This window comes from Rutidosis leptorrhynchoides, chromosome 2, assembly GCF_046630445.1.
Source record: "Rutidosis leptorrhynchoides isolate AG116_Rl617_1_P2 chromosome 2, CSIRO_AGI_Rlap_v1, whole genome shotgun sequence".
Classification (NCBI taxonomy): Eukaryota; Viridiplantae; Streptophyta; class Magnoliopsida; order Asterales; family Asteraceae; genus Rutidosis; species Rutidosis leptorrhynchoides.
In genome coordinates, this window is record NC_092334.1 from 696343201 (window position 1) to 696415289 (window position 72089).

A 72089-nucleotide genomic window follows, 5' to 3' on the forward strand; every position below is an offset into this window, starting at 1 on the left:
TATTGGTGCAGCTCTTGGTACAAGGTCTATTTGAAATTCAATGGATCGATGTGGGGGTAATCCCGGTAATTCTTTCGGAAATACATCGGGAAATTCTTTTGCGACAGGAACATCACTGATGTTCTTTTCTTCAGGTTTAACTTCCTTGATGTGTGCTAGAATGACGTAACAACCTTTTCTTATTAGTTTTTGTGCCTTCAAACTACTAATAAGATTAAATTTCGCATTGTTCTTTTCTCCGTACACCATTAAAGGTTTTCCCTTTTAACGCATAATGCGAATCGCATTTTTGTAACAAACGACCTCTGATCTCACCTTTATCAACCAGTCCATACCAATTATTACATCAAAACTCACTAACTCGACTGGTGTTAAATCAATTTTAAACGTTTCATCCTCCAGTTTAATTTCTCTATCCCGACATATATTATCTCCTGAAATTAATTTACCGTTTGCTAATTCGAGTAAAAATTTACTATTCAAAGGCGTCAATGGGCAACTTAACTTAGCACAAAAATCTCTACTCATGTAGCTTCTATCCGCACCCGAATCAAATAAAACATAAGCAGATTTATTATCAATAAGAAACGTACCCGTAACAAGCTCCGAGTCTTCCTGCGCTTCTGCCATATTAATATTAAAAACTCTTCTGCGGCCCTGCCCATTAGTATTCCCCTGATTCGGGTAATTACTTCTAATGTGGCCCAGTTTTCCACATCCATAACAAACAAAGGCGGCATTACTTGTTTCGCCACTATTTGTTCCTTTAGTTCTGTTAAACTTTGGTCCGTAGACCTCACACTTTTTCGCACCATGGCCAGTTCTTTTACACTTGGTGCAAAATGTCGTGCAGAACCCATTCTGGTGGTACTCTTCACACCTTTGGCATTTTTGGTTTTTGTTGCCGTTGTTGTTATTGAGGTTGTTGTTGGGATTGTTATTGTTGTTGGAACGGTTGTTGTAGTTGTTGTTGTTGTTGGAACGTTTGTTATAGTTATTGTTGGGATTGCGGTTATTGTTGCGATTGTTGTTGCGGTTGTGGTTGTAATTGTTGTTGTTGTTGTTGTATTGGTGACCCTTGTCACTGGTTTCTTCCCACTTTCTCTTGAGTTGTTTTGTGTTGGCTTCTTCAGCCGCCTGCTCTTTAATTCTTCCCTCAATCTGATTTATGAGTTTATGAGCCATTCGACTTGCCTTTTGTATGGAAGCGGGCTCGTGTGAACTCACATCTTCTTGAATCCTTACTGGTAACCCTTTTATAAACGCGTCGATCTTCTCTTCTTCATCTTCGAACGTTCCTGGACATAATAGGCACAACTATGTGAATCATTATTCATATGTGGTAATGTCGAACCCTTGTGTTCGTAACTTTCTAAGCTCTACCTTGAGCTTATTGACTTCGTTTCTAGGACGGTACTGCTCGTTCATCAATTGCTTGAATGCCGACCACGGTAGTGCGTAAGCAACATTTTGCCCTACCTGTTCAAGATAGGTGTTTCACCACGTTAACGCAGTACCTGTGAAGGTATGCGTAGCGTACTTAACTTTGTCCTCTTCAGTACACTTACTTATGGCAAACACCGATTCGACTTTCTCAGTCCACCGTTTCAATCCAATTGGTCCTTCAGTTCCATCAAATTCCAAAGGTTTGCAGGCAGTGAATTCTTTGTAGGAGCATCTTACACGATTTCTTGTGGAATTAGTTCCACTGCTAGATCCAGAGTTATTGTTATTTTGCATCGCAGCCTGTACTGCGGCTATGTTTGCTGCAAGGAAAACACGGAAGTCTTTCTCGCTCATGTTCAAATTCTGACGAGTCGCCGGTGCCATTTCCTTCAAAAATAGCCAAAAGAATTGAGTTAATCATATAGAATTTAAGAGTAGTCAATAGTATCTCGTAGCGTTATATGAACTTATTTATAAAAGCTTTTTCTTCATATTAGCATTTTATAGTTTTAATTCGGGTAGTACCTACCCGTTAAGTTCATACTTACTAGCTACTATACAACTCAACTACTACGCTTCTATATGAAAAACTTATTACAATAATATTTCGCGTTCAAACCTTTATACAATATTTTACAAACTTACAATACCACCATTATACATATAGGATGAAATATAGCACATAATATCTTTGCTATTCAGCAGCTATAAAGATAATTCTAGTTAATACGCAAGTTGTTCAGCAAAGGCAATAAAGACACGTAATTCATAAGTCCAGAAACAGGTCATGCATTCTGGTTTTACTAAAACGACTTCCCATCCTTGGTCTTGTGGAAAGTAACCGTTATGACCATTGGCTAGGTAGCATGTTGTAATGTCGTCAAAAGTACGAGGGTTTCGTAATGCCCAACAGACTCGTAGTAATCTAAAAACCTTGTTTCTCACCTCAACTACTGAATCCGTCACTCGTGGAAAGGTTTTATTTAAAAGTTGTAATCCGATGTTCTTTTTCTCACTTTGGTAAGAAGCGAACATCACTAACCTGTAAGAATAACATGCTTCTTTATGTTGCATGTTAGAAGCTCTTTCTAACTCACAAAATCCTATGTTGGGATATGTTGAGTCAAAATAGGTTCTTAACCCGTAGCGTAAAATTGCATTTGGGTTCCCCGCATTTAACGCTTTAAAGAAAACACGGCGTAACTTACGGTCTCCGCAATGTGATATACCCCACCTATCAAAGAAAAGCCTTTTATAAACTAAGGCATTTCTGGAAAGTCTTTCAAATGTTTGACAAGTTAATTTCGCCATAACTAAATGTGCTGATGAATTCCGACCGACTCTAGACAAGATTTTCTCAATTATATCCTCTGGTAGGTCTTCTAAAATATTCGGTTGTCTACCCTTAACGTCCATTTTGTTTTTATACTGTAAAATAGACAAGGATTAGATTCGTAAAAGATAAATAGCAAACAATACAAGCAATTTTTACATAGAACATAAAAGTACAAGCACACTACAATACATATAATACACAACATGATTACAACACCCTAATCTGAATCACTGGTTTCTTCTTCTTCGGACTTGGTTCGCTTTCCTAATTTTCTAGGGATATATGGTGTTCCTCTAATACGAGCCGTCGTTTTCCACAATGGTTTAGAAAAACCTGGTGGTTTAGAGGTTCTCGGGTTATTGTTACACTTTAGGAAATACGGATGTTGCCGATACATATAAAGCTCATCGGGGTTGGAATCAGGTTTCTCTATTTTTATACCTTTTCCCTTATTATTTTCTTTTGCTATATTAAATTGGGTCGAGGTAATTTCTATAACATCATCGGAATCCTCATCGGGATCCGATTCATCGACAAATTGGTAATCTTCCCAATATTTTGCTTCCTCGGCGGAAACACCATTGACCATTTTTAACTTTGGTCCGTTGGTTGAGGATTTTCTTTTATTTAAATGATTTACTGTAGGTATCAATATTTCTTTCTCCGGAACCTCTTCTTCTTCCAGTTCCTCCTCTTCCGATTCCTCCTCTTATGGTTCCTCTTCTTCCGGTTCCTCTTCTTCTGGTTCCTCCTCTTCCGGTTCCTCTTCGAGAATTTGTGAATCTTTCCAAAGTATATTCGACTCTTCATTATTATTAGGTGAGTCGATGGGATTTGTACTAGTGGTAGACATCTATCACACAATATTAAACACATTAAGGGGTTAATATATCACATAATAATTACATGTTAATAATATATAGTTTCCAACAAAAAAGTTAAGCAATTGTTTTTTTTTTTTTTTTTTTGAAGAAGAACACGGTCGAAGTCCAGACTCACTAATACATCCTAACAAACTCGGTAAGACACACTAATGCAAAAATTCTGGTTCTCTAAGACCAACGCTCGGATACCAACTGAAATGTCCCGTTCATATTGATTATAAACGTTCCATATTAATTGATTTCGTCGCGAGGTTTGGACCTCTATATGAGACGTTTTTCAAAGACTGCATTCATTTTTAAAACAACCATAACCTTTATTTTATCGATAAAGGTTTAAGAAGCATTACGTAGATTATCAAATAATGATAATCTAAAATATATCGTTTACACACGACCATTACATAATGGATTACAATAAGAATATATTACATCAAAAATAAGTTTCTTGAATGCAGTTTTTACATAATATCATACAAGCATGGACTCCAAATCTTGTCCTTATTTTAGTATGCAACAGCGGAAGCTCTTAATAATCACCTGAGAATAAACATGCTTAAAACGTCAAAAAAAATGTTGGTGAGTTATAGGTTTAACCTATATATTATCAAATCATAGTAATAGACCACAAGATTTCATATTTCAATATACATCTCATACATAGAGATAAAAATCATTCATATGGTGAACACCTGGTAACCGACATTAACAAGATGCATATAGAATATTCTCATCATTTCGGGACACCCATTGAACATGATAAAATCGAAGTACTAAAGCATTTCAAATTCCAGAATGGGGCTTGTTGGGCCCGATAGATCTATCTTTAGGATTCGAGTCAATTTGGGGGTCTGTTCCCAAATTCTTAGGCTACCAAGCTAAAAAGGGGCATATTCGGCTTCGATCATTCACCCATATAATGTGGTTTCATTTACTTGTGTCTATTTCGTAAAACATTTATAAAATTACATGTATTCTCATCCCAAAATATTAGATTTTTAAAAGTGGGACTATAACTCACTTTCACAGATTTTTACTTCGTCGGGAAGTAAGACTTGGCCACTGGTTGATTCACGAACCTATAACAAATATGTACATATATATCAAAGTATGTTCAAAATATATTTACAATATTTTTAATACGTTTTACTGTTTTAAGTTTATTAAGTCAGCTGTCCTCGTTAGTAACCTACATCTAGTTGTCCATAGTTAGATGTACAGAAATAAATCGATATATATTATCTTGAATCAATCCACGACCCAGTATATACACATCTCAGGCTAGATCACAACTCAAAGTATATATATATATATATTTGGAATCAACCTCAACCATGTATAGCTAACTCCAACATTACTGCATATAGAGTGTCTATGGTTGTTCCAAATAATATATATAGATGGGTCGATATGATATGTCAAAACATTTGCATACGTGTCTATGGTATCCCAAGATTACATAATATATTAGAATACATGTATAATACAATATAAGTTAGCTAGGATATGATTAACATAGATTTGTTACCAATTTTCACGTAGCTACAACAAGCAAAAATATCCAATCTTGTTTTACCCATAACTTCTTCGTTTTAAATCCGTTTTGAGTGTTTTAAGTTGCTATGGTTTCATATTGAACTTAAGTTTATGAATCAAAACAGAAAAAGTATAAGTTTATAGTCATAAATACAGGTTACAAGTCATTTTTGTAAAGGTAGTCATTTCAGTCGAAAGAACGACGTCTAGATGACCATTTTGGAAAACATACTTCCACTTTGAGTTTAACCATGATTTTTGGATATAGTTTCATGTTCATAAGAAAAATCATTTTCCCAGAAGAACAACTTTTAAATCAAAGTTTATCATAGTTTTTAATTAACTAACCCAAAATAGCCCGCGGTGTTACTACGACGGCGTATATCCGGTTTTACGGTGTTTTTCGTGTTTTCCGGTTTTAAATCATTAAGTTAGCATATAATATAGATATAGAATATATGTTTAGTTGATTTTAAAAGTCAAGTTAGAAGGATTAACTTTTGTTTGTGAACAAGTTTAGAATTAACTAAACTATGTTCTAGTGATTACGAGTTTAAACCTTCGAATAAGATAGTTTTATATATATGAATCGAATGATGTTATGAACATCATTACTACCTCAAGTTTAGTAGGTAAACCTACTGGAAGTGACAAGAAATGATCTAGCTTCAAAGGAGCTTGGATGGCTTGAATGTTCTTGAAGTAGGATCATGACACAAAACAAGTTCAAGTAAGATTTTTACTCGAATTAAGATAGTTTATAGTTATAGAAATTGAATCAAAGTTTGAATATGAATATTACCTTGAATAAGAAAGATAACCTACTGTAAATAACAAAGGTTTCTTGATCTTAGATGATTACTTGGAATGGATTACAAAGCTTGGAAGTAAACTAGTAAACTTGAAAGGATTTTCGAAGTGTTCTTGAAGTGTTCTTCCTAAGATGATTATAGCTTGATTCTTGAAGTAATTTTTGATGAAGATGATGATTAGCTACTAGAAAAATTCGTTCATAAGTGTGTGTGTGTGTGTGTGTTGAGAGAGAATTAGAAAGAGAATTGGAAGTGAAATGGAGTGAATGATGAGTGGTAAGTGGTGAGTGGTGAGTGGGGTTAAAAGGAGTTCTAGTTAGTTGACTAGTTCATGGTAGAAGTTAAAATTGAGAGTTAAAATTGATTAGTCATGCATGACATAATCAAGAGTGGAATCCCATGCTAGTTCCTATTGGTATATACCTATAGTAAGTACGTCTAGTAGCTGTGTATAATACGGGTATGAATACGACTAGAATTCTTGATGAAAAAAGAATGGGAATGTAACTGTAACCATTTTCGTTAAGTATGAGTGTTTTGATATATGTTTTGAAGTCTTCAAAAAGTATATTAATACATCTAAATACACTACATGTATATACATTTTAACTGAGTCGTTAAGTCATCGTTAGTCGTTACATGTAAGTGTTGTTTTGAAACCTTTAAGTTAACGATCTCATTTAATGTTGTTAACCCATTGTTTATTATATCTAATGAGATGTTAAATTATTATATTATCATGATATTATGATATATTAATATATCTTAATATGATATATATACATTTAAATGTCGTTACAACGATAATCGTTACATATATGCCTCGTTCGAAATCCTTAAGTTAGTAGTCTTGTTTTTACATATGTAGTTCATTGTTAATATACTTAATGATATGTTTACTTATCATAATACCATTTTAACTATATATACATACATATATATGACATCATATAGTTTTTACAAGTTTTAACGTTCGTGAATCACCGGTCAACTTGGGTGATCAATTGTCTATATAAAACCTATTTCAATTAATCAAGTCTTAACAAGTTTGATTGCTTAACATGTTGGAAACACTTAATCATATAAATATCAATTTCATTTAATATATATAAACATGGAATAGTTCGGGTCACTACATGTGTGCTATGTACATATATATGTAGGAAATATATGAATTAGATAGGATAGTGGCCAAGTGTAAGGATGTAATTCCTCAATTTATAAAATGGTGCATAATTAGTTCACGGAGTATAACAAACTATCCATCATAATTCAATCTGGAATAGTACATTCAATTATAATTCAATCAATAATAGTAATATTAAATATAATAATGATTATAATATAATAAAAGAAATTAAACGTGTGATTAGTTAGCCGTTACCATTTACGGATTGAATTTTAACTTGCTTAAATACCCTAAATACCCATCGACTGATGAACACGTACTACAATCGTTTACTAAATGAATTCAAAACCATTTATATTCGAATTACCTTATATTTATTATGTTTTAATAATAATTTAATTATTTCGTAGATTATGATTAGTTCAAATCATCAATTCATATAACACTTTATTTAATATTTCTAATTATTATTTATATACCTATATATACATATATATACATATTTATTTACAATTAATAGTTCGTGAATTGACGAGAATGATCGAAGGTCAAATGAATGTTTGAAAATAGTTCAAAATTTTTGAGATTCAACATTACAATCTTTGCTTATCGTGTCGAAATCATATAAAGATCAAGTTTAAATTTGGTCAGAAATTTCGGGTCGTCACACCTCATACCATTTTACCCATGGAATTCGTGATTTATTTCCCGACCCGCCCCAAAAGAAAAAACGCCTCACACTCTCTAGTTTTTTAATCACACTTTGCGGGGCACGAAAGAGCGAGAAGAAATACAACGGTAAACTATTGAGCACCGATTTGACAAGTGTCAAACGACCACCAAATGACATCGATCGTGCTCTCCAATCCGCGAGCCTTTTATCAAATTTATCTACCACCGGTTTCCAATTCGAGGCTTTATTCATTTTCGCACCAAAAGGGAGTCCAAGATAAGTACACGGGAATGTACCAATATTGCAACAAAACACATTAGCAATTGCCTCAACTTCAAGATTACTGACATTTATCCCGAAAAGCTTGCTTTTGCTATAATTCACTTTGAGCCCCGAGGTGAGCTCGAAACATTTGAGGAGCCCTTAAAACTCTCAAAAGCTCTACGCCAAATATAAACTAAATTACCGACTAAATAACGAGTAAAATTTTTACGTTGATGCCACTGGTTTAAGTAAAAAAAAAAAAAAACTTTTATTTTGAAAAGGATAGAAAAAATTATTTATATCAATTTTCTTTATTCATTTATAAGAGTGTATCAACTTTTATTCATACCATGTTGGTTGAAAAATATATGAAGTTTTTTAGGAACTCAAAATTTAAAAAATGTATTAACAAGTGTTATATAGATGTGAAAATTGTATCAACTTTTTTACTAGTATATGTGAAAATTATACTCCGTATCACTTTATTCAATTATCATTATTGATTTGTTTGTGAATTAAAAGTAAAAGTATGTGAATTAATAATTTTGGCTATTTTTTTTATCCTTTTTATACAAGTTGAACCTTTTTTTATTAACATTACCACTTACACTAAGTTGCCACACTTTTAATTGCATAAATATATGATAATTTTGATGCATTTTTGAGAAAATATGCAATTTATGTGTTTATAAAGAATAAATATGATATAACTCATTTTAAGAGAAAATATCATTTTTTACTCCACATAAACACATAAATTATATATTCTCATAATATAATTTTTCAATTAGTAACGTACAATAACTTTAATGCATATTTGAATAAAGTTACTCGTGGACATGTATTTCAATTTCATACTTTATTGTACGCAACTCATTATGTTTTCAATCTCTCCTTGTTCATCTCAAGATTCGGATCTGATACCTCATGCAAAATGGCCCTAACCACTGGACTACCTTTGAATGGTTAACGTTTAAGATATGATACGTGCGTCCTTTTCATAATTTTCCTTTTTTTTAACGGCATAATTGTCCCTTTAATCTTACACCTTATCTTAATAAATCCACACCAGTTCGTGAAAATATGCTTGATAAATAATAATAAATAATAACAATAACAATAATAATAATAATAATAGTACTAATTATAATAATAATAATAATAATATAATAATAATAATAATAATAATAATAATAATAATAATAATAATAATAATAATAATAATAATAATAATAATAATGTAAAAATAACAACAACAACAACAACAAAATTAATAATAATAATAACAATATGATAATAACAAGTTTTAAATTTTAACTTTTTTAATTTTAAGTTTTAAATTTTTTAATTTTATTTTTCATAATTTTTATTTATTCTATTTATTTTTATTATTTTTTAAATATTTTATATTTCTTTATTTTCTCTATGTATATTTTTTAATTTTAGGGACCAACCGTGTAACGAAATTTGAGCACTTAACGATATTTGACTAACGATCGTTAATAAGTTGAACAATATTACCCCAATTTCACACTTTTTTGAAACTATAGTCCTTTTTTGTGACAAATTGCGGTATATAATTTATCGGACATAATCAAAACACATATTACCTTTATTGTCAAATTGTGTAGTTTATGTTATCTTTTCAGACCATTTACTTTTTTTTTCTTGCTTATATCTTTCGCTACACACAAAAACGCTAACGCTTTCGTGAAACCCAACATAAAACACACAAAAAAACGAGAGAAACATCCACTACAAGAAAAACGGTTATTTGTGACCATTTTTAGTGAGGACTTCTAAAATGATCACTAATAAAGCTATTTAGTTAGCGTTAAAAAATAGTCACTAAATTTTAATCACCATACAATATTAGTGACTTAAAAATACTAGTGGTTACTAAAATATATTAATATACACCAAAAAATGGTCGCTAATTTAAAAGACGATATAACAAAAATGGTTCTTTCAAAGTTAGATAGTAAGAAAATTTATAATATCAGTGACTTAAAAATAGTGGTTACTAAAATATATTAATATAGATAAAAAAAAAATGGTCACTAATTTAAAAAACGATATATCAAAAATGGTTCTTTCAAAGTTAGATAGTAACCAAAATTTGGTCACTAATTTTGAAAAAAAAAATCAGATAGTGTTTTCTGCAGGGATAGCAATGAATCGGATATGGATACGGTAAGTCCATATACATATTCATATCCACTTAATTTTTGTGCGCTCATATCCATATCCATAATCATTTACGTTCAATTCATCCGTTTATATTTATTTCAATGGATTAAGCGGGTTAACGGATATCCATTGAATATCCGTTAGTACTCGGTATGATATCCATCGTACTTTTATATCGGAGTATATGTTACTACTCCGTATATGTTTTAATACTGTACTAACACCCAGACTTGTTAAAGTAAATTATATACGGAGTATCAAGATGTCATCTTGTTTGACATGTGATACGTGTTATGCTTCCATTAAAATATTTGCATTATCTATACATAAGATATACAGTAATAATAAACTAAATGTGTTGCTCTAGTTATCTATTATATGATATGATGATTTCATACATATTAACATCATTGAATAATGAATGGTTAATTATGTGCAAACACATAACATGGAAGTTTGAATTTATAATATTTTTCATTTTCAACAGATGAACATTGGCCTATTAATTAATTATTAGGTTTTTAGAAAAGTCTAACTAGGTATGCTTTTATCGTTCTTTCTTCCATCATCATTTAAATCACCTCTCTGTTAAGCTAAGCAAATAAAGTTTCAACCAAATTTATATATTTGATTTTGTGATAAAATTTAAATCTAGATATGTAAAAGGCAAAAAAGCTCATAATATTATTCAAATGACAAAAAAAAGTACAATGATTCAAATGAAAAATTTTAAAAATAATTTATATTTGCATCAACACCGTTTAAATCCGTTGATATTAGAGCATCAGAAAGGTATGATATATACAATTACACTTATATACTATGAATGTATAGAGACAATATTAAAATTAGTTATGGTATGTTCAAAAAAGCTACTAAAGTCCAAAACTATAGTATGATTCAAATGAAAAATTAAATAAACAAACATGTTTTGTGACACTCGTCACAAACTTGTCCTAATCAAACAATCAGATAACTCTAAACACTTAATTAAAATAAAAGCACATAAAGACACATAATAAAGTCCTAAGAGCAGAATAGTCATCTTACGTCCAGCCCTGATTTCAGTCTGTTACATCATCCTTAAAAACTCATTTTCCCATCAAACTAAAGGTGGAGGATCTTTGATTAAAACCCAGTGTTCTAGTTAAATTTCCTTTCCATAATTTTATAACTAACGATCCAAACACACTTCCTTTCAATTTTCCAAAAGATAAAGTAACGGTTCAAGTGGGTTAAGTTTAGGTGTCAACGGTTTAGTCACCGCCACCGCCGTCAATGGTTGGGCTATCGTCGTCTCCGACACCAACATGTTTGTATTTGACGAGTTTCTAAACACCAACCACCGCTACTAGAGTTATAACACTAACACCGCCACATTCAATGACGTTATTTCGAGCCAATCTCTAGCATTCAATGACATGATGTTTTGTGGCCATCGCAAGTCCCTCTGTATACATCAGGTCAGGTAGTTGCAGACCTGATTTCACATGATATAGTCTTTTAGATCGGTGCAATCGACATATTCTAGATTTAGATGCAAACGATATATTCTGTTGACCCCAAATAAGATTACAAATGTTGGTAAATAATAAGGTGTCGAGGAAAAAAACGAATATTGAAAAGTAGAATAGAAATCAATTTTATTTGTTAAGGTTTAATTTAGAATTGAGGTTTGTTGAAGAGTTTAAGATGATGAGGGATTAATGGCGTTAAAAATAAACATAAACGACTAGCATGTGATATTTGACAAACATGAAGGGTCAATAATGTAATTTTGTCTAGTTGGTGACTAGAAGTTTACCTGTTATAACAGGTTAAATATATACAATTAAACAATTTAAATAGCTTAACGCATATAATAAGAGATATGAAAGTTAAATGTATACCACATAAATTTGTCAAATTTAAATGTATTTTCAAACGATTATTTCTTATAATAATAATGGATCTTTCAATTTTGGAAATATCAATTTTTCTTCTATATTTCCGAGAACACGTTGTTCTGGGACCAAAGTTGGGCCAATATAAAAGTCCAAATTGAAAAACCTCTGGTCCAATATAAAAGTCCAAATTGAAAGCCCAAAGACTTCTTCTTCAACATTATGCAAAACTTCAACATAATCTGACAGCGATCTTCTCAAACTTTTGTGCTTAAATTGACTGTAGAAATGAAGATACAAGTTCGCTTAAATCGTATGCATTTCCAGATCAATCGTATTCGTAGCTGCTTCAATCACACAGCTTCCGTTATTCAATTTCGATCTAACGAACTTTCAGGTTTTGTAATTAACCTAATTTTTATTTTGATGTAATCATATCTTCTGTTTTGCTGTATTGCAACTACTTTTTAGTATTATTAGCATCACATTTATACAACGCATAATGACTTTGTATTTCTCTAAGCTTATATGTAATCTTACCTGTCTGTGTGCTAACTTTATTATAGCATTATTATACACTCTTTCACTGGCACAATCGCATTAAGTTTGCTTAATTTATTTGTAAATGTATGTGGCAAGTTTTGCTTATTATAGTTACACATTATTCAGTGTTGATTGAGTTAAATTGTTTGTTTATCCGTTTTATATGCTGGATTAGATATATATATATTGCTCCTGTAAGTTACTATTGTACACATAATCTGAATTACCAAATGCTGTGTGTATGCTTAATTGATTCTTTGCTAGATGTGTTCGTGTCTTAATAGGCTTCACAGTTTGCAAGTAGTGATCATTGAATCTACTGATACACACATTATTTCGACACGCGCGTGCGGTCCTTGGATTTCTACACGTCTGTTTCTGTGCTAATTTGCAAGGACTGTTCATCAGATTTATTCTCATAATACATTCACTGTGTGTATGCTTATATATTTAATGTTAGTGCTAGATTAAAAAAGTTTCCAGTTAATTTCGGAATCACTTATTGTTATCTATTAGCTTTTGCTTTTTGAGAATTGAAATCCTTATTAGCAATATTTGTTTTCCATGCAACACTATTTACCTAATGCCTTGTCAAAAAGTCACATTTCCATGTTCATTTGATATTAAATGTTGTGAGATCATTGATTCCTGGTATCATCTGATTGTTGGTTTAAGGTGATTCTTCTTTAACGGTACAACATTTTCAGACCACCATTTGCTGGTTCGTTCTTTAGAAGACTGCAAATTCTCAACAAATTCAAAAACTGTTAATGGAATACATACAAGAATCATTAAACTCGGGTACTATGCATGCCCATCTCTTACTTCACTGCTGGTTGCAACATACATATCTTTCAATCATCTCAGTTCTGCTCGTCAAGTACTTGATGAAGTTCCTTATTGGAAGTTCAATCTGGTTTCTTTAAACTCAATCATTACCAGTTTTATGAAAATGGGAGATGTTGAAATTGCCAAGCAGATATTCAAAAAGATGCCTAAACGAGATCTGATTTCCTGGAACTCAATGATAGGAGGTTTTGTTAGAAACACACGTTTTCAGGAGGCATTAGGGTTTTTCAGAAAGATGTTAAAATCAAATATGGATCCAGATAAGTTCACATTTTCATCTATTATCATTGCATGTGGTCGCGTTGGAGCTCTAGATCAAGCTAAATGGATACACAATTTGTTAATAGAAAATAATATTGAACTTAATTTTATTTTGAGTTCTGCACTCATAGACATGTACTCAAGATGCGGAAGGATCGAAACCGCAAAATCGATCTTTGAAAGCGTTAAAGATAACGACGTTTCCGTTTGGAATGCAATGATTAACGGGCTAGCAATGCACGGTCTTGCTACGGACGCCGTTGAAATTTTTTCACGTATGGAAGGTAAAAATATATTACCCGATGCGGTTACTTTTGTTGGGGTTTTAACCGCGTGTAGTCATTGTGGGTTGACCCAAAAGGGTCGTGAGTATTTTGATTTGATGAGGACAAAGTACTTGATTACGCCACAACTCGAGCATTATGGGTCAATGGTTGACCTTTTTAGTAGGGCCGGGTTACTAGAAGAAGCTTATGAAATAATTAAAGGGATGCCAATGGAACCTGATCTTGTTATATGGCGAGCATTTCTTAGTGGTTGTAGAACACAAAGAAATACTGATTTAGGTGAACTTGCGGTTTCAAAAATATTAAATCTTGATAGTGGTGATTATGTGTTACTATCGAATACTTATTGTTCTGTTAATAAATGGGATAGTGCTGAAAAATTAAGGTATACGATGAGGGAAAATAGAGTTTCTAAAAACAGGGGAAAAAGTTGGATTGAATTTGGTGGATCAGTTCATCAATTTAAATCAGGGGATCGATCACATTTTGAAACTGAATCGATTTACAAGATTCTTGAAGCGTTAATTTGTCATATTAAAGAGGAAGGATTTCATTCTGTTACTGAATTAGTGTTAATGGATATATCTGAGGAGGAAAAAGAGGGAAATTTGAATTATCATAGTGAAAAATTGGCTTTGGCTTATGGTATATTAAAATCAAGCCCGGGATCTGAAATTAGGATTACAAAGAATTTGAGGACCTGTATTGATTGTCACTCGTGGATGAAGATGGTATCTAAAGTATTGAAACGGGTGATTATTATGAGGGACCGAATCCGTTTTCATCGAATTGAAAATGGTTTTTGTACTTGTGGAGATTACTGGTAGCTTCTCAAGTTTGTAGCGGGTGAGTTTTTGTAATTATGTGAATGATATGTTGTCTTTTACCCAAATTCTCTAATGGTGAATTTTTATATAAGTTCTTCCATGCTTGTCTTCATGGTAGTTTTTATTGAGATAGATTCGAAGGTTGTAATTCTATGTTAAGACCGAGACAAAAGGCTAATGTGGAGTGAGCTTGTCGAGTTAATCAACTCGTCATTCTGTAAATATTATAAAGTTAGATGTTAAGTTCACCAAAGTGTATTCTAAAATGTCAGAATTTATCCATCAGTAAGGCACTAGTGTAATGATAGAATCAACTAAAAAGTTTCTTACATATTAGTCTAGATATTAGATAGTACAATTTGTTATAACAACCTCTGACATAATGTTATTCTAGATATTAATAGTACAAGTTGTTATAACAACCTCTGACATATTTTGTTATATGCCCCTTGTATCACTCTATAAATATTTATGTAATCCTCACCATTACAAACAACAATGAAATACAACAGTTACAACTTGCAATTTCTTGTTTAGTATTAAATATATCCAGTTCAAACTTACATATCTTAAATTCAATATGAAGTTTATGTTGTTGGTTGACTGATTACATATCTAAACTTGTCATTTTTTGAACCATTTACATACATTCTAATTGGTTTGAGAGTGAATCTTCAATCTATGAAATCTCCTGATCATTTTACCTAAAAAGATAATATATTGTTGTAGTCTCATATAAAACACTACTTATTTAAATTAAAAAAGATCTAGACAAAGTTTTTTGGGTCAACCTGATTTGAGCGGTTCTCTTAACAGAACGACCCGTTACCCAAACAGCCCCTGACCCAACTTTTATCCTCAGATAATTACATGCATGCCTTGGATGTGTGGCTATAAGATATTACTTTCATGAGCAACAGGTTTCAGCGATGGGTCAATTTTCATAAAATTATCCATGACAACACTCGCAACCAATTCTGGTGCATAATAATCAACCAATTCTGGTGCATAATAATCTTAGGAGAACTTGAACAAGAATAAAGAATTGAGTCGAAATAGGTCAACAGTTGACTAAACTAGCTATCTTGGATGGGAACCAATTTAAGCTTGCCCCCATAAATTTCTGGAAGCTGGCTCTCGTCTATGTCGTTCTGAAGTGTAGATGTCATGTGCTTCTTTTCGACAAATATAATCTGCAAGGTAAGCATATATTTCATCTTACTTTAGTACTTATTTGACCGCATAACAATCTGATATTAATGCTGCAGACAAGTAGGGGTAGTAAAATGGGTGAGTTGGCCAATCCGTTTATTGGGTAACTTTTTGATAGAGTTTGGGTTGACCCAAAAAAATCTTTTGTCCCAATTTTACAGTGTCAAACATGCTTATAAATATGTTATATTGTTTTCATGATAATTAAATCGTTGGAAGAAACTACAAGCCATCTAACGATGACATAATTGCATTTTTCACTGGTTTTATGCATTGAGTAACACTTTGTTATACTTTTGATTTGGTCAAACCCGTATGAGCCGTTAGTCATATGATCTGATAAGATGATAAACCTGAATCGACAGATTTATATGTGAATCTAATGAAATTGCAGCCTATACATACAAGCTTACCTTTTTCTTTGTTTTTTCATCAATAAATGGGTAAATCATCTTCCATGCTGCCATAAATAGGTAAGGAACATTCACGACAAACATTTTTCCTAGTCGTTCTGGATAATAATCCTGTCATAAACATCAATATTTTACATCAGAAACTAACTAATGTGAGATTAAAGGCTACTTTTTACACAAAACACACACACACACACACACACACACACACACACACACACAAAATGAAATGCTTGTAAACCTGTAAAATAGAGAGTGCAGCAAGATATCCACGTATATCACTATTTGAATATCCCCATCCTTGAACATCTGCAATAGACACAAACTTTTCTTGGCCTGCAGGCATCCTGATATCAAATTGTAAATATTGGTTATCAAGATTCTTTTCCCCTTTTTGTATTCACGCACGCACGCATTCACGTATCGTTACACAAGGTGAGTATACTTTTCCAAAATATAATTAACGCACCATTTAATGTTTCAATTTTCAATTAAATAAGTATAAAGCAATTACATAAATTCATATGACTTTTTTTAACTGCAAAATTATACTAAACCCCGACCCTCTATAAAAACTCTAGAGATGCCGTAACCACTTACAAAGACTTAACGTTTCAAGAAATTCAAACAAATTACATTTTTCCTATATCTAGTCCATTAATAGGGGGAAAAAAAATTGAAAAGCAAATCAACTTCAGAAAAAAAAATACAAATGGAATCAAAAAGTTCGAATTCTTCACTCGAAATTTATTTTTAACTTATCCAATGAACTCTAGCTTTCATAGATCGTAAGAACTGTAATTATGTAGCTGATATATTTTATATAAGTTGTTTTTTTTTTTTTCATATTACGGGAGTCATACACATTTTTTTTTTTTGCCTCACTATACAATTCTATAAAGGATCAATATGATGAAGATAATTCTAAAAGGAGAAATTGTAACCCATTAAATGATGTATCTATTTTAATGGGCTGGAATTCCCGGATTCTAATAAGTAATAAAATGGCTGCATATGTCTAAGAATACAGTTTAGTTTTATCTGATTTGAGATTCGCTCTAATTCAAGGTGGTAAACTAGTTGTTACCGGGTTTTGCCCAATGGTTTTTCAAGTCTACTGGAGTACTAAAGTTGAAACTTTGAGCTGTAAGTTATTTCACAAGTCTCGTGGATGTGGTATCTTTCATAGTTCTGCCTCTAATCTTAGTTTGAGAATGCCTATCGTGAGTTGGAAGTGGAACTTTGTTGTACAATAGACGGACTGCCAACCGCCATCCCTAAATCGAATACAGTCACAAGGAATACCGGTACACGAGCATACAATCGGGATATTATTTACATTCACACCCTTATCGTCATTTTCTGAAAATGGGACAAGAATAGTAGAGACACCACCAACAACTTCATCTATGGGCACCAATCCAGCACTCCTTTTATTTGTTTCAGAAGTTGTGACAATACTAGTAGATGCACCACCAACAGCTTCGTACATGGCCAACAATCCCATACTCCTTTGATATGTTTCAAAAATTGTGACTAGACTAGTATAGGCATCGCCAACCCCATGTATCACCACCAATCCCACATTACTTACAATAGTCAGCTTATTGGTATTCTTATCAAGATCTAGTCCCTGAACTATATCAGAATTGACAGTATATGAACTTGGAAATGAAGGTAGTGACTAAAGACATGAATTTGGTAAAGTCATTACAATTCTTTCCAAGTCCATCTGTTGTAAATCCTGATGTAGTTTGGGGGCTAGATCCTGATGAGGATACCAATTAGCTGACTAATGCAAGTAATGTGAGATTTGTGGCGTTATACGGTGATGGTGATGCCTCTGCTAGTTTTGTCACAGTTTCTGAAACAGATAAAAAGAGTGTGGGATTGGTAGCTATAGACGAATCTGTTGGTGGTGACTCTGCTAGTCTTGTCATAGTTTCTTAAACAAATAAAAGGAGTGTGGGATTGTTGGCCATATATAAAGTTGTTGGTGGTGTCTCTACTAGTCTTGTCCCATTTTCAGAAAATGACGATAGAGGTGTGGATATAAATAATATCCCGGTTCTATGCTTATGTACCAATGATCCTCGTGACTGTATTCGATATGGAGATGGTCGTTGGCAGTCCGTTTGTCGTATAACAAAAGGTCCACTTCCAATTCACGATACACATTCTCAAACTAAGATTAGAGGCAGGACCATGAAAAATACCACATTCACGAGACTGGACCATGAAAAATACAACATTCACGAGCCTGGTAAATAAACTTATAGCTCAAGGTTGTTCAACTTTAGTAATCTAGTAGACTTGAAAAACCATTGGGCAAAACCCTGTTCCAACCAGTTTACCACCTTGAAGTAACGTGAATTTCAAATAAGATAAAAACTAAACCGTATTCTTAGACATGAGCAACCATTTTATTACAGATTAGAAACCAGAAATTTCAACCCATTATAATAGATATATTAATATTAATATTAGAAACCGGAAACACTATTACATGTAATGTTTTCGGATATATTAGAATTTATTTTTCGAAAACATTCCTAATGAGTAATGTTATTCTTATTATAGATTTTGACAAAAAAATATTGTTGTTCGTAAAAATTATTTTTTTCACCTATACCATGAAACTGTATATAAATACAACTTTAATTATATAAATGAATGGTTAAATAATAACATTATTTATAAAGAATGTCTACTTCCCCTTTCCTCCAAAAAAATCATTATTTGCACGTACGCAGCACGCACGCACGCATGCAGGGATCTAATGAGAACTTTTTAATGGAGAGAACCATGAGAACATCTGAGGTCTAACAAAAATGGCTGATGTCGAACATTTTTTGAGATGCATATGAAATCACGTTTTTGTTCTACAAAATCGTTTTTGTCCTGAAGTCGAACAAAAAAAGCTAAAGTCGAACAAAAAAAAGCTGAAGTCTAACAAAATGATTGTTTTTGTACTACAACTCTGAATTCGAACAAAACAAACTGAAGTCGAACAAAAATAGCTGAAGTCGAACAAAGAAAATTGAAGTCGAACAAAAATATCTGAAGTCGAACAAAAAAAATCCTTGTTCTACGATTCATGAGAACAAAAAAGGGCCAAACTCGAACAAAAAATCCTTGTTCTACAATTCCTGAAGTCTAACAAAAATGACTGAAGTTGAACAAAAATGGCTGAAGTCGAACAAAAATTGAGTTCTCGGAGTTCTCTCCAAATTAGAGTTCTAATGGGATCCTCACCATATATATATATATATATATATATATATATATATATATATATATATATATATATATATATATATATATATAGGGGCAGGATCAATGGGGAAGTAACCAATCGGGGGGAAGCAGGGGGAAGCAAAAATTTTTTTTTTCGTTTTTTTTGGAATTTTTTTTTCCGGCATCAAGATCACACGAAAATATGAACATTTAGAAGAGACACTTCGTGATGAATGTTATTATTTAGGCGGGAAAACGATCGACAAAAATAACATTCAAGATAATATTGTTCGTGAAGAATATGAACGTTTTTTTTTTTTTTTCATGTTTTGTGAAGTAAAATTTAGCCCGATTTAGAGTTTAGGGTTTGGTGTTTTGGGTTTATTCCATAAACCCAAAACACCAAACCCTAAACCCTAAACCCTAAACTCTAAACCGTTCGTGTTAAAAACTCAATCTAAATCCTAAATCTAAACCCTAAATCTAAACTCTAAACCCTAAATTTCTAAACCCTAATATCTAAACCCTATAAACCCTAATATCTAAACCCCAATAGCTAAAACCTCAACATACGCTCGAAAAACACGATAATTGTTATATATTACTTCTTCGAGCGTTTTCCCGCCAAAATAAAAACATTTATCACAAAATGTCTCTATTAAATGTTCATATTTTCATCCCATCTATAATGTTCGTGAACAAAGTTTTCTCAAAAAACGGAAAAAAAAAAAGTTTTGCTTCCCCCCGATTGGTTACTTCCCTCTTGATCCTACCACTATATATATATATATATATATATATATATATATATATATATATATATATATTCACTAATATTTTTTCCACATAAAAGTAGTTAATTATGAATATAATATTATTTTAAAATATTCTAAGGTTTTTTTCTGTTCGGGTTACCCGATAGGGCGAGTAATCCAACCTCATACTCTACCATATGCAGCCAATATTACTCCCTTCCCAACCCTTTCGTGGCGACCACAAGATTCGAACGTGAAGCCTCTTGCAAGGATGTGAGGGCCCCAACCACTAAACTACCTTGTGATGGTGAAAATTATATTATTTGTTCGTTTATGTCACATCAACTAGTATTTTTTTTATAAACAAAAATCGAACTTCTAGGCTAAGTGTTTCAGGTTGGCCCAACCCAAACCCGTTTTGACCTGCACAAATGTTGCCAATGGTGACTTGATTCTGTTTGGCCACATCTAGTATTAGTAAACATTTTTCACTTGGAAAGGGACTTAGGGAGAGAAGTTGCGAACCATGATGGTCATACCTTAACAATATTCTTTCTAGCGTGAAGACCACATAACCTGTGACGTAGTCACAATATTATCAAATAAATCTTTTGAAAAAATGATTTATGTTAATGAATGTGAAGTAAGTCTATCAACATACGCTTGAACTCTTCGACACCTCCTACTTTGTTGGGGTAATGTTTGCCACCAAACACGATAGTTATCAGACGTCCGCTTCTATCTGTTCCTTGCATGAACAACTTGTTTTGAGCTATGTCAGTTGTGATTTCGGACTCTGAAATTGAACCGTTTGGAAGAAATGTTTTTCTCCATTTAAGGTACTTTAGAAACATAATACATGCCTTGTCTATGTCCAGATCACGAGCACGAAGAAACCTTCTAAATGTCAAATCGTCGTATTCCTGTAAGGACAATTCCAATTTATTATATGAAGTTGTTCAGATTTGGGCCATCATTGTGTCATGGACCTCATAATATAGAACCTCCTAAGTTTCTCAGTTGCTATTTAAGAAGTTATAGTATTAACTATATTTACACACTAATTAATTCTTCACAAAATAGAAGTTCTGGGTCGACCCGACCAAGTTTGGACACAGTGTGTATTTCAAGTTATATTGTTTTCTTGTATTTAATCATATACGAGTATTTAGGTGCCAAATAATATTTAGACGCTTATAAATAACACATCAAGATGACCAGATCTAGCATAATCAATCTATAGCGACTTGTACATTATGCATTAAGATGTAGACATTGCACTTGGTCAAACGGTCAAACCATTTGATAGAATCATGGAGACAGACTCACCTTGGAGGTAGGATCTTGCTTTTCAACCAAATCTCTCATTTGTAAAATCTTCTTAACTTCTTCTTCATTGCTTCCATTAATATTCTGCACATCACTACAACCTCCTTCTATTTTTGTGTTATTTTTAATTTTCAGGTCCTCCTCATCCATCTGTTTGACTTTCTTTATTAGCCTGAAACTTATATACAATATATATGTTATATATAAAAGTTAATAGTCTTTTTTGGAGGGTAAGAATTTGATGTTGTTTGGTGATATGTATAGCTCATGTTTGTTGAGATTGTTGCCAAACATAAATACTATATAAGGAAATGTAGTTGTGTGTGGCCAACAGAATTGAATGTTTTAGGTGAGTTTTAAATTTGGACCCTTATATTATCACTTAGTTTACATCATATCTGTCCTCTCAATTATTTTCAGGCACTAAACTCTTCTTAACCAAAAGGGTCCCTTTTTTCCAATTTGAAATTTTAAGTTATTTAAGCTTTCTTTTTTCTTTATCTTACGTTAAAAGGGATTTTCTGTTTAACTTTTTTTTTTGGTTTCATGATACTTCAAAATGTAATTAATCTCTTTTCAATCGTGATGCTTCAGAATGTTTGAAAAATACAATCCATATTTAGTGTGTAGAAAGTACTTACATACACACCTTAAATTTGACCAAAAAAAGTACTTACATACACACCTTAAATCCATATTTATGCTTGAATATGGTAAAGTTGGGTAGCTGTAACTGCCGGTTACAATCAAATTTAATTTGGGTCCCTAAGCATGTGCAAAATGTTCTATTAAATGGTTTCTGCAATGCCCTTGATTACTTTGAGCATGGACTGCATCACCTTAAACTATTAAACTCAAACATGCTTCATTTTAAACTTTATGGAATATTTGATAAGCTGAATTATAGTATCATATATGAAAGACAAGATACATCAAAATAATAAATTTATAAATTACATATATATCCAAATATGCATTAAAATCCTTGTACTTTATTCATTGAAAAGTTGTATTTTGGGGAAATATGTAATTTATGGGTTTAGGGGGGATATATGAGATAAAATCCCAAATAAAGTTGAAGTAATATATGCTCAAAAGAGAAGATTAATATAATGATGCTATTATATAACACGTTTATGACTTAACTTTTGTGTTAAGTAACTTGGGGTATATATATGCTATTCTAGCTAAAATTTAATTGCATATGTGCTTCTTTATAATGTGTCTATGTAAACATGGGAAATTAGCAACTTTTTATGCCTTGACTGGTAATTATGGACCCATTGGGTTAATCATCTAATATTTTTATTTCATCGACGAGTAATAAAATAAATATAACAATAGCAATCAAAATACATATCAATTTTCTTTAATATATCTTTATTATAGACGGATGTGTTAATTTTTGAGTGAGTTTTATAGAGTTCTACATGTTACATTTGGACTTAAATTTTCTGCTATACCCATTTAAGTCTTGAAACACAACTCAATTCTACTGATTATGATATAAGAGGATTGAAGATGCACCTATTACTATGTTAATTCCATGTCATAATCTTATTTTGTGTAGTGGATCCTGATTACATTATAAACCCAATGTAAGCAATTTCGTCTAAAATAAGTCAACTTGACTTGGATGTAACCAAATTTCAGTTTGACTGCATAAATTTCTGGAAGTTGGCTCTCGTCTATATCTTTCAAGAAAGTAAATTTCAGGTGCTTCTTTTTGATAAATACAATATTCAAGCATACATTCATCTGTACATTAGTACTTGTATACTGATAAAAAGCTACAGCACAACTTTAAGATACAGACAATTTGAGGTAGCAATATGGGTGGGTTGTCTATGCGAAATAGGCAACTTTTCTTTATAGGCTGTGTTGACCCAAAAAACGCTTGTCCCAACTTTTACAAATATATGTATCATTTCCATAATAATCCAATTGTCCCGAAAAATTGATATCACTGGTGTTATGATTTGAAAGAAAACTTTGATTTACTTTTGACCAATTCAACCCATTTGGTTTTATGAATTGAAAGATACGTACCTTTTTGAGATATGCACAGTTGATCAATGAATGTGTCCCTCCATGATATATGCTCTGCTTCCATCATTTTTTTTTTTGTTTATTATTTTTTATGATTATTATTTATTATTATTATTATTATTTTTTTTTTTTTTTTTTTTTTTTGTGGTTTTGCATTATGTTTTTATGCCACCAATATCGATTAATAACTCTTTTTATTTTTTTTATTTTACTTTTATTTATTTATTCATTTTTGCATTTGCTACTGTTTTTTAAGCTGCTTCTATAAATATGCATATGGTAATGCAAGGAAGTGGGAAATGATAGCGGCTCAAGAGATGGAGAAGGCTAAGCGTTTTAGATGTATGCATGTATGGTTTCTAATTTAATAATCTTCGATGTTTAGTTATGGTTGGATCTTACTTTTGCAATATAATAATATTGATTGAATATTGTATAAATTGTTTATTGTTATTATATATTATGATATGATATATGATTCTTTTAGCTAAAAATTGCAAATAATAACAAGAATATCAAATACTCCGTATATTGCTTTAATATTTCGATCACATTATTAATATTTAAACTAATTTATCTATGGCCTAATGCTTAAAAATATAAACATTTTATGTAAAGTACTCATGTAATACAGTAAGAGGACGAGAGTACTAATATTCACCAAACTAATTAAATAGTGCAACAGCTTTGACAACTAAATCAAACCAACTAGATGCTTCTTATATCTATCTATATTTATATTGATATCTCATTTTTCATTTTTATAATCTTAATTCCTAGCATACTACATGTTTCTTTAAGCAATGTTCATATATACCCATCTCATTCTGTGCATGTGTAAACTATACAAGCTTCTTCCTTTTATTATATACTTATCAATCAATTTTGCAATATCAAATGTCAGTTTTCAAGAAAGGCTCTTCCAATCTAACCACCAATATTTTCTAATGACTTACCAACAATCTCTTTACACATTTTTAGTTTATATATATTTTGTGAATTTTCCTCTCATCAACCAAATCTTTCCGCTCCCGTTATTCTTACAAATATTCATCCGGTTATAAAAGATTTTGACGATCAAAGATGATGAATTCAAGTTTCCGTTTTCTTTTACTTTTTTACATTGTGTTTACGTTCAATGTTGATGCTTTCGAGCTCCGTAAAGGTCAAAAAACAGAAAGAATTTCAGGTAATTCTTCCTCAATGTTCACATTTGACCACCTTTTCAATGATTTAACCTGACCAGTTTACCCGTTTTGTTTACCACACAGGTAGTGCTGGTGACGTGTTGGATGATAATCCGGTTGGAAGGCTAAAAGTCTATGTTTACGAGCTACCGAGTAAATACAACAAGAAGATTCTTCAAAAAGATCCTCGTTGTCTCAATCACATGTTCGCTGCCGAAATTTATATGCATCAGTTCCTGTTATCGAGTCCCATTCGAACCTTGAATCCCGAAGAGGCCGATTGGTTTTATACACCCGTTTACTCCACGTGTGACTTAACACCAGACGGCCTCCCGTTACCGTTCAAAGCACCTCGAGTAATGAGAAGTGCAATTCAACTTATTTCTTCCAATTGGCCTTATTGGAATCGGACAGAAGGAGCTGATCACTTTTTCATTGTACCACATGATTTTGGTGCTTGTTTTCATTATCAAGTACATATCTACTCTCAATTATGTATATTTTGGTAAGGGTGGTAAACTGGGCGGGGCAGGCAGGTTGGGTGATGGGTCACATTCAATTGACCCAAAACACCTTCCATAATTACTTTGGAACCTCCTGGTGTGGCATATATGATGGCACAAAGTTTTTTCTTTTCTTTTTTTTTTTTTTTTTTAATCTTGAAAACAAAAAAAGATTTTTCATCTAGATATATTTTAAGTTTTTTTTTTTTTTTTTTTTTGGGAAAAAAAAATATTTTCGTCTAGATACATTTTGGTCAATTTTTTACCCTTACACCCCATTCAACCCATCGAATGGATGGCAAACTGGGCAGGCAACTAGGTTGGGTAATGGGTCATGTTTGATTGACTTGACCCAAAACACCTTCCATAAATATTTGGAACCTCCTGCTGTGGCATATATGATGCACGAAGTTATTTTTTTTTTTAATTATTTTTTGAAAAAATTCGTCTAAATACATTTTGGTCAACTTTTAACCTCTTGGACCCATTCAACCCATTAAATGTGGTACCTGTAATGTCTAGTACGTAATAGTTTATATGACATTTGTTAACTTGTTTATTGTTTGAATTTAGGAAGAAAAAGCCATTGAAAGAGGAATCCTTTCGTTACTCCAACGTGCTACATTGGTTCAAACATTTGGGCAAAAGAACCACGTTTGCTTGAAAGACGGGTCCATAACTGTTCCTCCATATGCTCCAGCCCTTAAGATTCAATCGCACTTGATTCCACCAAGTACCCCTCGATCGATCTTTGTCTACTTTAGAGGCTTGTTTTATGACGTGGGAAACGACCCAGAAGGTGGTTATTATGCAAGGTACGTGTCGACTGCACTACTGCCCATTTTGACACCTATGATCAAAAAGTCAATAATTGTTCTTTTTTAACATAAAAGTGTTTTTCATATGAACATACAGAGGGGCAAGAGCAGCGATATGGGAGAACTTCAAAAACAATCATCTTTTCGACATCTCAACTGACCATCCAACAACATACTACGAAGACATGCAGAGATCCGTATTTTGTCTGTGTCCACTCGGGTGGGCCCCATGGAGCCCGAGGCTCGTGGAGGCGGTCGTATTTGGTTGCATTCCAGTTATCATAGCAGACGATATCGTCTTACCTTTTGCCGATGCTATTCCATGGGAAGATATTGGTGTTTATGTAGACGAAAAAGATGTCCCTAATCTCGACACAATTCTCACATCGATACCGCCAGATGTCATATTAAGAAAACAGAGATTGCTTGCGAATCCGTCGATGAAACAAGCTATGTTGTTCCCACATCCTGCTCAACCGGGTGATGCTTTTCATCAAATCTTGAACGGTCTTGCGCGTAAATTGCCTCACGAAAAGGACGTTTACTTGAGGAACGACGAGAAGGTTTTGAACTGGACTGCGGGCCCTATCAGTGACTTGAAACCATGGTAGTTTCTAACATGATAGCAATTGGAGTTGTCATTTAGTTTTGTAAAGTTTTGGTTCTGGGTGTTTTAATAGACTACCCTAAGAAGTTGTAGATTCTCGAGTTCATGTACTTAAAGAGTAAAGATAATTGATTGTGGCACAATGGTTACTGTAAGAGTCGCAATTTCAACCCGTTTATATAAAAAGGCCGTCATTCAGGTAATACTTTATTTGAACCCACCCATTTTACCACGTGTGGGTGATTACCTATTTTGGCATGTTTATCAAACACGTATAAATCACCTGTTCTGACATGATACTACGTTACTCTGAGTGCCATGAAGTTCTCTAACATTAAATAGTAGAACATACTAAGAAAGCTATCGCATACTTGAATATAATAGAATAGTAAAATCTTATAGATTAAAAGTACATTATTTAAGCCTCAAAACCATCATACATTAAGGTATACAACAATATTCATACAACTTAAAGTCTATTATAACACAAAAGATCTAATGGTCATACGCCATTACATTCTTTTAGCTTATCATAACTTTATTTTGAAGTAAACCTAGTAACAAAGTAAACTTGATTGCAATAGGGTCGTTAAAAGAGCTACTGATTACCGACAACAGGGCTATCACGGCCTTTTTTGAAATCATCCCATCCCCTGACCCATGATTCCCCAGGTGTAGCCCTTGTTTGTGGAGAAGCATAGCTATCGAGGTTGTTCATTACCTTACTACGCACCTCAGTGAATACCTATATTACACACACACGCGCACACACACACACACACATTATACTCTCCAAATGAGTGAAAAAAACAGAGGAAAAATAAGAAAATAATAATAGTTTCTTCTCACTAACTTACCGGATTTGTGTTGATTGCTTCGGGAGGTTGCTCCTGACCAGTTAACCATTTCCATAATTCTGGATTTTCCTGAAGTCAGTAAGTAATATTAATAACTTGTGTCTACAACTACAAAATATTACTATTACTATCTCAATTATAATCTAACTGTTTCAATAAAGTGATTTAGAGAGTTTTAGGCATTTAAAAATAACATTTGAAGTTTCAGCCAGTTTCGTTTCAAGAAAAATTCTTATATAACCCGCCCATCAAAGTGTGCATGCCAAATAACCATTTAATTTTGCAAACTTAATATACACAGACACTAAGAAATTGTAATCTCATAAGCCAAAATAAACTACATTTGCAAAGCTTACCAGGTTAAGGACTTCAACGAGTGCTTTGATACCCTTCACATCCAAAGATTCAATGTGATTCTCCACCCAACTTCCCAAAACTAAGTCCAGCTCAAGAAACCCTCTTTGTTTGCTTCTATACACCAATCTATTTAAATCATGAAAATTAGTATTCGGGCTATACATATCAAAATTCACAGTTACATTCATCACTCAACAATTCACATATTTAACAAACCTATTCACCAATTGCCGCTTGCTTTCTTCATTTGACAAATCAAAATCTGGCAATTCAACACCACTGTTTGAAGAATATACACGAGAGAATGAACTAACACAAGGCCTGAAAATTGCATTAAAACATCGATTGCAGAACAATATTAAGCAGCAGGCAGCATACAAGCCTTAAAATTACAAAATCTGATATAATGTACTCCTTAATAGACAAAAACTAGAGATCAGAATAGACCTAGGCAAAACACGCACATACATAGAGAATTTGCTATACCTGTAAAAAGATTGAGATTGAACGACACCGTTTGACGATGTGCTGGCGTGTACCCTAGCCGGAGCTGCTGTGGAATTAAGGAATCGAGAAATGCCAAATAACACGGTTTTTCTTAAATTCGCCATGATTTTGCGTTATTCTTATATAAAATAAATTGTGATTATTTTTTGTGTGAATTTATGTATTTGATTTAAGAGATTCGGAAGGAACGATTTAAACCAATACTTTCTGTAAACGACTTCAAAACAACTAACCAAACAAAACCCAATACTATACAAAAATAATACGGAGTAGTAATCAAGACGAACTACAATAGCCAAACCTAATGTATTTTTTAATTTACCATTAGCCGTCTTTTTCAAAGTATTCTTCACGTACCAATTCTCTATCTGGTAAGATAACACATTGGCGGATCCGTGCGCTCTCCTCGGCTAATCGTGTCATCATATCATCAAATACTTCGAAAGCCTCTACGGACATATTTTCTCTTCCGATTGCCAATGAACCGCCATCTCTTCTATCTTGAGGACCCATAAACAAGTTTTGAATTGCGTCCCCGCAAATTAATTCGTCAATGTTATCTTTAAGCTTATATACGCACCAGAAGTGGAAGTCTCATTTACCTTCTTTCTAACCTCGAGTTAGCTTCATCAAGAACACTTCTTGAAGCATTTCTATTCGTGACAATGTTGGCAAGTTTAGCTTGTAAACTGTGTTTGTTTGCAATGTTAGGATGTACGTTGTCAATATTTGTTGTTCAAGGAAGTTGTGATGTGGTCCAGCGGTTGGTGGACTGCCTCCTTTAGGGGAGGTCAGGAGTTCGACCCCCGTTGACTACATATTAAAAACACAATTTCATCCCTGCCATGAAGTATCCACTCATGGCACCTTTCTCATATCGTTTGGGGGGGTAAAGGGGAGGGGGTTTTACTTGGCCGTGCCTTTGGATCGGTTTCAAGGTTTCCTCCCGGGCAGCGATGGGGGCGGTGTTATTATCGCTGAATCGGCATAGTCGAAACGGGAGATGATCGCAACGGGTGGTTTTGTGACGACCCGGAAATTTCTGACCAAATTTAAACTTTATCTTTAAAATGATTTAATGTTTTCGACACGATAAGCAAAGTCTGTAATGTTGAGTCTCAAGTTTTGGAACTATATTCATGTAATCAATTATTCTTTGACTGTTCTCGAAGATTCACGAACAATATATATATATATATATATAACTTAAGGTGCATATATATATATGATTTCAAGTTATTTAGTAAACGATAGTAACATTCGATTATTGATTCGATTGATATTTAGATAAGTTAACTAAAACGTTTAAGATGAACCAGTAAAACACTAATTTGCTACAGTATTTTCGAATTTCTACAGTACCCGAAAAGCTACAATGTTTTCAAAAATCACTATTTGCTACAGTAAAAAATGTATTTCTACAGTAACTTTGCTACAGTAAAACGCTATTTTAAAATGAAAATGTATATATGTATATGTATATACTACGAGACGATGATTTATAGAAGCAAATAACCAAAACACTTAATTGATTGAAGCCACACTTCGAGTGACATAGTTTATCAATGATTAAGTTTAATTTTTGATAAAGGTACACGTCGCGTAACGAAAAGTACTAGTTTTCTAAGAGTACGAAAATGCATTCGAGAAACCGGAACCGGGACATAAGTCGAGTGACAACGTACGAGTCAACGGACCAAAAATTACAAGTCAACTATGCACGTGAATATAATATAATATATAATTAATTATATAAATTAAATATATCATATATATTATATTTAAATACGTCGACAAGCAAAACAACAAAATAATGTGAGCTGTAAAGAGAGGCCATGCGATCGCATGGCCAAAGGCCTTCGAAACCATGCGATCGCATGAGGCAAAATTTCAGGAAAGGTCTATAAAAGTCGAGCTCGTTCACTGAATTGCACACACACATATATCATCCATCTTACTCTGTATTTATTTATTTAATTATTATTATTATTATTATTATTATTATTATTATTATTATTATTATTATTATTATTAAGATTAAGATTATTATTATTATTATTATTAGTATTATTATATTATTAGAATTATTATTAGTAGTATTATTATACATAAAATACTACGACGAAGTCATGAGCGTGTCACTTTCAAAATGGGTTTTCAAGCGGGATAGAGCTAAGGAAATTATGGGTTATAGCTATGGAGGTTATGGGTAATGTACGTGGGTATTATTGGCAAGTCAAACATAGTTTTATCATCTCTGTTGCGTCTACGTACTTTCCTGCAATATTGAATCACGATATTGATACGTGAGCATTCATATTTTATCTTTTATATATTAATTGTGTATCCATGTCTAGTGCTCGAATATATATATTTATGCATGCTTGTATGCTAAATTTCGTCGTTAAACAGTTTATAATGAATCACGAATTAAATACATATATTACTAGTAAAAGGTATATGATATACATGTTTTTGGAAAGCTGGCGAAAAATCAATAACTTTTCATTTAGAAATCGCGTAATTTCGATGAACGAATCAAAAGATATGATCAACTGAATTATGATTGACGTTAATTACATTGCTTTTGAATCTACAATTAATATTTAAACAACTTGTTTATAAGATTGATAAATTGGATTTTTGAATATTATCAACCGAGTAAATGAATCCTTATATAAGGTACGTCTCGTTTTGTTGAACTATTGTCAAAATTGACTTTTTGAAACGACTTTGGATAACTTTTGTATGTCGATCTCGAGCATTAGGATTGTGATACACTATGACCTGACTTAGCTTGATAGACATTTATTGACCAACATATGTTCTCTAGGTTGAGATCTACGGTTATTTGGTAATCCGAGTTTCGGTCACATTTTGGTGAACGACTTTATATGCTGCTAAGGTGAGTTTCATTTTATCCATTTTTAATTGTTTTTGCAATCTATATTTTTGGGCTGAGAATACATGCACGTTATTTTAAACGCAATGGATACAAGTACATACTTAATTCTACACTGAGTTTGAACCGAAAATCCCTTAGCTTTGGTAACTAGTAACTGCCGGTTATAAGAACTGGTGGGCGCGAATAGTTATATATGGATCCATAGGGCTTGACATCCCCGTCTGTTCCAGGTATAGAAACCCTAGCCTAAACTATAAAACAGACGTATGCTATTTAAGGTTAGTACACGTTGGTTTGCGTGTATTGTACATGTTGGTTGCATGTATGTTAAACAGGGGTACTTATTATAACGTTAAAGTTTAGCTACCAGGGTGCTCAATCTTGTAGAATATTTTGATAAACGTTTCTGGATGAAACAACTGAAATCTTGTGATCCACCTTTATGTACAGATTATGCAAAACATTAAAACTATGAACTCACCAACCTTTGTGTTGACACTTGTTAGCATGTTTATTCTCAGGTTCCCTAGAAGTCTTCCGCTGTTTGCTTATATGTTAGACAAGCTATGTGCATGGAGTCTTATATGGCATATTTTTCAAGGAAACATTGCATTCACAAAATCATCACCATGTATCTTATTTTGACTGCATTGTCAACGGAAGTACTATTGTAAACTATTATTTACGGTGATTGTCTATATGTAGAAATCATCAGATATCGAAAACCTTTGATTTAAATATTCATTTATGGTGAGCCTTTTCAAAAGAATGCAATGTTTACAAAACGTATCATATAGAGGTCAAATACCTCACAATGAAATCGATGAATGATGTGTTCGTCCATATGGATTTGGAGCGATCGTCACAGGTTTAGTCCCACTCGGGGACCCCAATCGGTGTTCCAAAAAAAAAATATTTGTTGTTCAAGAACGTAAGTTCTACTCTATCTTTTGGATCTGTTTCACGTGTAAGTGTGTAACTAGATCATCACTCATCCGATCTATTCATTTCATTTATACATTAATACATACTCTGTATTATGTATTTCTGTCGTTAAAAAAAGATTGATAAGTTAGGTAACGGTTGAAAATAGATTAGATCTAGTTAGGCTTAGATATATATTATGTTACCACCGTCCGTCAGCTGTAAAACCACTGAGAGACAACCCGAAAAGCACATAAACCAAAGCCAAAACATCGTTCATTAATTGTTTTTGTCAAACACGCTCATATACCTGCATTTAAAATACAATATACCCTTACAAAGTAGTACATCCTTTCTATTTCAGTAAGACTTCATGGCTTTTTTGACAATAAAAAAACAAATACAATGCATAGTAAGCCAAATTTTTCATAAACGCCTTTCATTTCACTAGTCTAAGAGTAGGCAGGATCATCAATGAATCAGCACTCACCGATTCAATCTTCTCACACAAGTTCTTGACTTGAGAAACAAAAGAGGCCCTTATACACATGAAATTGCTTTCAGAAGTTTATCTCACGTCTCTCAGCGAAAAATTTACCACTAACGCATTGGCCGGGAAACAAGGCAAGCCATACTGCAGTATCAGCTCCTTCCTCGGGTGAAGTTAGACCCGCCCACCCAGTCATTGCAGTTTTTACCCAACCCGGGCAGCAGCAGTTGATATATATCTTGTTACCATCGGGGCGTTCAGATAGTATCATGGCCATTAGCCTTGTATATGCGTTGACTGCAAGCTTTGACAATGAATAGTCAGTATAATTTTGAGGCCATCCTCCTGATATCCAACTCCCGTCTTTGACTTGCTCTAAAAATTTGCTTATTGTTGTGTCGATCAAATCCTCCGATAGTGATTCCACGTCGTCTAATTGTTGTCTCAATGTGACATCCGCAATCCTCTGATATCAAAGTTTCAGATGTACTATACTCGTATTATGAATAAAATATCTAATAAAAGCCGACAGTAACGATGACAATTTGGGAATCATTTTAGCTCCAACGGGTCAAAAAGAAAGTTAAAGAAGGAGCTGAAATGGGTTCATAAGTGTCAAAAGTTTAGTTTTAAATATAAACGACCAATGTTGTAAAAAATCCCGATTACTCCTTTTTAAGAACAATCCGTACCGATTTCCAATATCAGTTTAATTAATCGGTCAAAGTCGGTTAATGGGTCAAAACCAGATTTGTTGGTCAAAGTCAGAATTAGTCAACATTATAACATGAATTTAAGCTTGAATTGTAGAGTTTTTGAACAAAATGAACAATTAAATGTATGTTTCTAGACAATTATGTTAAAGTTTATGGTTTTCTTCTATCTTTACACATAAATTTAATTTTGAAGTTTATTATTTAAACATATAAAAAGTCCAATCCGATTAATCTCTGATTAATCCCGGAATCGCCGATTACTTCCTCCCTCGAGTGATCAATCCCCGAATAGCGAGTTTTGAAACTTTGCAAACGACCCCATATATCGGCTTATAAAAGATCCAGATTAGTATATAGTTGATGTAGTGTCTAGTTATTTTTATGGGTAACAAAATAATTATGAGTTTTGACAACAAATGTTTCTATAGTAGAATGTATCTTTCATATCAGTATACAGATATGGAGGGAAAAACAGAATATGATATTCATATATAGACAAAAGTAAGATGATACATACATTTCTCCTGCCATTAAGTCTTCCCAATCGCGAGCTCACCATAACAATACGAGCACCTTCAGCAGAAAGCCTCATCAATGGGATAACAGCTTTAGTCAAATTTTTGGTGCCAAAATAGTTGGTATTGATCACCTTTTCGGAAAAGTCAACAGAATTCTCTGATCCCGTATTATAACTTACTCCTGCATTGTTTATCTGCAACGTAGGCCACACTAAGTAAATCTGTTGGATAAAACAAAAACGAAATTCACCCGCCCAAATGTGAATGTAAAAGGACAGTGTTGCCATCTTACCAATATATCTATACCACCATACTTATCCTTTATCCAAGCACAAAACGAATCGATAGATGTGGGGTCCACGATATCCAATTGATGGAAGACAACTTTCAAGCCGTTTTCTTGCAGGGACTTAGTTACTTCTTCTCCAACAATAATGTCTCTTGAAGTAAGAACAACGGTCAACCCATTTAACGCAAGCTGACGAGTAATCTCAAATCCAATTCCTCGATTAGCACCGGTCACCACAGCTATTGTTTCTGCAGACCACCACCTAAATGTTTTTAACATTTAACTTAAAATTAAGCATTTAAATTACCTAATCAAATAAAAATTAAGCATATATCAAAAGGTACAAAATTTGTGCATCACCTATAACTTTGTACAACGTTACATTTTAAATAGCAGAGTAACAAACCTTATGCATCAGTAAGCTTGTCAAACTATTTACTACTATTTAACATTTTTACAAAATGTTAAAATCAATAACTTGGGAATTAGGGTTCTAACATAAAACTAGACATGTAACATCAAGTATTATGAATTAAAATATTTACCTCTGGTGATCGGAATAAGGAATCATGCGTAGACGAGTGATTTCTTCGTGACGTTTTTCTCTACGATCTTTTGCTCTTTCCTTTTTATTCATACGTTTTGCAGTACCGTCGTCCATCACGAAATCGAATCAAATTGAGTCGGATAGCAGAAAAATGAATGAAGCGTAAGCGTTAGGAGTGTTAACGGCGGTGTTAGTTTTCCGGTGAAGTCGAGGGTTTACCAGCCATTGATATGTTTACAGTTAGGCCCCTGAACCTCTTTGCTAGATCCGTATATCCATCAGGTTTACCTGTCAAAACTGGTTAAACGAGTTTACTGTTTTCAATTCAATTGCTACAACGTTCTTATTTTCATTTTTTACACTAGTCTTGTATATATATTTGTCAAAATTAGCTGATACGGGCCGGTAACTTTTATTTTTTATCGGTAGCTTTAACTTTTATTTTTTATCGCTAGCTTTTAATTAATAGCTGGTAATTTTTAACTAGTAGCTGGTACCTAGTAGCTATTAGTTTTCTAAATATATTTTGTTATTTGGTATAGTAGCTTAATTATGGGTAACAAAATTTATAAGGTAAAAGTTAAATGCTAATTCTAATAGCTTTTTTTTTCTATCTAAATGCTTTAAGCTACTTTAGCTAAACATAGATATAGATATTTATTAAATAAGAGTTTTTGCATAAAAGCTAAAAGCCCTTTTTTTAAGGCAATAAAAATTTTATTACTAATATATACGGATATTACAATAAACTGCAGAGCAGCACACGAGTTCGCAGCAAACTAAAAACACACGAAGGCTACAAGAAAGGATGTTAAGCTAGTAACCTAACAAGAAGCCACTTAGATGTTAAAAAATACATGAGGATTATGCAACCAATTATGTCAATCTATATTTTTCGACTTGCACCTCTTCGCGACTCAATCAAAGCTAGTAATTTGAATATCACAAAGTGAAACCGCGGGAGTCCAACACTTGTTTTTAAATATTTTTTGATTTCGATTCTTCCAAATGAGATAACCGCACGTCCATCTAATCGCTTGCCAAATTTTTTGACCCAAATTCGACAACCCACTTGAGGATTCTTCAAAATTTTCGCCAATACTTAGATTACTCAAGCCATTAATTCCCCACCAATCGAAAACTTTTATCTAAATATCAAACAAGCACTTGCAAAAAATGAGAGAATGATCGACTGTCTCGATGTCATCATCACAAACGGGACATCTAACCGAATGTAAGTCAATGCCCCGCTTGTCTTTCATGACACGTCCTAATCCATATGGACGAAGTCCACATCGATTATAAACAATTCACAATAGTTGATTACATCGCGAGGTACTTGACCTCTAAATGATACATTTTACAAATATTGCATTCGTTATTAAAAGACAACCTTTCATCACATCGAAAGTTGACGGCATGCATACCATTTCATAATATATCCAACTATCAATGACTTAAATAATATTCTAGATGAACTCAATGACTCGAATGCAACGTCTCTTGAAATATGCCATGAATGACTCCAAGTAATATCTCTAAAATGAGCAAATGCACAGCGGAAGATTTCTTTCATACCTGAGAATAAACATGCTTTAAAGTGTCAACCAAAAGGTTGGTGAGTTCATAGGTTTATCGTAAACAATAAAATTTCATCATTTTAATAGACCACAAAATTTAATATTCCCATTTTCCATAAACATCATGCATAAAATTCATTCATATGGATTGAACACCTGGTAATCGACCTTAACAAGTTGCATATAGAATATCCTCATCATTCCGGGACAACTTCGGACATGATAAATTTGCCATCATTCCGGGAAAACTTCGTACATGATAAAATGGCCATCATTCCGGGAAAACTTCGGACATGATAAATTCGCCATCATTCCGAAAAAACTTCGGACATGATAAATATGGCATATTCGATTTCGATAATTCAACCATAGAATGTAGTTTCGATTACTTGTGTCTATTTCGTAAAACAGTTATAAAAGTAGCGCATGTATTCTCAGTCCCAAAAATATATATTGCAAAAGCATTTAAAAAGGGAGCAAATGAAACTCACTATACTGTATTTCGTAGTAAAAATACATATGACGTCATTGAACAAGTGTAGGTTGGCCTCGGATTCACGAACCTATATCATTTGTATATAAATTAAAATGTATAATCGTAATCGAACAAGTTTATATATTATTTCTTAAATTATATATTATACTTATTTAGTTTGTATATATATTTAAAATGTTTAATATCTATATATTTAGTTATATTAATATACCTCTATATATATATATATATATATATATATATATATATATATATATATATATATATATATGGTTAGTATTATATAAAAGTATCATTTGTTTGTTATATATAAGTATTTATTTAAATATTGTTATTATGTTTGATATGTAGGTATATAACTATTAATATAATTATGATATAGGTATTAAGTATATTTTAGGTACAAAATATTTATCTGTAACAAAAATGGTAGTTTTGATAATAATGATTTACTAATAATAAAAACTTTCTTATTATCGATAATACTAATAATAATAACGATATTTGTTAAAATCGATACTTATGTTAATAATAATAATAATAGTAAAACTAATAATTACAAAAATGATATTAATACTAATATTAGTGAAAAATAATAATAATTTGTATGGTTTTTAAAATAACAATAATAATAATCTGAAACAACCGAACCCGTATTAAAACCGGTTCATAAAAATTTTTCCTTTTAATACGCGTTAAATAATACTTTAGGTCCCAATTGTGTTCCCATAAACATCTTTAATACAATAGAAGGTTTAATAAACCTTAAAACATTTAATACATTGGTTAATTGTCCAAACGAACATACACGACCCGACTAGTTACGTTTCCAACAAAACCGAGCATGGTGATTTGGGACTACGCTACCCAAATCCTAATCGAATACAAAAGCAAGATCTTCTTAGCAACCTAGCCAAGATCTCTAATCCCCAAGCTTACCCGAGCCGCCAAGCATGCGAACCTATAAAAATATCAACAACGAGAGGGTAAGCTAACGCTTAGTGAATGATAATATACTACATACATATATATGTATAAAATGGACACGCCACACAAATATCAAATACCGCATACCGAAGCATCCATGTATAAGGCAACTACACTAAGCATACCGTACGATCTCTAAGCAACAAGCTAAAGATATCAACAAAGTATAAGTTCACCAACGACGATGTGAACAACGCTAATAAGCTACACCCAGAGGGTTATCTACAACACAACATTACATTAATATATATATATAACAATATAACAATATAAAACGAATAAGGTTAACCCCTTAACCCATTACCGAATACCAAACGCCACAATGAAGATTGGCCGAGCTACACGAGCCTTAGTAATCCGAACCCACACGAGATTACTATCTTCACAACATCGAGGTTGGCCGAACTACACGAGCCTTAGTAATCCGAAACCACACGAGATTACTACCTCAATAAGATGACCGAACTACACGAGTCACCATGAATCCGAACTACACGAGACTCATTTTAGATAAGATGACCGAACTACACCCGTCATCGTGAATCCGAACTACACACGATTCACTTCTCCAACTCAACCCACGGTCACGGGATTATAAAATCCACCACATCGGGGTTATCCACATCACGACAATATCAACCCTTCACCATTGGGGTTATAACATCCACATCACAACCACGTGTGATAACGTACACACAAAACGTGTACCTCGCCAAAGATGGTCAACCAAAACGCACAATCGTGCCCATTGAACTCATACAAAAGTCCATCAAATCCACCTATATGTAAAGTGAGCTCTATAGCCGAGAATCACTTCACCCGACCTGCACCCATCCTACACATACATATGCATATAGGATATTAACACTCACCTTGTTGCCTTGAAGAAATGCTTCCAAGTAATCCGCAACTCGTCAATGGAAAGTACCTATTCCATTATCACAAATTCAACAACACACTTAGATTGGATTTACAAACCAACCCAATTTGACACTTAGTTCAATTTCGACCCAAATGCACTTCCTAGGACAAACCACGCCCAAACTAACCAATAATCACTAACACGAGTGAGAATGGTCCTAATATGCCAATTAAACCCGAACACAAGTGTTAAACACTTATCGTTCACAAAATCGCCCATAAACCCTAATTTTGACCCATAAGGTCACAATCTCATCATTTACAAGTTTTGACACCAAAACATGTTTAACTCGGTTTTATACTTCAACTTAATCCATTTTAAGTTTACAAACCTCATCGAATCGACATTCGGGTCATAACCCTCAACAAACCCTAATTTTGACTCTAGTCAAAATTAGTCAACCACGAAAAATCTAAAAGTCTCCAAAACACCAATAATCACTAATGCTAGTGATTGTACACCATTTACAAGTCTTAAACATGGTTAAATCATTAACCAACCCAAAACCCGCCTTTAACACTTATAAACCCGAATCTTGGTGTTAATCTTCAATTAACAACTAAATGGGTTCCATCTTTGAATCATACAATCAAAAGCCCCAAATTTGAATGATGAACACAAAAATGAAATTTGGAGTTAGAGCTTACCACTAGTATCACCGTGTAGCTAAGAACGAGGAGAACAACCTAGTCAACTACGCCAAAGATCAAATCCCGCTTCTTCCTTTCCAAAAATCCCTTTGAAATCAAATGGGTGTTTGAGTTTTTGAGAGGAAAATGAAATGAAAAGGAAAATGAAATTAGGAAATGAAATGAATGGATGAGGTTAAAGCCTCAAATCTGGCTCAAACGTGAAAAGACCAAAATGCCCTTGAACTTCATTTAAAATTACAAGAATCTGGTGCCAGTTCGTGCAGTATGCAGCGCCGCGGCCTTAAATGTCGCGCCGCGACATTTGACTAAGTCTGGAATCATTTTATAACTAACTTCTGATCTAAATTTCAATAGAATGCCGCGCCGCGGCCTCGTTTGTCGCGCCGCGACCCAACGCTCGACCTGATCCCTTCTCCCGCGTACAAGACTTTAACACCCGAACACGTCTCAAATCCTTCAAACTCTAGTCGTACCTACACAATACACCTATATATCATGTACGGAGAAAAATGGGGTGTTACATAATCGAAATCATAATCATAATAATAATAGTAGTACTAAAATGAAAATTTACTAATGATAATAACATTAATAATACTTATAGTAATAATAATGATAATTGTTATAACACTTAATATGATACTAATAATAATTATTATAATACTTATAATACTAATTATAATACTTTTATCATTTATAATACTAGTAGTATTAATAATAACAATGATAATATTAACAATAATATCTACTTTAATAATACTTATAAGACTAATAATAATAATAATAATAATAATCGTTATAATACCTATAATTATGATAATATTACTAATAATAATTATAATACCAGTAATAACAATAACAATAATAATAATCTTAATAATAACAATGATAATAATAATAATAATAATAATAATAATAATAATAATAATAATAATAATAATAATAATAATAATAATAATAATAATAATAATTAAAAAAAAAATAAAAGTTATATACCCTTTTAACAGCCATCCTAAAAAGAATTGCCCATGACCGGGCTCGAACCCGAGACCTCTCGCATACCTGAAACGCCTACAAACTAGCTGAGCTAGCCTGTTTCTCTGATTAAACTCCTAAGCTAAAATTACTTAATCTGTTTTCTATTTTACTCCATCTTCTTCCCATTTCTTTCGATCAGAACATAAAAGCATAACAACTAATAATTGATTTAACTAGTATTAGAATATAAACGACTTATCCTAGTGCCTTTAATTGTCAGACACAATAATTAAAAAAAATTAAAATAGCTGCAGTTTTAAAAAAAAAAAAAAAAGTGATGAACTCAAACCTTGATTTTGAATTGTAGTTCGTTTTAGGCTTCGATTCCTAAATGAAAAAGATTTAAAATCCTTACTAGAAACTTTTGCTATGATCAATTGAACATGATACATAAACACTAATGCGAATTTTAAGATGAACATACCAGTTTGACTTTTTAGAACATACCTTTGACTCAAAAATTGGAAGTCGATATTTGGAATTGGAATTTGAGACTTTGCAAAAAATTTGAGTAAAGGAAAACTAAAAAGATTGCATTAATAAATTTTGAATTAAAACTCCAATTCGAATTTTGACTAAATTACCCAAGAACAGAGCGAAAAAAGAAAAAAAAAATTAAGTTATGTGTTTTTGATCCCTCAATCACAGACGTGTAGATATACAATATAAAGGAATACTTAATTTAACAGTTATCCTAATTGGAATTGACTCGTATCAACCTTTAACAGATTTGGGAACAATCATTATTCGATCAGTACAGCAAAATTAATATAAAAAACAATAAAAGCTGTTGGTGATGTAAATCGATTTTTGTTTTCATTGGGGTCTGAGGTCGATGGTTAACAGAATTGGGAATAAATTCGATTTTAGGGATTAAGTTAAGCAGATATAAACAAAAGTGATGAAATTCGATGTATATGTGTAAAAGAAAATCGATTCTGTGTCTGATTCCATATTTATCTCAGTATATATATTTATCTGGATTTATATACCTATCAATATTCATATCTGTTTTTATATCTGTACTTATATTTATATATTTTAGTTATCTTTATTAATAAATATAAATGTAATAATATTACTCTTAATAATAGTAATGTAAATTTATAATAATATTATAATAGTAATAATAATATTATTACCAATGATAATCATAATAATTACTATAAAATTTATAACAATAATATTATTAATAATAATAATACTAATTATAATAATACTAATTATAATCATAATAACAATAATACTAATAATAATATATCGATTTATATATGCCAACTTTCATATCTATATTTTATCTGTCAATAGTAATAATATTAACAGTAATTATATAACAACTTATAATTATCAAATTTTATATGTATATATATACTTTATATAATAATATTTATGATACAAGTATTACTATTAATATTAATATTAATGTTAATAATAATATTAATGAAAGTAATGATAATAATATTAATATAGCAATTATACTTTAACTTGTAATTACATATAATATATTACCATTTATCATATCATATCTAGCAATTATATAATTCATTGAATCTTTAATATTTATATATTATAGTATATATAATACTACTTATGTATAGAATTTATTTATATATATTTATATTTATTTATTTTAATAACATCTTAAATATTTTGTACCTTACTCTACATATTTAATTCAAATTATTAAATGGTATTATATTAATTTAAATTATTATATACCCTTATATATATATATATATATATATATATATATATATATATATATATATATATATATATATATATATATATATATATATATTTACTTATTTATTTACACATAATTGTTCGTGAATCGTCGGGAATAGTCAAAGGTCAAATGATTACATGAACAGTTCAAAGTTTTTGAGGCTTCAACATTACAGACTTTGCTTATCGTGTCGAAATCATATTAAGATTATGTTTAAATTTGATCGGAAATTTTTGGGTCGTCACAGTACCTACCCGTTAAAGAAATTTTGTCCCGAAATTTGAAATAGGTCGTCATGGTTAACAAAAAAAATGTTTTCATGACGAATATGAGTTGATAAATAGAGTTTTATTATTATTGGGTAATATAGATAAAACGATTTGATTATGTGAAGCGTACGAGTGAAGCTATCATAAAAGAAGGAATTGAAGAAATAATGTTTCGTCTTAACTTTTAACGTTGTCTTGGTTGAATTCCGGAATTCAGGGGATTTAAAGAAAATTTTCGAAATCTAAAAGATTTGATTCTTCGGCGAGTAAGGAAATTAAGATCTCTATAATTAAATACGGTAATCTGCCTCGATTACTCTGTCTGATATTTTCATTATAAATTAAACTCTTCCGTTCCATTATTTTCACCATTCCTATACTTTCTTTCTTAGTTCATACATCCAAAAGATTATGAAAGTGCTTAATCCCGTTCTGATTCTTGTCCTTATCCTTACTATCGTAACAATCATTCTCCTTTTCCAACTACCACCGGAGGAATCCGTTTTCTTCTACTTCGCCCTTGGGGTTATAATGTTTTTAATTCTCCCGTGTCTTTATGTTGCAATAAACATTGATATACGTGGTTTGTAATTTATGTGTTGTTATCGGGCTTTATATTCTCCCTTATGTTTCGGAGTTTCATACTTTTGTTTTCTCTTCCCGACTTTAAGTCAAGCGAATAATGGTCCAGAATTTGTAGATATGAAATTTGGAATGAACATATTTGATGTTCTAAGAAGGAAATTGTAATGGCACAATCTTAATTTGTCAAATTACCAGTATACCTTGGAAAAGGCCGAATCATCAAGAAAATATTTTCTTGATATGTTTAGAGGTTAAGTAGAATACAAGAGTCGTGTAACATGACACATGATGACGTTATAATCTATGAATCATCACGTTCCACTAGAAACTCATCATGACTTACTGTAATATAATCACGTTGATCAAGTGTCATTATATTATACTAACTCATGCATCAATTTCCAACACTACTTCAAAAACATTCATAGTTTAAACTCGAAAGTTTACAGAATATAGAAACTAGCAGTTTCTTATATGATGTAATACTGATAGCGCGAAGATATAAATGATTTCAGATAAGATTAGTTATGAAAATATCTTCAGAAATATCGAGGATATTTATAATGAATGATATGATAATATCTTAGAATTTCTAAGATCAGAGGATCATGAAGGATATTGTCCGCAAGGGTTTAGAGTAAGGAGCAAGATATTCGCTAAAGACTTCAGTAGACATTGAATCATTTGGATTCTTTGAAGGCAAGTTTAGTCTTGGTGATTTGTCCACAGCCTCCTTCATACTTTGCTCAATCCATTTTTCAGTTCCAAACCTTCTCTTTTTCTGAGCTTTGTCAACAAACTTTCGACTGTTAAATTCATTTACAGTTTTTGCTGCTTCATCAGCACTTTCCAAAATTCAGAGAACTGATTCGTAGGCTAAAGCGCTTTTCAGAAATTCAGAATTGAAGTTCGTAAATCCAGAAGATAGAAGTTATATGTATACCTATAACTGTTGATGTAGAAATGTTGCGAGATTCAAATTACTGATTGCTGATTCCCGGTAATTGGTATGGTAATTCTCGTTATAAGATGTGGATGAGTATATGATAGAGTTTCGATAAATGTAATGATTTTTCGGAAAGTCAAAGGTCAATGAAGTTGCTGGTAAGTTTACTGCTAATGTGGTGAGATATAAACAGTTCTCCGGTAACGATGACGAAAAGCAAACTTATATATCAAGGTTATAATAAAGCTAATCCGAATGAAAGTCGAAGTTGATTTGCTGGAGCTGTGACAAAATTGGCTAATTTGAAAAAGAATTGCAATGTTATTTTTGGTAATAATAACGCTAAAGGAATTAGCACATCTATGTGTTAAACGTTTACTCAGTTTTCGATAGTTGTTCAGGTGCATGACTATATGCATAAATCTTTCCTTCCATAGATGAAGTGCGGTTGGTTCATCCTCTCAATTGAGGTGTTTTCAAGAATCATGAAAGGTTTGAACGTAAATTGTAATCGTCAAGATACAATTGAGGTTTAAGATGAAATCAAGTGGCAAACTTGAAGAATTGTTTAGTTTCATATGTTATAATCAATATTTTAATTCATTTTAATTGTCCAATATTGGTAGTCCACAGTTAGCAGTCCACAATTAGTAATTCAATAATTCATATATAGTTTAATATATAGTATTCGAATTAATTAATACGTATCGTGACCCATTGTATACATGTCTCATACTCGATCACAACTCAAAGTATATATATTATTATAGAATCAACCTCAACCCTGTATAGCTAACTCGATCATTACCGCATATAGAGTGTCTATGATTATTCCAAATAATATATATATATATATATATATATATATATATATATATATATATATATATATATATATGCGTCGATATGATATGTCAAAACCTTGTATATGTGTCCCGATATTTAAAGTGCGTAAAATAAATAACAGAAATTAAATGACGATAAATAAAATTGCGAGAATATAAATTGCGATATATAAAGTGTAATCAGTTAGCTAGGAACATTTAGCGTGGATTTCTAACAAAATTCTTCTCATAGTTAATTTGTTTGTTTCTAACAAATTTTATTTTGTCCAATGTTTTCTTCATTATGCCACTTGTTGGATTCTGATAAGTCAAAATCCAAATATGAAATTGAATGAAAATGGTTATTATGTGGTGAACAGATTCGTATATCTGTAGATGTGTGTAGGATAGTAAATGACCGTTGAATCAGATTCGAAGAATGTACAGTGTAACTTATTAATGTGAAATCTAAATATTCCTCGGGTATTACCTACCCGTTAAAATATTTTCACCATTAACAGTTTGTACGAAAGAATTTTTAATTACAATCTTCATGAAAATATACTTACGTATATATTTTCTTCAAATGTAATCATGAATTTAATGAGTTAATATAATATTAAACTCATATGATTTTCGGTTTGAGCTAGAATAAATAATCTCTAAGACTTTAGAGATTACATAATCACCGCAGGAGGTTTCTCCAATGAAGTTATGAATCAATACTTCATCGGTTATTTATTGTTGGTACTCCTTGGTATATATGGTGCGTATGACGTTGATGCTCAAGGTACAGGTTGTGATGTTGAGGTGTGGAATGCGGACGTTGTTGTTGGTGGTGGTAATGATCTTGTTGGTGTTGATGATGGTACTGTTAATGCCGGTGTTGCTGCTGGTGCTTGTAACCTTTGTACCAAATTCTTCAAAGCCACTACTCGAGCGTGAAGCTCGTTGACTTATTCTATTACACCAGGATGATTGTCGGTTCGGACGAGCGGATGAATAAGATCTAGGATTTGAGAGAGTATATAATCATGATGAGATACTCTGGAAATGAGAGAGAAAATAGTGTTTCGGATAGGTTCACCGGTAAGTGCTTCAGGTTCTTCACCAAGAGGGAAATGTGGTGGATGAAGGGGATCACCTTCTTCTTATCTCCAATGATTAAGTAGACTACAAACTCATCCCCAATTCATCCAGAATAGATGATGACTAATTGGTTGATCCATTCCGGTTATGCCGCTTTCGGAACTCAGGTGAACATCCATGTCGGAATAGCTGTCGGATTCCGAAGAACTTGAACTAGTGGCGAGTTCCATTTCGTACGATTGAATAAAGGATTTTTCGATATGAAATGATTTTCCGGTTATCGGATTGTATTCTAATTACATAGAATATCTACATATATAGAACAAAAGATTTCGTGGATTACGGAGGAATTTACGGAATATGTCAGGTAAAGTTTACAGTAACAGATACGCTAAGATATGAATTAGCAGATACGATAAGATATGAATTTCGTCTATACACTATTCATGCAACCAATGCAGTAATATGTGTCTAGACTAAGAATGATAAGCAGGTAGTTTTCAACACAAAATGATAAGCAAAACTTTTGACATGCAGACACGGTCAAAGTCCAGACCCACTAATGCATCTAAACAACTATCAGTTAGACACACTAATGCAAGACCTGGTTTGCTAAGATCACCGCTCTGATACCAACTTTCATGACCTGTCCTAATCCATCTGGACGAAGTCCACATCAATTATAAACAATTCACAATAGTTGATTACATCGCGAGGTACTTGACCTCTAAATGATACATTTTACAAACATTGCATTCGTTTTTAAAAGACAACCTTTCATCACATCGAAAATTGACGGCATGCATACCATTTCATAATATATCCAACTATCAATGACTTAAATAATATTCTTGATGAACTCAACGACTCGAATGCAACCTCTATTGAAATATGTCATGAATGACTCCAAGTAATATCTCTAAAATGAGCAAATGCACAGCGGAAGATTTCTTTCATACCTGAGAATAAACATACTTTAAAGTGTCAACCAAAAGGTTGATGAGTTCATAGGTTTATCGTAAACAATAAAATTTCATCTTTAATAGACCACAAGATTTAATATTCACATTTCCCATAAACATTATGCATAAAATTCATTCATATGGATTGAACACCTGGTAATCGACCTTAACAAGTTGCATATAGAATATCCTTATCATTCCGGGACAACTTCGGACATGATAAATTTGCCATCATTCCTAGAAAACTTCGGACATGATAAATTCGCCATCATTCCGGGAAAACTTCGGACATGATAAATTCCCAATCATTCCGGGAAAACTTCGGACATGATAAATTCGCCATCATTCCGGGAAAACTTCGGACATGATAAATTCGCCATCATTCCGGGAAAACTTCAGACATGATAAATAGGGCATATTCAATTTCGATAATTCAACCATAGAATGTAGTTTCGATTACTTGTGTCTATTTCGTAAAACAGTTATAAAAGTAGCGCATGTATTCTCAGTCTCAAAAATATATATTGCAAAAGCATTTAAAAAGGGAGCAAATAAAACTCACTATACTGTATTTTGTAGTAAAAATACATATGATGTCATTGAACAAGTGTAGGGTTGGCCTCGGATTCACGAACCTATATCATTTGTATATAAATTAAAATGTATAATCGTAATCGAACAAGTTTATATATTATTTCTTAAATTATATATTATACTTATTTAGTTTGTGTATATATTTAAAATCCTTAATATCTATATATTTAGTTATATATATATATATATATATATATATATATATATATATATGGTTAGTATTATATAAAAGTATCATTTGTTTGTTATATATACGTATTTATTTAAATATTGTTATTATGTTTGATATGTAGGTATATAACTATTAATATAATTATGATATATGTATTAAGTATATTTTAGGTACAAATATTTATCTGTAACAAAAATGGTAGTTTTGATAATAATAATTTACTAATAATAATAACTTTCTTATTATCGATAATACTAATAATAATAACGATATTTGTTAAAATCGATACTTATGTTAATAATAATAATAGTAAAACTAATAATTACAAAAATGATATTAATACTAATATTAGTGAAAAATAATAATAATTTGTATGGTTTTTAAAATAACAATAATAATAATCCTAATCATAATCATAATCATAATCATAATAATAATAGTAGTACTAAAATGATAATTTACTAATGATAATAATATTAATAATACTTATAGTAATAATAATGATAATTGTTATAACACTTAATATGATACTAATAATAATTATTATAATACTTATAATACTAATTATAATACTTTTATCAATTATAATACTAGTAGTATTAATAATAACAATGATAATATTAACAATAATATCTACTTTAATAATACTTATAAGACTAATAATAATAATAATAGTTATAATACCTATAATTATGATAATATTACTAATAATAATTATAATACCGGTAATAACAATAACAATAATAATAATCTTAATAATAACAATGATAATGATAATAATAATAATAATAATAATAATAATAATAATAATAATAATAATAAATAAAAAAATAAATAAAAGTTATATACCCTTTTAACAGCCATCCTAAAAAGAATTGCCCATGACCGGGCTCGAACCCGAGACCTCTCACACACCCGAAACGCCTACAAACCAGCTGAGCTAGCATGTTTCTCTGATTAAACTCCTAAGCTAAAATTACTTAATCTATTTTCTGTTTTACTCCATCTTCTTCCCATTTCTTTCGATCAGAACATAAAAGCATAACAACTAATAATTGATTTAACTAGTATTAGAATATAAACGACTTATCCTAGTGCCTTTAATTGTCAGACACAATAATTAAAAAATAAAAAATAAATAAAATAGCTGCAGTTTAAAAAAAAAACGTGATGAACTCAAACCTTGATTTTGAATTGTAGTTCGTTTTAGGCTTCGATTCCTAAATGAAAAAGATTTAAAATCCTTACTAAAAACTTCTGCTATGATCAATTGAACATGATACATAAACACTAATGCGAATTTTATGATGAACATACCAGTTTGACTTTTTAGAACATACCTTTGACTCAAAAATTGGAAGTCGATATTTGGAATTGGAATTTGAGACTTTGCAAAAAGTTTGAGTAAAGGAAAACTAACAAGATTGCATTAATAAATTTTGAATTAAAACTTCAATTCGAATTTTGACTAAATTACCCAAGAACAGAGCGAAAAAAGAAAAAAAAATTTAAGTTATGTGTTTTTGATCCCTCAATCACAGACGTGTAGATATACAATATAAAGGAATACTTAATCTAACAGTTATCCTAATTGGAATTGACTCATATCAACCTTTAACAGATTTGGGAACAATCATTATTCGATCAGTACAACAAAATTAATATAAAAAAAATAAAAGCTGTAGGTGATGTAAATCGATTTTTGTTTTCATTGGGGTCTGAGGTTGATGGTTAACAGAATTGGGAATAAATTCGATTTTAGGGATTAAGTTAAGCAGATATAAACAAAAGTGATGAAATTCGATGTATATGTGTAAAATAAAATCGATTCTGTGTCTGATTCCATATTTATCTTAGTATATATATTTATCTGGATTTATATACCTATCAATATTCATATCTGTTTTTATATCTGTAATTATATTTATATATTTTAGTTATCTTTATTAATAAATATAAATGTAATAATATTACTCTTAATAATAGTAATGCAAATTTATAATAATATTATAATAGTAATAATAATATTATTACCAATGATAATCATAATAATTACTATAAAATTTATAACAATAATATTATTAATAATAATAATACTAATTATAATAATACTAATTATAATCATAATAACAATAATACTAATAATAATATATCAATTTATATATGCCAACTTTCATATCTATATTTTATCTGTCAATAGTAATAATATTAACAGTAATTATATAACAACTTATAATTATCAAATTTTATATGTATATATATACTTTATATAATAATATTTATGATACAAGTATTACTATTAATATTAATATTAATGTTAATAATAATATTAATGAAAGTAATGATAATAATATTAATATAGCAATTATACTTTAACTTGTAATTACATATAATATATTACCATTTATCATATCATATCTAGCAATTATATAATTTATTGAATCTTTAATATTTATATATTATAGTATATATAATATTACTTATATATAGAATTTATATATATATATATATATATATTTATATATATATATATATATATATTTATTTTAATAACATCTTAAATATTTTGTACCTTACTCTACATATTTAATTCAAATTATTAAATGGTATTATATTAAGTTAACTTATTATATACCCTTTTATATATATATATATATATATATATATATATATATATATATATATATATATATATATATATATATATATATATATTTAATTATTTATTTACACATAACTGTTCGTGAATCGTCGGGAATAGTCAAAGGTCAAATGATTACATGAACACAGTTCAAAGTTTTTGAGACTTCAACATTACAGACTTTGCTTATCTTGTCGAAATCATATTAAGATTAAGTTTAAATTTGATCGAAAATTTTCGGGTCGTCACATTGTCAAGCTCCATCAAAACGGGTAATCGCCTTTTCCTTGCCCGCCATATAAAAACTTCTACTTTTTTAGGTAATAGGTTATTCCGCAACATTTCCAATCAATTTATACCACTTGAGAGTAATTTTGAATCCAAAGCTAAAGACAGAATTTTAGTTTCGAAATTACCGTTAGAATGATTTAAACCCAAGCTCTACGAATCTTTTTTACTCAAATCGTTGCTCACTGAAGAAATTAGATTGCATAAGGTTACATATTCATCATGTGTTCTACCAGTTGGAGATCTATTCCAATTCCAACAGCCTTCGCCTCGTGTACCAGTCAATCCCACTCTTTTGCGTTCACTGACTTCGTGATCAACCTCCAATCGAAACAGTCTGCTAAACTTTGACATCAGTGGCATGTCCGAAATCCAGCAGTCCATCTAGAACCTTGTATCAGCGCCGTCACCTATCTTTCTGTTGAATGAATTTTTGAAAGCTACACCTGTACGAGCAATCAATGATCCTGTTTTTATAATGTTAGCCCAACAAGAGTTTAATTTTTTAAAATGGGCCTGCCCACCCGTGTCTAGTCCACCCGAGATCCCATATAAACTTTTGATAACTCTAACCCACAAGGCGTTGGGCTCGGTTTTAAACCTTCACCACCACTTGCCGATTAGAGCTAGGTTTTTACTTTTTAAAGAACCGAGATTGAGACCACCCTCCTCGAAAGGAAGAAGGACCTCATGAAATGACCCGCCCTAATACATCTGGATGAATACATTACATTTGGTTACATCGCGAGGTACTTGACCTCTATATGATACATTTTACAAACATTGCATTCGTTTTTAAAAGACAAACTTTCATCATATTGAAAGTTGACGGTATGCATACCATTTCATAATATATCCACCTATAAATGACTTAATAATATTCCTGATGAACTCAATGACTTGAATGCAACGTCTTTTGAAATATGCCATGAATGACTCTAAGTATTATCTCTAAAATGAGCAAATGCACAGCGGAAGATTTCTTTCATACCTGAGAATAAACATGCTTTAAAGTGTCAACCAAAAGGTTGGTGAGTTCATAAGTTTATCGTAAACAATAAAATTCATCATTTTGATAGACCACAAGATTCAAATACAGCACACCTATCTCGTGTACGAAACCATTTTTCATAATGCTTAGCAGAGTAGGTTCGTATCCTTTTCTCCCCCGTAGGTTGCCTCGCGATTTTTAAATAATCGTGCACATATCTCGTGCATAAAACTAATACACATAACCTGTGTATAAAAATTATTCTCTCGATACATAACATTCATTTCGATTTCATTGCTCAACATGGTAACCGACCTTAACATATAATGCGCATAAATAATATCCCCAAAAACAGAACATTTCGTCTGTATAATATATAAACCTCGAAGTACTAAACACCACGCCCACTAGCTCTTCCGTCTAGTGAACATTCTAGGTGGGGGTGTTAAACCCGGTAGCTACCTTTAGGATTTGCGTGAATTAGGGCCATACCCGATTCTAATTCTTAGGTTACCAAGCAATAATAATCAGGGGAAAATATTCACGACAATTAGTGGCAATTATAACGTCCAACTAATTCAATAATAATTCACAGAACTTCTGTCTGCATAATAATTCATTTGAGGAATGTTTTGCTTGTGTCTATCTCGTCAAACATTTATAAAAGCATTTCATGTATTCTCAGTTCAGAATATATTTCAAAAAGCATTTAATAAAGCAGTTATAAAAACAGCTCATGTATTCTCAGTCCCAAAAATGTAAAGAGTAAAAGGGAATCAAATGAACTCACTCTACAATATTTTGTAGTAAAAATATTCATACGGCGATACGGAACAATGCAGGGTTGGCCTCGGATTCACAAACCTATATCAAGTATATATATTAACACATATAATCACATAATTCCTTCTATATAATATTTATGTATGTTAAGTGTAGTAGTTATATAAATATATATACTTTATTTATGTTTTATGTCTTCAGTTATATTTTATATATGGTTATTTTGTAAAATAATCAATATTCATACATATAGTTATATTAATATATATATATATATATATATATTTGTAATTGGTATTATATCAAAAATAAATAATTTGTTATAAAAACAATACTATTAATAATAATAATAATAATAATAATAATGAGTCTTGTAATAATAAAAATGATAATAATAATAATAATAATAATAATAATAATAATAATAATAATAATAATAATTTTAATAATAATACTAATACTATCATTTAATAATAATAATAATTATATGTTAATATTGAAAATAATGATTTTAGTAACCTTAATAATAATAATAATAATATAATAATGATGATAATAATAATAATAATAATAATAATAATAATAATAATAATAATAATAATAATAATAATAATAATAATAATAATAAGTAATAAGTAAACTACCTCAAAGAAGTAGTCCTTAAAAAAAATCCCCAAGTTCGGGTTTGAACCCGCGACGTCCCACTAACCCGTATTAACTTGTTTCTATTTCCTTCTTCTTTTTCTAAAAAAAAATAATGCCACAGACCGGGCTCAAACCCACGACCTCTCGCTCCCTTAAAACACCGCCTAACCGTCCATCCAATTTTGTTTTTCTGATATACTTCTACAACCAAAACTATATAACCCATTTTATTTTCTGTTTATACTTTCTTCTTTTTCTAAAAACAAAAACCACAATCCGGGCTCGAACTCGAGACCCCTTGCTTAAACACTCATACCACTAACCACTGCTCCACTATTTTGTTTTTGAATTAAATAGGATATTAAATCCTTTAAACTCAATTGCTGTCAACTTCTTTTTCAACACATCATCATCCTATAATATTATATAACCATATCATCATACTCGTTCATTAAGAATCTTCATCGCATAGTCACGCTTATTATTATCAACATTATAACCAAAATTTTCCCAATATCATAACCATACTAGACAGTTCACCGGAAATTGAATAATACCAATTGATTGTGTTTTTATGTTTCTAGTCCGATAATCAATCTAGGCTTAGCCCAACAATAACTACTTAGAGGCCCAAATAGCTAGCCCAAATATATGTTTAAATGAATTGTTTGATGGTTCAGTGGTAACAAGAAGAAACAAGGTTATAGCAGCACTAACTAGTTGTAATCGGTGGTGGTTTCGTGGGTTATAAACACAGAAATATAAGCATCGAATAGCAGCCCATCTTATAAATATATCCCAACTCCGTAAGCCCAAAAGAAGTCCATTAAACAAGGGTTCATTATCAACTAATCAAAGTTTATCAGCTCAATTTTTATTACGTATATAAATTATAACAGGAGCCAGAATCCATCGCTATCTAATCCCCTTTACAGCTCATCAAATACGTTTCATCCTTGTCCTTTCTTTAATCATACACCATCTTTATTATCATCATGCTACCCACTGCAATATCATAAAGTTAAGTGGGGTATTTCTCCTATTAAAGGTTGTCGGCAAAAGAAAAATATAAAAGCATATGGTTCTCGGTTCACAGCTGAATCATATAGTAGTAATATTGGAGGTGAAGTGTGTTTGTTTGGGGAGTAAGAATCAAAATAGAGGAAAATATATAAATACAGCGGTTAGGTTCGATGATGGTGGCGATTTTAAACAGAAAAAAATAGAGGGGGTGAGGGAGAGGTTGAGAGAAGGGAGGTTGTCGTTGGTGGCTGTGGTGGTTGATTGAACTCAAACAAGAAAGAAACAAAAGACAAGCACTTGTATGTTTGGTTTGGGTCGTCTGATGATGGTTGTTGTTGGTTGAGGTGTTGGGTTGTTCAAAGTGGTTGTGGTCTGGTGGCAAAGTGGTTGTTCAAGAGGAGTTTAGGTGATGGTTATTTAGTGTTACTTGACTAAAACAAAAACAGAAAAAGATCGTATCAAAATCATGGATTTTCATGGTGGATGGTGATGCCTAGGTGACGGTTTAAGGGTGGTTGTCGAACAAGTTTAAGTAGAAACAGGAAACGTACCCAAATATAAAGGTGATAGTAGTTTATGGTTGAAGTTGTGGATGGTAACTAGTAGGTTTCGATGGGTTCGATGACAAAAACTTCACAGCAGTAGTTTACGAAGAAGAATGGTGTTTATGGTGATGAAAAGTGATGGTGGTTGTGTGGTGGTGGTGAAGGTTTGATGTTGAAGCTAAGTGTATAAGAAATAGTTTATATTTTACTAGGAAATACTATTAAATACGATACAATTTTACACAAGATATTTATTTATTTATAGAATGGATATACTTAAACCTTGCTACAACACTTATAGGCAGTGTACCTAATCGTACAGTAGTGTAGTTTTTAGTAAGTCCGGTTCGTTCCACAGGGAAATCTTTAAACAAAGCTCAACGCTATATTAGTTTACTTTTATAAAAATACAAACATATATATAAGTAATATTATTATTATAAAGGGGGGTTTTTACCGTTTAATGACCGGTTTGTCGATTTTAAGACTTTAGTCGCAGTTAAAACCTAATGTAAAATATAAAATAAATACAAGACTTAAATTAAAGCGTAAAGTAAATAACGATAATGAAATTGCGAATAATAAAAGTGCGATAAAATAAACTTGCGATAATTAAAAAGGACGATAATTAAAAGTGCAATTAAATAACAATAAATAAAGGTGCGATAATTAGAAGTGCAATTAAATATAAAATAAAGGAAATTAAATATGAAATAAAAGAATTATGCTTATTTAAACTTCCGTAATCATGATGTTTGACGTGTTGATTTTAGTTTTATGCCCATGGGTTAATTGTCCTTTGTCCTGGATTATTTAATCTGTCCGTCTGGTTTTTGTCCATAACAGTCCATCAGTCATAAATATAAAGTGCGAGTGTCCTCGTCAAATTATTATTATACCCGAAGTTAAATATTCCAACTAATTGGGGATTCGAATTGTAACAAGGTTTTAATACTTTGTTTAATGAATACACCAGGTTATCGACTGCGTGTAAACCAAGGTTTTACTACTTTGTTAACAATTACACCAATTACCCTTGAATGTAATTTCACCCCTGTTTTAATTATTCTAGTGGCTATTAATCCATTCCCGTGTCCGGTTAAATGAACGATTATTCGTACATATAAATACCCCGCCCATCGTGTCCGATCGAGTGTATATGGTAATTTATAGGGACGCCCAATTGTAAATCTTTATATTAACATTAACAAACTATCATTTAGTTAAACAAATATAAAGCCCATTAATAGCCCATAGTCTAATTTCCACAAGTGTCGTTCTTTTGTCCAAACCCCAATTATGGTACAAAGCCCAATTACCCAATTTTAGTAATTAGCCCAACATCATGATTACTTCGTTTTAAATAAGCATAATAATAACTTAGCTACGAGACATTAATGTAAAAAGGTTGAACATAACTTACAATGATTAAAAATAGCGTAGCGTTACACGGACAGAATTTCGACTTACACCCTTACAATAATCGCTAACATACCCTTATTATTAGAATTATAATTAAAATTAAAATATAAATTATAAATATAAATATAAATTTTACGTATGAATGAGGAAGAAAAAAGATTATGAATTGCGATCAGAATTCGGTTGCTTTTATAGGAAAAGTCGAATTTTGGGGCTCCGCGACTCGCGGTGAAAACCTCTTCACACTCTGCGAGTCGCGGAGGTTACTTTTACAGCTCAGAGGAGTTTGGCTCTTTGTTTACCGACGGTTTATAATATATATATAATTAATATAATTAATTATATATTATATTATATTTATATGCATAGTTAACTTGTAATTTTTAGTCCGTTGCGTCGAGCGTTAAGAGTTGACTCTGGTCCCGGTTCTGGATTTTCGAACGTCCTTGCGTACAATTTAATATCTTGTACTTTGCGTTTTGAATCTTGTACTCTTGTGATTTCGAGACGTTTCTTATCAATAATTGGAACCTCTTTGATTGTCTTTTGTTCTTTTGAGCTTTTTGGTCATTTGCGTCTTCAATTCGTCGAATCTGTCTTTTGTCTTCACCTTTTATTATTTAAACGAATATCACTTGTAAATAGAACAATTGCAACTAAAAGCTTGTCTTTCTTGAGGAATAATGCTATGAAATATATGTTCGTTTTTAGCATTATCAAATATTCCCACACTTGAGCGTTGCTTGTCCTCAAGCAATATCGTCTTGAAATACAAGAATCACTTCTTTATTCTTCACACTTTGTACATCAGTGATTTCTATACGGTGATATAAACAATGGTAGTAACGATATGGTTTACAGTCCCACATGACTATAAAAATTTAGATCCATTAAGGAAATTGGATCTTTATGAAAACATTTGATCTTTTGAAATCTAGTTTTTACCCTAGATAAGTTTTCCGGAATAACCCTTTACCGGTGTTTGCAAAATATTTTTGTGGGTTTGGTGGGTTTCAGATTTGAAAATTTTAGCTCAAAACTTGAGGTTTTGTGTCACCCACTTGCTAACCTTGTATTTGGAAAGCAACACGTCCAGTTTACTTGTCCCGTATATTACCTTTCGGTAAAATACCGTCCGGTTGTAAAGGAAAGCGTTGAACAAGCAGCTGTTAAGGCAATGTCCCCTGACATGCTTTTAATTATGGTCTATAACGTGTCGGACGCAATTACTATCCTTGGTAGGAGCAATAGTAAAGCTCACCCTTATAATTTTTCGGTCTGGCACAAGGTCCTGTCTTTGACCATGCTATGCAACCACCGTTCTTACAGTTGACACCCGATTTAGTTCAGGTGACCTAATGAATTCCAGGTGAATTCCTAGGATTTTACGTTCAATGGTAATGAACGCATTGAAAATAGGGTTTTCAGAAAACAAATCGGTTTGTAATTTTGATCAAAATATTTTCTCGTTCAAGCTCGAGTTTAGATATCATTGAATTCCATGAGTTTGTAATTCTCAATCTTTAAGGTCAATCTCTAGGATTGAGTAATATCAGTCTTAAAAGCTGATTTTTAATCTTTAAGGAGATTATCCTTTCTGGGGATCTGATTCATTAGTCTTATCCAGCTAATTTGCATGGTGCCCCCCATTGTACGAGATAAATCCTTCTCATGGTTAGGATAAATCTGACCACTTGGCGACCCTGTTTAATGCTGAGGTCCGTGGATTTCCTGCTGATTTTAGTGATGACTTTTCTAGATTTTTCGTCAACCTACAGCTGGTCTGGACGACAACTTCATGACCTAAATCAAGAAGCGCGTGTCTTTTTCGGAAGACTTTACTTCCTTTTAATGATGGAATTGATTCATCGTGTAGATCCATCTCTTCTTTTCTTTCATCGGATAAAACAGTTTAGTTTAGTCCAAAGCAAAAGTATTTTCAGTTATTTGTTACAGATATATGTGACATATGTTTAAGATAACTTGGTAAATTTTCCCACACTTGGCTTTTATTTTCCTTTTTATCGTCCTCTATTCCATTTTAAATGAATTTTAACATTTTAGTTTGTTTCTCAATTTATGTTCTTTCCGAGGTAACAATAATTTCGGTGTTAAAACCTAGTTTTATCGTTCATAAATATGTATAAACATGATTTTGAATTCATTTAATTGAAAATTTTGAAAAATTTTACTAGAATTGAGTAGTCAGTATATAAGACTAGGGTTGTTCTTTTTTATCAGAGAGCACTAGATTCTAATACAACTACTGCTTTACTAGTATTTTTAATGGTAACCAAGTGTATAAAGTAAAAAATTTTAAAATCCGAAAGAATTTAACCCCTTCCCACACTTAAGATCTTGCAATGCCCTCATTTGCAAGAAATCAGTAACAATTTAAATTATTGAGGGTGATTTGTGTGAAAATGATTAAATTTTTACCAAAGTTTCCAAATATATTGGCGTTTGTTTGCTGAATGATAAATGGTGCACATCATTTGTTCATTCCGTCTTGTTGTTATTTCACATATATTTTGCATCTTGTCGTCAAAATTAGTTGCTTTTGCTGAACTTAATGCCAGTCTTTGAAAATGCGTTGTTTTACCCTGTTGTGTACATAAGATAAACTGCAAACATATATACATATTTTTGAAGTTTGGTATATTACCCCACATTCAAAAATTATTAAAATCTAAGAATAAAAGTTAGATAATTATAAAAATGATTACAATATTAACAAAAGTATTAAACGTATCAATAATTACAAATTACAAAATAAAAAAATAATAATAAGTAAACTAAGGATGATATTGGTACCAATAGGGGTTCCAGGCATAACCATAGGTGCTATAGAATGCTTCGGCATGGTCATACGTAGGATACGGTGGCTGCATCTCTATAGACCAGGGAGGGAAGATGGGTTTCGGTGTAGGAATATAGTTTCTACCTATATGTTGGCAATGAGCTATGATTTGGTTCTGATGAACTTGCCAATCTTCAAATGCTCTCTGTCTAGCATTTTCGTATTCCTGAGAAGCTATAAACCTATGCATTTCTTGCATCTCATTCCCCCCTCCTACATTACCTTGCTGCTGGTTTCTCTCCACCTGTGGATGTCTACCATGGTATCGTACTGCGGCATTATTTCGCCTCTTCAAAACTTTCGCACCATGGTATACATTTAAACCTATAGTATCGCGGGGTTCTGGTTCTTCTACTAATAATCCCCCCCGACTTATATCCACACCGAGATATTCACCAATCAAAGTAATAAAATACCACCTCCTATTATGCTATGCGGTCGCATCCCCCGAACCATAGCTGATAAATAATAACCCACACAATATGGTATACTTACAGCGCTTTGTGGGTCTCGAATACACATATGGTAAAACAAATCCTGTTCATTTACTTTTTCCTTGTTCTTACCCCTTTGTGTAATCGAATTAGCTAAAAACCTATGTATCACTCTTAATTCGGCTCTATCTATATCCAAATAAGAGTAATTTCCCCCTTTGAAACGGTGATGGCTTGTCATTTGACTCCACACACCGTGTGTATCAAAATTTTCATCTATCTTTCTACCGTTTAGTATCAATCCTCTACAATCGGCAGACGCTAACTCCTCAGGCGTATATATACGTAAAGCCTGAGCCATGTCCAGTAAAGACATGTGGCGCATCGAACCGCCTAACAAATATCTAATAAAAGAACGATCGGTTAAACTAGCTACCCAATCATTCAACTCTATACTACATAACAATTCTTCACACCATACTTTATATACAGGTCTACGTATGGTGAATAAATGTACCCAGTCATTAAAAGAAGAATTACCATACCTCTGTACAAGTAATTCCCTAATTGGCCCGGCCAATTCTACAGCTTCTAAGGGTCCCCATTCTATGACCCTTGGTACCTCAACAACCTTAGAATGAAGAGTATGCAAACCCCTTTGATATTTTGGATAATCTATCCAAAGTCTGTCAAATCTCAGGTTCGGGTGCAACTCTTCCAAGTGCATATCGGAAAAGGTCATGACTGGATGAGGTATATCCTGCTTGTAGTAGTTATCCACCTCCTGTTGTTCCAAATTCTCAGCAGGAGCATTGCGGGCTTGGGATGAAGATTCACCCCTTTCATTCTGCAAAACACATCAAACACAATTTTTGTGCATCCAAATATGCATTAGTGTCAGCAAAATCATCAATCAAAATAATTACAATGACATTATCAATTTATATCAAACTTAAGCTCATTTTCACATTTTTATCAAATCTACACTTTTTCAAATAAGCATATACAAAAATGTTCGCCAAGTTCATAAACATTCAACTCAAATAACATGTCAAAATAATCATTACTAGCAATTAAACAAGTCTCAAATGGCATTATCTTTCAAAAATCAAGTTCATGAATTTTAGACTTGAAAAAGTCCACTTTAATTCTCAAAATCATGTTTAGGCTCAAAGTTTGGATCATTTAACTACCTAGACATGTTACACTACTCAATTTAGCAACAATTCATGACAAAAATCGGCCATAACCTGTTTATATCAAAAAGCCCCAAATTGCTCAAGAACATAAACCCTAGATTATTCAAAATTTGAAGTTTAAGGCTTCTAATCATGTTAAACAGCATCAATCTAGGTTATACAAGCATAATACATAAACAATTTAAGCCTAATTACACTAAAAAGCATCAAAATCAAATTGGAAAAAAAATTGCTCAAGAACATCAAATTTCGAATTAAATGGTGTTTAGGTGTAGAAATTTACCGTTTTTCTTGAGTAATTCTTAGATAGCATCCTTCTCAACATGATTTTAGCAAAAGATTTGGTGATTAACGGTTAAAAATTGTGATTTTTGGGGTGTTTTTGAGTGGTTTTTCGGAGTTTTTTCGCTGTTATTTTTCGCAGTGTTTGAGTTGTGTGGTGCACTGATCGTTCAGCTCTTTTTATTTTTTTTCTGATTTTTGGTCCCTCCGCGAGTATTTTTTTTTTTTTTTTTTCAATGTTTTTGGCATACTCTAATTCAATAAGATTAAAAATAATGATAATAAAAGTTCTCGTCCCTCCCTCGGGTAAAGCAATTTCGGTTCAAAGACCTAGTCTTCAACTTACGACGAATTTTAAAAATCATATTCTTAACTTAATGAGATAAAGTAAATTTTTGTTTTTAAATTCACACAACTTAAATATAAAATTCAAAATTATTATTAAAAATTCACACCAAACTTAAAATTTGAAATGCATAAAATTAAAAATTTATATTTTAAAAATTCACACCAAACTTAAAATTTGAAATGCATAAAATTAAAAATTTATATTTTAAAAATTCACACCAAACTTAATTTAAAAATTCATAAATTCATATCAAACTTATATTAATTTTTCAAATATTTACAATTTTAAATATATTGTTTTTACAAAATTTACAATATTAATTTAAGATTTAAATATTAATTTTAAAAACATGGTAAAAATAAATTTAAAAATCTTTTTGTCTTTTTATCCCACTTTAATCAATCAAATATTATCAAAAATATGCGCCCCTCTTTTCGGTAAAGTAATTTCGGTTCCAAGACCTAATTTAACTCATGACGAATTTTTGAAATATTTTGGTTTGATTGATTAAAGATATTTATACCTTAAGAATAAACGTTAAATTTCGCAGTGATGTAATAAATTTTTGAATGATATCAATAATTTCGGTTGCCAAACCTAATTTTATTCAATACCAATTTAATACTTTTTAGCGAACAAATTAGCGTTTATTATCAAAAGGTTAAAAATAAAAATAAAAATAAAAACTGTACAGACATACCTGTGAAATAGATTTCTTAGTTATATGATCTATCCCATTCATAAGATAGTCGGTTTAATTGGTTTTCCATGGCTACATAGGCGTAACCTCGAGCATTCAGTATCTTTTCTTCTAAACATATGAATGGTCCGTCTCTGCATAAAGTAACAAATTCGGTATTTGAATAGGTTTGATTATTTAAACATTTACCTCCATGTGACCATTTTCCGCATTTGTGACATCTTTCTAGGTGTCGTGCTCTTCTTTTCGCTGCAGATTTTGATTTTCCTTTACCAAATTGTAACTTATTATCTTCGCATCTGGATTCTTTTCTAACTCCGTCCATTCTTTCTCTGATTACTGATACTATTTCACTCGGTAGTATGTCATTATTACGTTTAGTGATCAAAGCGTGTAGCATTAGACCATGGTTTAGCTCACAGGCAGTCTTCATTTTGTAAAAACCTAAAAAAAATAAAAATTCAGAATGGGGGGAGAAGACTAGTTCTTTAGGGTCTGCTAGGGAAAGACCATTCGGGTTCCATTTTCGAGAACTACACGAAAACAGACAATCTAACTCTAACAGAAATACATATTATCCTTTAAAGACTTGATTCTCCCCACACTTAGTTAGCTGTGGTGTCGAAATTGTGATTAACTTCGTTGTCGACTTCCATCGGACCATGTATGTAATGTTTAACTCTGTGACCATTAACTTTAAATTCAATCCCATTTGAATTTATTAATTCTATCGTTCCGTATGGGAAAACTCTTTTGACTATGAATGGTCCAGACCATCTTGATTTCAATTTTCCAGGAAATAGCTTGAATCGTGAATTGAAAAGAAGAACTCTGTCTCCTTCTTTAAATTCTTTTGAACTTCTGATTCTTTTATCATGCCATTTCTTCGTTCTTTCTTTATAGATTAACGAATTTTCGTATGCTTCATGTCTTAATTCTTCTAATTCATTTAGTTGACTTAATCGTAGACGTCCGGCTTCATGTAAATCAAGATTACATGTCTTCAAAGCCCAAAATGCTTTGTGTTCAATTTCTACTGGAAGATGACATGCTTTTCCATAAACAAGTCTAAAAGGTGTGGTTCCAATTGGAGTTTTGTAGGCTGTTCTAAAAGCCCAGAGTGCATCCTCCAATTTAATGGACCATTCCTTCGGATTTGATCCTACGGTTTTCTCTAGAATACGTTTTAAAGCTCGGTTGGTATTTTCAACTTGTCCACTTGTTTGTGGATGATATGCGGTGGAGATTTTATGAGTTACTCCATATCTTTTAAGAACTTTCTCAAGTTGATTATTACAGAAATGAGTACCCCGATCACTTATTAAAGCTTTCGGTGTTCCAAACCTTGCAAAAAGACGTTTTAAAAAGTTGACTACAACTCGTGCATCGTTAGTTGGGAGAGCTTGTGCTTCCGCCCATTTAGATACATAATCAATGGCTACGAGTATATATAGATTATTATTAGATTTTGGAAATGGACCCATAAAGTCAATACCCCAAATGTCAAATACTTCACATACTTGGATGACATTTTGTGGCATTTCATCACGTTGACTTATTTTTCCGGCCCTTTGACATGCATCACAGGATTTGCAAAGAAGGTGTGCGTATTTGTAAATTGTAGGCCAATAGAATCCAGCTTCATAAACTTTTCTTGCTGTTAGTTGAGGCCCATAATGCCCTCCTGTTGGTCCTGTGTGACAATGGTTTAAAATTTTACTAGCTTCATCTCCAAATACACATCGGCGTATTATTCCATCGGGACAACTTTTAAACAGATGTGGATCTTCCCAGAAATAGTGTTTTATATCACTGAAGAATTTCTTTCGTCTTTGGTACGATAATCCTTTTTCAAGGAATCCACAAACTAAGTAGTTTGCATAGTCTGCAAACCATGAGATTTCTTTATAATCTATCTTCAATAGATATTCATCAGGAAAGTTGTCTTGTATGGCTGATTCATTTAGAACTTCTAATTCGGGATTTTCAAGACGAGAAAGATGATCAGCGGCGAGATTTTCTGCTCCTCTTTTATCTCGGATTTCAATATCAAACTCTTGTAAGAGTAAGATCCAACGGATTAATCTTGGTTTAGCATCTTGTTTTGAAAATAGGTATCTAAGAGCAGAATGGTCGGTATAGACCACCGTTTTTGCTAGAACGAGATATGAACGAAATTTGTCAAAAGCAAAGACAATAGCAAGGAGTTCTTTTTCAGTAGTTGTATAGTTCGTTTGTGCTCCTTGTAACGTCTTACTAGCATAATATATAGGTTGAAATCGTTTTTCAATCCTTTGTCCTAAAACGGCTCCCATTGCAAAATCACTTGCATCGCACATTAGTTAAAATTTTAGATTCCAATTTGGTGTTATCATGATCGGTGCATTAGTGAGTTTCTCTTTAAGAATATTAAAAGATTTGATACACTCATCTGAAAAGATGAATGGAGCATCCTTTTCTAGGAGTTTATTCATAGGAGTGGCAATTTTTGAAAAATCTTTTATGAAACGTCGGTAAAAATCGGCATGCCCTAGAAAACTCCTAACTCCTCTAACATTGGTGGGATGTGGAAGTTTAGCAATTACATCTACTTTAGCTCTATCCACTTCAATTCCTTCTTTTGAAATTTTATGTCCAAGAACGATGCCTTCTTTAACCATGAAATGGCATTTCTCCCAATTAAGTACTAGATTTGATTGTTCGCATCTAATTAGCATTCGTTCCAGATTAACTAGACATGATTTAAATGTATCACCGAAGACTGAAAAGTCATCCATGAATACTTCCATGCATTCTTCTATCATGTCGTGAAAAATCACCATCATACACCTTTGAAAGGTTGCAGGGGCGTTACAAAGTCCAAATGGCATGCGTTTGTAAGCAAAAGTACCATAAGGGCACGTGAATGTGGTTTTTTCTTGGTCCTCGGGTGCTATTGGAATTTGAAAATATCCGGAAAATCCATCTAGAAAACAATAGTAACTATTTCCGGCTAATCTTTCCAACATTTGATCTATGAAAGGTAAGGGAAAGTGATCTTTTCTGGTGGCGTCATTTAATTTTCTATAATCAATACATACACGCCATCCTGTTACAGTCCTAGTAGGAATAAGCTCATTTTTCTCATTTGTAATGACAGTCATGCCACCCTTCTTAGGTACGCATTGAACTGGGCTTACCCATGGACTATCAGAAATTGGATATATCAAACCTGCATCTAGCAGTTTAATAATCTCTTTCTTAACTACATCTTGTATATTAGGATTTAGTCTTCGTTGGCGTTGCACATACGTTTTATGACCTTCTTCCATAAGGATTTTATGTGTGCAATACGAAGGACTTATTCCTTTAATATCATGAATCTTCCATGCAATGGCTGGTTTATGAGCTTTCAACACAGAAATGAGTTGTGATTTCTTATTTTCAGTAAGAGAAGACGATATTATTACAGGTAATTCAGATTCACCATGTAAATAAGCGTATTCCAAATGGTTTGGAAGTGGCTTTAACTCTAATTTCGGAGGTTCTTCTATCGATGATTTATATCGATATCTGTCTTCTTCTTTTAGCATTTGAATTTCTTCTGTTGTTGGTTCATATCCATTAGCTATAAGTGTAGCTAACATTTCAGCTTCATCAATTGGTTCATTACCTTCTCCTAAAGAACATTCTCCTGTTCCTTGTAATTCTGGAAATTCTTTTAATAATTCTGCATGTGCATCTATAGTTTGAATATAATAACATGTATCATCTGCAGATTGTGGTTGTTGCATTGCTCTATCAACTGAAAAGGTAACACTCTCATCCTCTATACTTAGGGTCAGTTTCTTACCGAACACGTCTATCATTGCTTTAGCCGTGTTTAAGAATGGTCTTCCTAATATGAGAGGAACTTGAGAATCTTCTTCCATGTCCAAAACAACAAAATCTACTGGAAATACTAAAGTACCAACTTTAACTATCATGTTCTCCATTATCCCTCTAGGATATTTTATTGATCTATCGGCTAGTTGTATGCTTATTCTGGTTGGTTTCAATTCTCCAAGGTCTAGTTTAGCGTATAGTGAATACGGCATTAGATTTATACTAGCACCTAAGTCTGCCAATGCTTCTATTGAACTAAGACTACCCAGAAAACATGGAATTGTGAAACTTCCTGGATCAGATAGTTTTTCTGGTATCTTATTCAACAGCACTGCTGAACAATTAGCATTCATAGTAACAGCCGAGAGTTCTTCCATTTTCTTTCTATTTGAGATTAGATCTTTCAAGAATTTAGCATATCTAGGCATTCCTGAAATCACATCAATGAAAGGAAGATTTACATTTATCTGTTTAAACATATCCAAGAATTTGGATTGCTCGGCTTCATGTTTCTCTTTCTTCATTTTACTCGGGTAAGGAAGTGGTGGTTGGTATGGTTTAACATAAGGTTTATCCTTAACTTTGTTATCTTCATTAACCTTCTCAACTACCGGTTCTTTTTCCTTATCTTGATCAGGTTGTGGTTCTTGTGGAGTAGGAATAGTTTCATCAGAAGTTACAGGTATTTCAGGTGGTTTAAGTGTTGTACCACTTCTTGTGGTAATGGCTTTAGCTGTTTCATTCCGGGGGTTAGCATTTGTATCACTAGGTAGACTTCCCGGTTTTCTTTCACCTATTAACCTTGCTAGGTTACTCACTTCTTGTTCCAGATTTTGAATAGAAGCTTGTTGATTTCTAAATGCTTGAGCATTTTGTTCATTGGTTTGTTTCTGAGATGTGAAAAACTGTGTTTGAGTTTCAACTAGCTTTGTCATCATATCTTCTAAATTCGGCTTTTTATCATCGGTTTGTTGTGGTGGTTTGTTTTGAAAATTAGGTCTTTGCTGGTTGTAAGTATTATTGGATACTTGTTGATTGCTAGGACCTTGTTGGTTGTTGTATGGAATATTTCGGTTATAATTCTGGTTTTGATTGTAAATCGGTCTTGGCGGTTGATAATTATTCTGATAATTATTTCCAGGCCTTTGGTTTATGTATGAAATATTCTCTCTTTGTTCCATTGTTAATTCAATACTGAGACAATCTTTTGTCAAATGTGGTCCTCCACACTGCTCACAACTAATTCGTATTGAGTGAATATCTTTAGTCATCTTTTCCATTCGTCTCTCTACAGCATCTATCTTTGCGGAAATGGAATCTAAGTCATGGCTAGAATCGGCTCTAGCTGCTTTAGATGATCTAATGATGTCTTTTTCTTGGTGCCACTCATGTGAGTGGGAAGCAGTATTATCAATAATTTTGTAAGCATCAGTTTCGGTTTTCTTCATAATAGAACCACCAGCTGCTATATCTATGTCTTTCCTTGTAGTGATGTCGCATCCTTGGTAGAATATTTGTACTATTTGACAGGTGTCTAAACCATGTTGCGGACATCCTCTTAATAACTTTCCATATCTTGTCCACGCCTCATATAGAGTTTCATTCGGTTTCTGTGTAAACGTAACAATTTCTGCTTGAAGTCTTACGGCTTTAGATGCAGGAAAGAATTGTTTAAGAAATTTGTCAACTAAAACGTCCCATGTATCGATCGCCCCTTCAGGTAACGATTCCAACCAATCTTTGGCTTCTCCATTTAAAGTCCAGGGAAATAACATGAGATATATCTGTTCATCCTCCACTTCTCGGATTTTAAATAGTGTGCAGATCCTATTAAAGGTACGTAGATGTTCATTTAGATCTTCCTTCGGCGCACCACTAAATTGGCATTGATTAGTCACCATGTGTAGAATTTGTCCTTTGATTTCATAATCTGGCGCATTAATGTCTGGATGAGTAATTGCGTGACCTTGGCCAGTGCGTTTAGCTCTCATTCGGTCTTCTATACTTAAAGGTTCCAGATTCTCCATAATTGAATTTGTTGAATCGGTATCACTAGATGATTCTGATTTAATGGTTCGTTCCTCAACAATCTCTGTTTGAATGATTAGTGGTTCCGGAGGAAGGTTTAGTGGTTCAGGATCTACGAACCGTTCCTGAATATTTTCCGGATTCTCAATTGTGATGTCGGGTTCAAAAAATGGATTATCGGAAATTTGAACTGAAGTACTTGGTCGACTGGATGACGATTCTAAAGAAAAATCAACGGCAGTTATATTTGCTAAATGTCTTGATCTAGTTACAGGTGGTGAACGTACAAAAGGTGATGAACGTCTTGCTCGGTGCATTCACTGAATATCCTATTTGTTTTTAAAAAGGAAAGAAAAATTATAATAAGTTATCCAATCAATAGACTTTTCTGATTTTGCTCACGTTTCGAATAGCCAAAAGATGCAGCAGAGGGGCAGGATTCGTTTGGTCTCAATATAATTGAGGACTGTTTGGCTCCAATAACCCGGTCCACGTACAAATCCAACTATTACTACGAACCAGAAAATTTTGATGTCTATTAATTTAACCACTTAAAATAAATTTTCGTAATTTTAAGAAATTTAGATAAGAAGTAGAATAAAAATCTATGTCCTAAAAACTAGAATAGCGAGAAATAAGAAAGAAAAAGAGTTCGTCGAAAAAGGTCGAAAAAGAAAAAATGGTTGAAAAATAAAAGGTGACGGGAAAAACAAAAGAAACTTATAAAAACTTAAAAATACTTGACTAACCTAACCTTATTACTACAACTAACTTAAAATTATAATCGCAAATTGAAATTACTAATTGGAATGATAATTGATACATAGTAAAAGGTGTCTAAAAATATTAAAGCTTACAGGAAAAACTAAATCCCAAATGGAAATAACTTAAAAAGAAACTAAAACTTAAAAAGGCGTCGCAAAATTCTAAAGTACCTAAATCTTAGTCTAAAGAAAAAGCACTTAAGGAATTCTACGGCAAAGCCTAAAAATCTAGGAGTAAAAATAACTATAGCAAAAACTAAGTTTAAAATTAAATATGAGCGAAAAATACAAATATTATGCTACAACGATTAAAAAGGGACAAAATATAAAAATATATAAAAAGTTGTAAAAAGTACAATTTTTATAAAAATATTATTTTTATATTTTTTTATTTAATAAAACTACTAATTTTACAATTTAATAAAACTAATTAATACTAAATACATAAATTAAATAAAAAGTAAAAGTTAAAATAAAATTAATTATAATAATAATAATAATTAGGGTTTAATAATAATTAATTAATAATTACCGTAATAAATGCAGGATTAGGGTTTCTGTTCGTGTGTCAGGTACCCTCCGCGAGTCGCGGTATTTATTGCATCAAACCCCGCGAGTCGCGGGGTTCCAGAATTCAGCTGACAGGTTTAAATATTCGACGCGTTTTTTCTTTATTTTTTTTTTATTTTCTGTTTTCTGTTTTTAAATAAATAAAAGATATTAAAATAAAACTTATATTTTTATAAACTAAAATAAAAATAAAGAAACTTATAAAACTTAAATATTTAACAAAATCTTAAAAATACTTATATTTTTGTTTTTCTTTTTATATTTTCGAATATTTAAAACGTATTTTTACAAAAGCGAATTTTAATAAAAGTAAACAAAAAATCCTTTTTTTTTTATATTAGCGTTCCGCTTCCGGCTTTTAAGAGATTTCCCCGGCAGCGGCGCCAAAAATACTTGATGTCGAAGCTAAGTGTATAAGAAATAGTTTATATTTTACTAGGAAATACTATTAAATACGATACAATTTTACACAAGATATTTATTTATTTATAGAATGGATATACTTAAACCTTGCTACAACACTTATAGGCAGTGTACCTAATCGTACAGTAGTGTAGTTTTTAGTAAGTCCGGTTCGTTCCACAGGGAAATCTTTAAACAAAGCTCAACGCTATATTAGTTTACTTTTATAAAAATACAAACATATATATAAGTAATATTATTATTATAAAGGGGGGTTTTTACCGTTTAATGACCGGTTTGTCGATTTTAAGACTTTAGTCGCAGTTAAAACCTAATGTAAAATATAAAATAAATACAAGACTTAAATTAAAGCGTAAAGTAAATAACGATAATGAAATTGCGAATAATAAAAGTGCGATAAAATAAACTTGCGATAATTAAAAAGGACGATAATTAAAAGTGCAATTAAATAACAATAAATAAAGGTGCGATAATTAGAAGTGCAATTAATTATAAAATAAAGGAAATTAAATATGAAATAAAAGAATTATGCTTATTTAAACTTCCGTAATCATGATGTTTGACGTGTTGATTTTAGTTTTATGCCCATGGGTTAATTGTCCTTTGTCCAGGATTATTTAATCTGTCCGTCTAGTTTTTGTCCATAACAGTCCATCAGTCATAAATATAAAGTGCGAGTGTCCTCGTCAAATTATTATTATACCCGAAGTTAAATATTCCAACTAATTGGGGATTCGAATTGTAACAAGGTTTTAATACTTTGTTTAATGAATACACCAGGTTATCGACTGCGTGTAAACCAAGGTTTTACTACTTTGTTAACAATTACACCAATTACCCTTGAATGTAATTTCACCCCTGTTTTAATTATTCTAGTGGCTATTAATCCATTCCCGTGTCCGGTTAAATGAACGATTATTCGTACATATAAATACCCCGCCCATCGTGTCCGATCGAGTGTATATGGTAATTTATAGGGACGCCCAATTGTAAATCTTTATATTAACATTAACAAACTATCATTTAGTTAAACAAATATAAAGCCCATTAATAGCCCATAGTCTAATTTCCACAAGTGTCGTTCTTTTGTCCAAACCCCAATTATGGTACAAAGCCCAATTACCCAATTTTAGTAATTAGCCCAACATCATGATTACTTCGTTTTAAATAAGCATAATAATAACTTAGCTACGAGACATTAATGTAAAAAGGTTGAACATAACTTACAATGATTAAAAATAGCGTAGCGTTACACGGACAGAATTTCGACTTACACCCTTACAATAATCGCTAACATACCCTTATTATTAGAATTATAATTAAAATTAAAATATAAATTATAAATATAAATATAAATTTTACGTATGAATGAGGAAGAAAAAAGATTATGAATTGCGATCAGAATTCGGTTGCTTTTATAGGAAAAGTCGAATTTTGGGGCTCCGCGACTCGCGGTGAAAACCTCTTCAAACTCCGCGAGTCGCGGAGGTTACTTTTACAGCTCAGAGGAGTTTGGCTCTTTGTTTACCGATGGTTTATAATATATATATAATATATATATAATTAATATAATTAATTATATATTATATTATATTTATATGCATAGTTAACTTGTAATTTTTAGTCCGTTGCATCGAGCGTTAAGAGTTGACTCTGGTCCCGGTTCCGGATTTTCGAACGTCCTTGCGTACAATTTAATATCTTGTACTTTGCGTTTTGAATCTTGTACTCTTGTGATTTCGAGACGTTTCTTATCAATAATTGGAACCTCTTTGATTGTCTTTTGTTCTTTTGAGCTTTTTGGTCGTTTGCGTCTTCAATTCGTCGAATCTGTCTTTTGTCTTCACCTTTTATTATTTAAACGAATATCACTTGTAAATAGAACAATTGCAACTAAAAGCTTGTCTTTCTTGAGGAATAATGCTATGAAATATATGTTCGTTTTTAGCATTATCAAGGTTCCATGATGGAGGTGGAGTATGGTGATCCATGAACCCACGGTGGTTATCGGTGGTGGATGATAGCCGTGGTGGAGAGTGGCGATGATGAATGAAAGGGATGGTGACGGAGATGTCGGGCAAGAAGAAAAGGAGAAGGCAAGTGATGGGTTTTGTGGTTTTTCTTCTAAAATCACATGTGTATATATGTTTATATATATAAATGATGATGGTGAGATATATTCATCAAACTGCCTATATATATTTATATATATATATATAGTTTATATAATTATAATATTAATAATAATTAATAATAATAATTTAATAATAGTAATAGTATTCGATCTTGATTGAA

At 32.0% G+C, this 72089-nt stretch overlaps 5 protein-coding genes across 5 annotated transcripts; 2 read left to right on the forward strand and 3 right to left on the reverse strand.

Annotated features, from left to right (window-relative positions):
* The first annotated feature begins 12412 nt into the window (after positions 1 to 12412).
* On the forward strand, positions 12413 to 15109 carry LOC139894092 (pentatricopeptide repeat-containing protein At5g50990-like). The gene is made up of 2 exons (XM_071877293.1): positions 12413 to 12547; positions 13401 to 15109. The coding sequence occupies exons 1-2, from the start codon at positions 12439 to 12441 to the stop codon at positions 14915 to 14917; spliced, it is 1626 nt and encodes a 541-aa protein (XP_071733394.1). The 5' UTR covers positions 12413 to 12438; the 3' UTR covers positions 14918 to 15109.
* A 770-nt stretch (positions 15110 to 15879) lies between these two features.
* On the reverse strand, positions 15880 to 22013 carry LOC139890404 (sec14 cytosolic factor-like). Its single transcript, XM_071873289.1, has 6 exons — positions 21864 to 22013; positions 21196 to 21457; positions 21074 to 21110; positions 16784 to 16889; positions 16543 to 16653; positions 15880 to 16110 (listed from the first exon to the last, which is right to left on the reverse strand). Exons 1-6 carry the CDS (start codon positions 22011 to 22013, stop codon positions 15994 to 15996), a joined length of 783 nt encoding a protein of 260 aa, XP_071729390.1. The 3' UTR covers positions 15880 to 15993.
* Positions 22014 to 25287: 3274 nt separating this feature from the next.
* On the forward strand, positions 25288 to 27102 carry LOC139894093 (probable beta-1,4-xylosyltransferase IRX10L). Its single transcript, XM_071877294.1, has 3 exons — positions 25288 to 25572; positions 26176 to 26417; positions 26518 to 27102. The coding sequence occupies exons 1-3, from the start codon at positions 25303 to 25305 to the stop codon at positions 27029 to 27031; spliced, it is 1026 nt and encodes a 341-aa protein (XP_071733395.1). The 5' UTR covers positions 25288 to 25302; the 3' UTR covers positions 27032 to 27102.
* Positions 27103 to 27452: 350 nt separating this feature from the next.
* On the reverse strand, positions 27453 to 28870 carry LOC139894094 (succinate dehydrogenase assembly factor 2, mitochondrial-like). The gene is made up of 5 exons (XM_071877295.1): positions 28728 to 28870; positions 28458 to 28562; positions 28241 to 28367; positions 27885 to 27953; positions 27453 to 27772 (listed from the first exon to the last, which is right to left on the reverse strand). The coding sequence occupies exons 1-5, from the start codon at positions 28850 to 28852 to the stop codon at positions 27626 to 27628; spliced, it is 573 nt and encodes a 190-aa protein (XP_071733396.1). The 5' UTR covers positions 28853 to 28870; the 3' UTR covers positions 27453 to 27625.
* Positions 28871 to 33049: 4179 nt separating this feature from the next.
* On the reverse strand, positions 33050 to 35432 carry LOC139894095 (uncharacterized). Its single transcript, XM_071877296.1, has 4 exons — positions 35136 to 35432; positions 34594 to 34852; positions 34301 to 34495; positions 33050 to 33533 (listed from the first exon to the last, which is right to left on the reverse strand). The coding sequence occupies exons 1-4, from the start codon at positions 35249 to 35251 to the stop codon at positions 33138 to 33140; spliced, it is 966 nt and encodes a 321-aa protein (XP_071733397.1). The 5' UTR covers positions 35252 to 35432; the 3' UTR covers positions 33050 to 33137.
* Between the last annotated feature and the right edge of the window lie 36657 nt (positions 35433 to 72089).

Coding starts and splice junctions, on each gene's coding strand:
- LOC139894092 (XM_071877293.1), top strand. CDS start 12,439: ATGAAGATACAAGTTCGCTTAAATCGTATGCATTTCCAGATCAATCGT. Junction 12,548..13,400: donor TCGATCTAACGAACTTTCAG/GTTTTGTAATTA, acceptor CAACATTTTCAG/ACCACCATTTGCTGGTTCGT.
- LOC139890404 (XM_071873289.1), bottom strand. CDS start 22,013: ATGGATGAGGAGGACCTGAAAATTAAAAATAACACAAAAATAGAAGGA. Junction 21,111..21,195: donor AGGTGTCGAAGAGTTCAAGC/GTATGTTGATAG, acceptor ACTACGTCACAG/GTTATGTGGTCTTCACGCTA. Junction 16,111..16,542: donor ATGAAAAAACAAAGAAAAAG/GTAAGCTTGTAT, acceptor CTTACCTTGCAG/ATTATATTTGTCGAAAAGAA.
- LOC139894093 (XM_071877294.1), top strand. CDS start 25,303: ATGTTCGCTGCCGAAATTTATATGCATCAGTTCCTGTTATCGAGTCCC. Junction 25,573..26,175: donor GTGCTTGTTTTCATTATCAA/GTACATATCTAC, acceptor GTTTGAATTTAG/GAAGAAAAAGCCATTGAAAG. Junction 26,418..26,517: donor GAAGGTGGTTATTATGCAAG/GTACGTGTCGAC, acceptor ATGAACATACAG/AGGGGCAAGAGCAGCGATAT.
- LOC139894094 (XM_071877295.1), bottom strand. CDS start 28,852: ATGGCGAATTTAAGAAAAACCGTGTTATTTGGCATTTCTCGATTCCTT. Junction 28,563..28,727: donor CAATCTCAATCTTTTTACAG/GTATAGCAAATT, acceptor TGCAATTTTCAG/GCCTTGTGTTAGTTCATTCT. Junction 28,368..28,457: donor AAGCGGCAATTGGTGAATAG/GTTTGTTAAATA, acceptor TGATTTAAATAG/ATTGGTGTATAGAAGCAAAC.
- LOC139894095 (XM_071877296.1), bottom strand. CDS start 35,251: ATGGACGACGGTACTGCAAAACGTATGAATAAAAAGGAAAGAGCAAAA. Junction 34,853..35,135: donor CCTTATTCCGATCACCAGAG/GTAAATATTTTA, acceptor AAAAACATTTAG/GTGGTGGTCTGCAGAAACAA. Junction 33,534..34,300: donor GACTTAATGGCAGGAGAAAT/GTATGTATCATC, acceptor CTTTGATATCAG/AGGATTGCGGATGTCACATT.